General features: G+C 47.7%; 1 protein-coding gene across 1 annotated transcript; it reads left to right on the forward strand.

Annotated features, from left to right (window-relative positions):
* Nucleotides 1-13902: 13902 nt before the first annotated feature.
* UTP14A (UTP14A small subunit processome component) lies at nucleotides 13903-32754 on the forward strand (the record flags this gene model as incomplete). The annotated part of the gene is made up of 15 exons (XM_079726933.1): nucleotides 13903-13928; nucleotides 14983-15061; nucleotides 16214-16284; nucleotides 16775-16839; nucleotides 18916-19058; nucleotides 19363-19518; nucleotides 24251-24370; nucleotides 24469-24563; nucleotides 25174-25297; nucleotides 25379-25456; nucleotides 26535-26925; nucleotides 28729-29135; nucleotides 29890-30080; nucleotides 30210-30309; nucleotides 32319-32754. 15 exons carry the CDS (start codon nucleotides 13903-13905, stop codon nucleotides 32589-32591), a joined length of 2319 nt encoding a protein of 772 aa, XP_079583059.1. The 3' UTR covers nucleotides 32592-32754.
* Between the last annotated feature and the right edge of the window lie 39070 nt (nucleotides 32755-71824).

Consider the following 71824-nt stretch of genomic DNA (forward strand, 5'->3'; position numbering starts at 1 on the left):
CTCTTGGAAGAAAACATAGGCAGAACACTCTCTGACATAAATCACAGCAATATCTTTTTCGATCCGTCTCCCAGAATAATGAAAATAAAAACAAAATTAAACAAATGGGACCTAATTAAACTCAAAAGCTTTTGCACAGCAAAGGAAACCATAAACAAAACAAAAAGACATCCCTCAGATTGGGAGAAAATATTTGCAAATGATGTGACTGACAAGGAGTTAGTCTCCAAAACTTACAAACAGCTCATGAGGTTTAATATCATCAAAACAAACAACCCAATCAAAGAATGGGAAGAAGACCTAAATAGACATTTCTCCAAAGAAGATATACAGATGGCCAAGAGGCACATGAAAAGATGTTTAACATCGCTAATTATTAGAGAAATGCAAATCAAAACTACAATGAGGTATCACCTCACACCGGTCAGAATGGCCATAATCAAAAAATCCACAAACGATAAATGCTGGAGAGGGTGTGGAGAGAAGGGAACCCTTCTACACTGTTGGTGGGAATGTAAATTGGTACAGTAACTATGGAGAACAGTATGGAGGTTCCTTAAAAAACTAAAAATAGAGCTACCATATGACCCTGCAATCCACTCCTGGGCATGTATCTGGAGAAAAACATAATTTGAAAAGATACATGCACCCCAATGTTCATTGCAGCTCTGTTTACAATAGCCAGGACATGGAAGCAACCTAAATGTCCATCGACAGAGGAATGGATAAAGAAGATGTGGTACCTATATACAAGGGAATATTACTCAGCCATAAAAAAGAATGAAAAAATGCCATTTGCAGCAACATGGATGGACCTAGAGATTGTCATACTGAGTGAAGTAAGTCAGACAGAGAAAGAGAAAGTTCGTTCTCGGGCTTTCCTGGTGGCGCAGTGGTTGAGAGTCTGCCTGCCGATGCAGGGGATGCGGGTTTGTGCCCCAGTCCAGGAAGATCCCACATGCCACAGAGCAGCTGGGCCCATGAGCCATGGCTCTGAGCCTGCGCGTCCGGAGCCTGTGTTCCGCAACGGGAGAGGCCACAACAGTGAGAGGCCCGCGTACCGCAAAAAAAAAGACAGATAATAGTGAGTGTTGGTGAGGATGTGGAGAAATGGGAGCCCTCATACATTGCTGGTGGAGATGGAAAATGGTACAGGCTTTTTGGAAAACAGTCTGTCAGTTCTTCAGAACTGACAGAGAAACATCATATGACCCAGAAATTCCACTACTATATATGTAGCCAAGAGAAAAACCTATGACCACATAAAAACTTGTCCACAAATGTTTATAGCAGCATAATAGCCAAAAAGTGGAAACAACCAAATGTCTACCAACTAATGAATGGATAAACAGAATGTAGTATAGCCAAACAATGGAATATTATTCAGCAGCAAAAGGAAATGAAGCACTGGTATATGCTATGACATGGACAAACCTTGACAGTAATACCCTAAGTGAAAGAAGCCAGTCACAAAATACCACACATTGCATAATTCCATTTATATAAAATGTCCAGAAGAGGCAAATCTATAAAGACACAAAGGAGATTAGTAGAGGCCTAGGGATGATGGGAAAAGGGAGAGGATGGGGAGTGACTGCAAAGGGTACAGGGTTTTTTTTTTGGATGATGAAAATTTCTAAAATTGATTGTGGTGATGATTGCACAACTGTGTATATACTACTAAAAACCATTGAGCTATATACTTTAAATGGGTTAATCATACGTTATAGGATTTATATCTCTAATTCTGTTATTAAAAACTAATTCTAAAAAATAAATAATAATTCTATATATAGAAAAATAACCCTTAAAAAATGAAAGCCCCACAAACAAAGACAGTCTCAGAAAAAATAGCCTAAGAAAACAAATTGCTATCAGACCTGCTTTATACGAAATTTTAAAAAGGAAGTTCACCAGGCTGAAGAGAAATTGTAACTCGAATCCACACAAAGAAATAGAGCACTAGTGGGACTTCCCTGGTGGTGCAGTGGATAAGACTCCGTGCTCCCAATGCAGGGGGTCTGGGTTTGAACCCTGGTCAGGGAACGAGATCCCACATACATGTTACAACTAAGAGTTCACATGCCACAACTAAGGAGCCTGTGTGCTGCAACTAAGGAGCTAGTGAGCCGCAGCTAAGGAACGCACAAGCCACAACTAAGGAGCTGGCAAGCCTTAACTAAGGAGCCTGTGAGCCACAACTAAGATCTGGTGAAGAGAAAGAAAGGAAGGAAGGAAGGAAGGAAGGAAGAGAAAGAAAGGAAGGAAGGAGAGAAGAAGGAGGAGGAGAAGGAGGAGGAGGAGAAGGAGAAGAAGAAGAAGGAGAAGGAGAGGGAGAAGGAGGAGGAGGAGGAGGAGGAAGAGGAGGAGGAGAAGAAGAGGAAGAAGAAGGAGAAGAAGGGGAGGGAGAAGAAGGGAAGGAAGGAAGGGAGGGAGGGAGGGAGGGAGGAAAAGAAAATAGAGTGTTGGCAAGGATGTGGAGAAATTGGAACCTGTGTGCATTGCTGCTGGGAATGTAAACTGGTGCAGCTGCTGTGGAAAATGATGGCAGTTCCTCAAAAAATTAGACATAGAATTACCATAAAGTCCAGCAATTCCACCTCTGTGTATATACCCAAATGAACTAAAAGCAGGGACTCCAGCAGATATTTGTACACCCATGTTCACAGCAGCATTATTCACAATAGCCAAAAGGTGGTGCTATGGTCTGAATGTCTGTGTCGTTCCCCCCCAGCCCCCACCAATCACATTCATATGTTGAAATCCTAATTCCCAAAGGTGATGGGTCCCACCAATTTATTAGTAGGTGGGTCTTTGGGAGATGATTAGTTCATGAGAGTGGAGCCCTCATGAATGGCATCAGTGCTTTTATAAAAGAGATCCAACAGTGCCCCTTAGCCCCTTCCACCCTGTGAGGACCCAGAGAAAAGGTGTCGGCTATCAACCAGGAAGAGGGCCTTCACCTGAACATACTGGCCCCTTGATCTTGGCCCTCTAGCCTCCAAGAGGCCAGAAATGATTTTAGAGAATTTATGAGAAATAAATTTCTGTCGTTTATAAGCTACCTAGTCTGTGGTATTTTCTTATAGCAGCCTGAACGGACTGGCAGGGGGCAAGCAAACCAAGTGTACACCAACAAATGAATGGATAAACAAAATGTGGTATATATACACAATGGAATATGATTCAATCTTATAAAGGAAGGAAATCCTGACATATGCTACAATACGGAGTAACCTTGAAGACATTATGCTAAGTGAAATAAGCCAGTCACAAAAGGACAAATATATGATTCCACTTATATGAGGGACCTAGAGTAGTCAAAGTCATAGAGACAGAAACTAGAATAGTGGTTGTCAGGGGCTGGGGGAGGGGAAGTGGGGAGTTATTGTTTAAGGGGTACAGAGTTTCAGTTTCGGGAGAGGAAAAAGTCCTAGAGATAGGTGGTGGTGATGATTGTACAACAATGTGAAGATACTTAATGCCAGTGAACTATACACTTAAAAATGGTTAAAATGGTAAATTCTATCTTATGTATATTTTACCACAATTCTTTAAAATTCTCAAAAAGTCAGAATAGAAGGTAAGTTTCTCAAACTGATAAAAGGCATAAGAAAAGTCTATAGCTCACATCATGACATCATCACAGTATCAATGGTGAAAGAGTGAATGCTCTCCCCCTAAGATTAGAAACAAGTCAAGGAATCCACTCTTGTCACTTGTATTAAACACTGTACTGGAGATTCTAAGCCAGTACAAACAATAAAGGAAAAAGAAATAAAAAGCATTTAGATTGGGAAGGAGGAAGTAAAAGTGGCTTTTTTGGCAGATGACAATCATTAATATAAAAAGTCAAATGAAACCCACAAAAAACCTACTGGACTAATAAGTGAGTTTAGTAAGAATGTGAGATAAAAGATGAATATAAAACTAAATTTTATTTCTATATACGAGCAATGAAAAATGTGAAAATAAAATTAGAAAGACAATTCTATTCACAACAGCATCAAAAAGAATAAAATACTTACAAATAAATTCAGCCAGCAAGTGTAAGACATACATAAAAAACTATGAAAATATTGCTGAGGGAAATTAAAGACGTACATAAATGAAGATGTACATATCATGAATTGAAAGATTCGATATTGTTAAGATGGAAATTCTTACCAAGTTGATCTATAAATGAAAGAAAATCCCTGTAAAATTTCCAGCAGTATTTTTTTGCAGAAATTAACAAGCTAATCCTGAAATGTATATGGAAATGCAAAGGATCTAGAATAGCCAAAACAACTTTGAAAAAGAGTCAATGGGAGAGTTTTCACTTCTATATTTCAAAACTTACTATAAAGTCACAGTTATCAAGACAGTGTGATAGCGGACTTCCCTGGTGGTGCAGTGGTTAAGAATCCGCCTGCCAATGCAGGGGACACAGGTTAGAGCCCTGGTCCGGGAAGATCCCACATGCTGTGGAGCAACTAAGCCCGTGTGCCACAACTACTGAGCTCACGTGCCACAACTACTGAGCTCACGTGCCACAACTGCTGAAGCCCGTGCGCCTAGAGTCTGTGCTCCTCAACAAGAGAAGCCACCACAATGAGAAGCCCGCGCACCACAGGGAAGAGTAACCCCCACTCACCACAACTAGAGAAAGCCAGCGTGCAGCAATGAAGACCCAACACAGCCAGAAATTAATTAATTAATTTTTAAAAAGTGTGATAATACTACAAAGATAGAACTATAGATCAATGGAATAGAAGGAAGAGTCCATAAACGACCCCTTATATAATGGTCAATTTATTTCTGAGAAAGATGCCAAGGCAATTCAACGTGGAAATAACAATCTTTTCAACAAATTGTGCTAGGACTATTAGATATCCACAAGCAAAAAGATAAATATAGACCCTTATCTCACACCATACATTTAAAAAAATGAAGTCAAAATGGATCAGAGCTAAAGTAAAAGCTAAAACTATAAAACGTTTACCTTTTTTATTGAGGTATAATTGACGTGCAAGATGATATGTTTCAGGTGTACAACATACTGTTTCACAATTTTTAAAAGTTATATTCCAACTGTAGTTATTATAAAATATTGGCTATATTCCCTGTGTTGTACAATATATCCTTGTAGCTTACTTATTTATTTGTTTATTTATTTATTTATTTTTGTGGTACGCGGGCCTCTCACTGTTGTGGCCTCTCCCGTTGCAGAGCACAGGCTCTGGACGTGCAGGCTCAGTGGCCATGGCTCACGGGCCCAGCTGCTCCACGGCATGTGGGATCTTCCCAGACCGGGGCACGAACCTGCGTCCCCTGCATCGGCAGGCGAACTCTCAACCACTGCGCCACCAGGGAAGCCCAGCTAATTTATTTTATACATAGTAGTTTGTACCTCTTAATCCCCTACCTCTATCTTGCCCCTCCCCCCTTCCCTCTCCCCACTGGTAACCACTAGTTTGATTTCTATTTCTATATCTGTGAGTTTATTTCTTTTTTGTTATATTCACTCATTTCTTTGATTTTTTAGATTCCACATATAAGTGATATCATACAGTATTTGTCTTTCTGAATTATTTCGCTTAGCATAATGCCCTCCAAGTCCATCCATGTTGTTGTAAATGGCAAAATTTCATTCTTTTTAATGGCTGAGTAGTGTTCCATTGTCTATATATACCACACCTTCTTTATCCATCCTTCTTCTGATGGACACTTAGGTTGCTTCCATATCTTTGCAATTATAAATAATGCTTCTATGAACATTGGGGTGCATATATCTTTTCGAATTACTGTTTTTGTTTTTTTTCAGATAAATACCCAGGAATGGAATTGCTGGGTCATATGGTAGTTCTATTTTTAGTTTTTTGAGAAAACTCCATACTGTTTCCACGGTGGCTACACCAATTTACATTCATGCCGACAGTGTACTAGGGTTCCCTTTTCTCTGCATCCTAGCCAACATTTGTTATTTGTGGTCTTTCTGATGATAGCCATTCTGACAGGTATGAGATGATATCTCATTGTGGTTTTAATTTGCATTTCTCTGATGATTAATGATATTGAACATCTTCTCATGTGTCTGTTGGTCATCTGTATGTCTTCTTTGGAAAAATATCTATTCCGGTCTTCTGCCCATTTTTAAGTCAGGTTGTTTGGTTTTTTGCTGTTGAGTTCTATGAGCTGTAAAACTATAAAACTTTTAGAAGTAAACATAGAAAAAAGTCTTTATGATCTTGGGATTTATTTCCCAAGATGGAGAAATGTGGCTGTATGACTGAGGGCCATACCGATTTGACCTATTGACCAACTTAACCAAACTGACATTTATATTGTAGAACACTCCAACCAACACAGCAGAATGCACATATATTTAAAATGCACATAGAACATTTACTAACATATACCATATTTGGGGCCATAAAACAAGTCTCAACGTATTTTAAAGGATTCAAGTCATAAAAAGTATGTTCTCTAATTACAATTGAATTAAATTAGAAGTCAATAAAAGAAATATTTCTAGAAAATCCCAAAATATTTGGAAACCAAATGACACATTGCTAAATAATCCATGAAATCAAAAAAGAAGTCAAAGGGCTTCCCTCGTGGCGCAGTGGTTGAGAGTCCGCCTGCCGATGCAGGGGACACGGGTTCATGCCCCAGTCTGGAAAGATCCCACATGCCGAGGAGCAGCTAGGCCCGTGAGCCATGGCCACTGAGCCTGCACGTCCAGAGCCTGTGCTCTGCAACGGGAGAGGCCACAACAGTGAGAGGCCCGCGTACCGCAAAAAAAAAAAAAAAAAAAAAAAAGAAGTCAAATGGAAAATTACAAAGGATTTTGAACTGAAAAAATTTAAAGCAGTATATGAAAATTTGTGAAAGGTTGAGAAAGCAATACTTGAAGGGGGATATATAGTACTAAATGCCTATATTAGAAAAGAAGAAAAATTTCCAATCAACGACCTTAGCTTCAACTTAAAGAAACTAGAAAAGTAAGAGAAAATTAAACCCAAAATAAGCACAAGAAATGAAATAAATCAGAAATCAACAAAACTGATAAAACTCTAGCCAGTCTTATTAGGAAAAAAAGGAGAGAAGACACAAATAACAATATTACCAATGAGATAGTTTACATCATTTCAGATTTTACAGATATTAAAAGAATAATAAGTAACTTTTATGAATAACATCATGCCAATACAAATGAATTTTTATATTAAATGGACAAATCCCTTAAAAGACACAAACTACCAAAGCTCACTCAAGAAAAAAAATAACCTGAATAGCCCTGTATCTATTAAAGAAAATTGAATTTGTAGTTAAAAATCATCCCACAAAGAAAACTCAGATGGCTTCATGGATAAATTCTACTAAATATTTAATGAAGAACTAATTCGAATTCTGCACAATCTCTTCCAGAAAAACTGAAGAGGAAGGAATACTTCCCAACTCATTCTATGAGGCATTATCCTGATATCAAAACCAGACAAAGAAATTACAAGATAAGAAAACCACAGACCAATATCCCTCATGATTAGATGCAAAAAGATAAACAATCGCCAAATGGTGCTGAGACAACTGGATATTCACATGCAGAATGTATTTCCCCTTCTCATGCCCTATGCAAATTTAACTCAGAATGGATCATAGAACTAAATGCAAGCACTGTAAAACTCCTAGAATAAAACAGAGGGGTAATTTGTGGCCTTGGTTAAGCAAGGTTTCTTAAATACAACACCAAAAACACAAGTGACCAAAAAAAAGATAAATTAGATTACATTAAAATTTAAAACTTTTGTGCTTCAAAGGACACCACCAAAAAAAAAATGAAAAAAGAACCCACAGAATGGGAGAAAATATTTGCAAATCATGTATCTGATAAGGGATTTGTATCCAGAATATATAAAGACATTTACAACTTAATAAAAAGACAATTAACCCAACTGAAAATTAGACAAAGGATCTGAATAGACATTTCTCCAAAGAAGGTAGGCAAGTGACCAATAAGCATGGAAAATATGCTCAACATCATTATTCATTAGGGAAATGCAAATCAAAACTACATTGAGATACTACTATTCCACACTCAACCAGAATAGCTATAATCAAAAAGACAAACAACAACAAAGTTTTGACAAGGATGTGGAAAATCTGGAAGTCTCATACATTGCTGTTGGGAATGTAAAATTGTGCAGTCACATTGTAAAACAAGTTGGCAGTTCATTACTGTGTGACCTAGGAATCTTACTCCTAGGTATATATCCAAGAGAAACGAAAATACCACACAAAAACCTGTACACAAATGTTCACCATGTATATAATATAAAAAATAATACCATCATGATACATCATAATAGTCAAAAGTGGAAACAATCCAAATATCCATCAACTGATTAATAATAGATAAGTAAAAATATAAAAAGAAACAAAAAAAGAAGTAAAGAAAAAGAAAAAAATAATAGATAAGTAAAATGTGGTATATCTATACAATGGAACATTATTCTAAAATTAAAAAGGAAAAAGGTACTGAGACATGCTGTAACAGGGATGAGCATTGAAAAATTATTCTAAGAAGCCAGTCACAAAATACCACATGTTGTATGGTTCCATTCACATGAAATGTCCAGAATAGACAAATCTATAGAGACAGAAAATAGATTAAGTGGATGCCTACAGCTGAGAGGGATTGGGATGGGGCTCCAAAATGTGTGTTCTTTTCCACACCACCAAGCAATTTTCCACTTCTCAGTGGATACTGACAGGGTGTCCCACAAATTTAACTCAATTCTGACACTATCTACTTGGAGAGAGCGTCAGATCCCACAGGTTAAGGGCTCAGTCCCACAGGACTGTTCCCACCCCACTTCAGATGTCAATCCCAAGTCCAGATTGTTACCTGTGCTTCTGACCACTGACTATAAAGCGAAGGTTCCCACAACCCCCTCCTCAGGTTTGATTCATTTGCTAGAGTGACTCACAGAGCTAAGAAAACCGGCTTACTCACTAGATTACTGGTTTATTATAAAAGGATGTAACTCAGGAATAGACAGATTGGAAGAGATGCAAAGGGCCAGGTATGTGAGAAGATGCACAGAGCTTCCATGCTCTCTGGGTGTGCCCCTCTACCCACATCTCCATGTGTCCACCAACCCAGAAGCTCTCTGAAACCCGACCTTTTGGGGTTTTATGGAGACTTCATTACATAGGTATAATTGATTAAATCATTGGCAAAAGGCATTCCTATCACTCAGAAAATTCCAAGGACTTTGGGAGCTTTGTGCCAGGATCCAGGGACAAAGATCAAATATAGTTCCTATTATACAACCATGGGATGATGGCTAAAGGGTACAAGGTTTGTTTTGGGGGTGACGAACATGTTCTAAAATGTATTGTCGTGGTGGCTGCACAACTGTGTAAATATACTAAAAACCATTGAATTATACACTTAAAAAACAACAACAACAAAAAGAAGAAATGAATTACTGATATACAGAATAATCTGAGTGAATCTGCAGTGAAAAATATAATCCCAAGAAGTTGCATCCTGTATGATTCTATTTATATAACATCCTTGAAATGACAAAATTATATCAATGGGGAGATTAGTGATTGACAGGAGTTAATGAGGAGGCAGGGGTGGGAGGAAGGTGGGTGTGCTGTAAAAGGGCAACATGACTGATCCTTGTGGTGATGAAATTTTTCTGTACCTTGACTATATCAATATCAATATCCTGGCTGTAATATTGTATTAGAGTTTTGCAAGATGTTACCATTAGGGTAAACTGGGTAAAGGATACACAGGATCTCTGTATTATTTCTTACAATTGTATGTCAATCTATAGTTATCTCAAAATTAAAAGTTTAATTAAAAAAAGAACAAAATGGCATAATGGATATAAAAGCACCATCTTAGTTTGCTCCGGCTGCTATAACAAAAGATCACAGACTAGGTGGCTTATTAACAACTGAAATCTATTTCTGGTGGTTCCGGAAGCTGGTAGTGCAAGATCAAGGTACCATCATGGTTAGGTGAGAGCCCTCTTCCTGGTTCATGGCCAGCACCTTATTGCTATGTCTTCACATTGTGGAAGGGGGCAAGGGAGCTCTCTGGGGTGTCTTTTATAAGGGCACTAATCCCATTCATGAGGGCTCCACCCTCATGACCCAATCACCTCCCAAAGGTCCCATCTCCAAATACCATCATATCGGGGATTAGGATTTCAACATATGAATTTGGGGGGACACAAGCATTCAGACCATAGCAAGTACTCTGTAAATTCTAAAGTTATGTAAAATAATTATAATTATGCAATTTTATGAGAATGAATAGCATGGACTATCATGACTTCATTCACTAATTCAAAAAACACTTATTGAGCCCCTACTATATTCAAGGAGTAGGTTAGATGCTGCAGGGCATACATCATGAATTTATAATAAAATCACAATTGTTGCCATGTTGCAAGTTTTGGCTGAGCCTAGGTCCTTTTTGTGAAATGTAAGCCAGTTGAAATATAAACATACTTGTGTGGGGGGATATATTTTTATTTTACTGATAATCACTAATAGCTCTAATCAAGATCAAGGGTTCTTATGGGAGTTCCCTGGTGGTCTAGTGGTTGGGGTTCAGTGTTTTCACTGCCATGGCCCGGGTTCAATCCCTGGTTGGGGAACTGAGATCCCGCAAGCTGCACGGTGGTCCTTTGCCCAGAACACTCATCCCCAGTTCCCCCCAGTGCTGGCTCCTTCTCCTCCTTTAGGTCTCAGCTGTTCCATAATTCTGCATAAGAGGGAAATGGGGCAGCAATCTAGTTAGAGCTAGGAAGGGGGAGTACCTAGGGAACTTGTCTTAAAGCTGCATTTGCATAGCATACACACTGTCTATACTTAGATTAAGTATAAATCAATAAAACATGTCAATGTTTTCTTAAAATGTTTTTATTCATACTTTATATAAGATTAAGAGAGCATCATCTGCCCATAAAAATATAATTAGAATTGCCGTGGGGGCAGGGGCTAGCAATTCCAACAGGTTGAAGAAGTAGACAGGACAAAAGAGTTTTTTCATTTTTTCTTGAAAGTGATTAGGGTCTATTTGCTTCATTTAACTAGGGGAATGACATGGTCCAACTTATGTGATTGGATGAAGAGAGACTAAAGACTGAAAAGCCCTAAAAAATAATTAGCAGAGCTAATATCTATTGAGCATTTTAATGTGACAGGTATTATACTAAGGGCTTGCCCTTTATTCTAGTGCTTTATGCATAGTAATTCATTTAGCCCTCACAACTATCCAATGTATTATTATAATTCCCATTTTAAAGATGAGGAAACAAAGGCATAGAGAGGTTAAGTAAACAATTACAAAGCTAGGAACTTCCCTTGTGGCGCAGTGGTTAAGAATCCACCTGCCAGTGCAGGGGACACGGGTTCGAGCCCTGGTCCAGGCAGATTCCACATGCCGCGGAGGAACTAAGCGTATGCACCACAACTACTGAGCCTACGCTCTAGAGGCCGTGAACCACAACTACTGAGCCTGAGTGCCACAGCTACTGAAGTTCACGTGCCTAGAGCCCGTGCTCTGCAGCAAGAGAAGCCACCCGATGAGAAGCTCGGGAACCGCAACAAAGAGTAGCCCCTGCTCACCGCAACTAGAGAAAAGCCCGCCGGCGGCAATAAAGACCCAAGGCAGCCAAAAATAAAAACAAAAAAACTTAAAAAAAAAGAATTACAAAGCTAGTAAGCAGCAGAGATATGATTCATACCCAGAGAGTCCAGTTCAAAACCCATGCTCTTCATCAATATGCTTTTTTTTAAAAAAATATTTATTTTATTTATGGCTGCATTGGGTCTTCATTGCTGCACGCAGGCTTCCTCTAGTTGTTACTCTTCATTGCAGTGTGTGGGCTTCTCATTGCGGTGGCTTCTCTTTGTTGCAGAGCACAGGCACTAGGCGCCTGGGCTTCAGTAGTTGTGGCACAAGGGCTCAATAGTTGTGGCTCGTGGGCTCTAGAGCGCAGGCTCAGTAGTTGTGGCACACGGGCTTTGTTGCTCTGTGGCATGTGGGATCTTCCTGGACCAGGGCTCGAAACCATGTCCCCTGCATTGGCAGGGAGATTCTTAACCACCGTGCCACCAGGGAAGCCCCATCAATATGCTTTAATGCTCCCCTTTTCTATAATAGATTACGGCAATGCCACAGGCTTGAAATTGTAAGGGTCTGATACCACAGCAATAATGACAGAAAGGTAGGGAGATATGTGAGATTTAGGAAGTAGAACCAACAATGTGAGGGAATCACTGTAAAGCATAAAGGAGAGAGGAATCTAAGATGACTCAGACTTCTGACTTGACTAACTGGGTAGTTGATGGTGCCAGTCCCAGAAATGGGAAATACAGAATTCTGATAGAAAAGACAGAAATCACTGACCACTTCACAGTTGACGTGCCAGTGGGATAAAAAGGAACACCGGAAGGCAATCCGAGATACTAGTCTGGAGTTCAAGAAAGAGATCTGGGCTAGAGATATAGATTTTTGGAACCCTGATACAAGTGTTAAAGGCTTAGGAAGAGCACATGGGATAAACAAAGAGCACTGAATACAGAACCTAGAGAACATCATCATTTAGGGAGTAAGCACAGAAGTCTCCAGCAGTGAAGACGTTGGAAGATGGTCATAAAGCTAAGATACCAGGAGAGTGGTGTCATGGAAGCCCAGGATGGAGTTTCAACCACGACAAAATTGTCTTTAATCGCACTAGAAAGTAGACTCTATAAAGCCATGGAACAGGTCTGTTTCATTCACCAATGTATCCCCACTGCCGAGAGGCCTGGCACATAGTAGATGGTCAAAGACATTCCCTGAATATGACTAAGAAGACAAACCAACAGTATCGAATACCACAGAGTTCTGAGAAGAAAAAGACTGAGAAGTGTCCGTTTTATTTAGCAACCTTGGGTGTCACTGATGATCTTGTCCAGAGTAGTTTCAGTGGAATGGTGGGGCGAAAGCAAAATGGGAGTGGCTTCGAAGAATAAATGCCAAGAATGTTTTCGTGTATTACATTTCTACATTTTTTTTAATTAAAGGAAAATTCATTTATTAAGCAGGAAAATAAAACATGGTTTACTGTTGCAGAATTTGAAAAATCAATGCTATCACTTTTAGATTGTCCAGTAATTTCCTTTGCAACTAGTAATTTTTCAAATATAGCTATAAAATAGTTTTGCTATTACCACCAAATGTTTAAATGGAGGCTAGCAAATCATTTTCTTACCTCAACAGTTAAAGGGCATTTGTGTAAAAAATTCTTAAAAGTTGATGGGAGATGAGGAAATTGCAGCCACTGACACAGCCCATTCTTGGATGAAACTTTGTTACGTAGGGAAGTAGGAACCCAGAGCTGCAATTACAAAGGGGCGCGAGGTGAAAGGGGATTTTGTCCATGGGCGGATCGCAAAGGCCTAGCACGATGCTGGCCACTTCCCGGGCGGTCAATAAAGCCTCGAGCTGGCTGGCAGCAGGCTCGCAGGACGCTGTCGATCACGGACAGACGCAGGAAGCTCTGCCCGGTTCCCAACAGCGCAGCACCCTCCCGCTAAGCTCACCCACCTGCGCCGCGAGGGAACCCGGGGGGCCAGGAGGACGGACGCTGGCGCGCCAGAGAGCTGAGGGGTGGGTGGAGTAAGCAAAGCGCCGTCCGCTGACAAGATTTTATCTCCAGTCTCCCGGTTCCCAGCGGAACCCTCCCGAAGCGGCTCCAGTTTCTGGCACGCCTCGGGGCGGGCCGGAAGTGACGCACCTTGTCGCGCGCGATTGGCGGAAGCAGAAATTGCTTTGCGGCCGGCACGGAAATTGCTTTCCTTTCGGCTTCCGCTCCTGGCCCATGTGAGATACAGGCTGGTGAGATGACCTCGAGTCGGGCTGCGGAGAGGTGAGGGGTAGCGGACGGGAAGAGGGGTGTGGGTTTCGTTGCGGGTCGGGTTCCCGGGCTTTTGAGAAATGGAGTCGGCCTTTTAGCTGGCGTCGGTTGTTCCCCTCCCAAGGCTTCGCCATTCGTTACCATTTCCATGATCCATCCTTTAAAGCCCTTTTAATTTAATTTAATTCGCTCCCTCCACTCCCCGGCTTTTTAGTCTCATCCCTGTTGGTCCTGATGCGGCCTGTCCGTCACCAGCTAAGTTAACGTGTTGCACTTTCCTCATCACGTGACTCCTTTTTCTGCCGCTGCTGGGGAGCATTTCAACCCTCCGCGCAGACAGTGACTGCGTTATAAACTCCTCTTATCTTGGAAACCTTCACTCATTGGAGTCATCCACGACATTTTCTGTGACGTTTCATGCCTCCCGCCGGGGGAACTAAATATAATCTGTTTAGTAATGGGTACTTAGCGGAGTTTGACATATACCGTTAGATAATGGTAGACTCTATAATTTGTTTCTGGGTACCAGTCTCCTAAGTTAAGCATCTACTTTGCCGAGCAAGCTCCAGCTGCTTTCTTCCAATTCCCCGTTTCCCTATTCCTGAGAACAAGTGATCAAGATGTCACTTTTAAGTAAGCTTGCACCTTTACAGGTATCTTCCATGTGGAGGATTTAGAAATGTTGATTGTGATATTGCCTCGCCTCAAGGGCTAGCAACAGCGTCTTCTGCCACCTTACCTAGGGTCTGACATTTTGACAGCCTACCAGAGGTCAGTGGGAAATGGAGTGCCAATCAGTCACTGAAGAGTGTTAGATCTTTTTCATTTTCATGCAGTTCTGTATGGGTATTACTAACCAGTGCTCACCTCTTGCAGGTGATGCCTGCCTTATGCAGTCTAAATTTTATGTCTTGACAAATTTCCAAAGATGCTCACGCTGCTTGGTTTGCACCTCTTCCAGGGGATAGGACTGTTCTGTACTAAGAACTGCAGTTATGTTTTAGAGATCATTTCAATATAAGAAAAATTGTTTCAAGTGATAATATTTCTCTTTTATCTCCTTTAGCAGCCTTCTGGCTTTAAACCAACAGGAAGAACTAGAGGATTTGCCAAGAGAGTACCCTTTGAGCACCAGTGAAGATGAGGTGGGTGACACCCACTAAACCGCCTTCTCCAGTTTCCCTTCTGTCTCAAAATTAGGGTAGATGCCACATTTTCTGGAAAGAAAAGGGGTGACAACATTGTTTATACTTGCTCAGGTCTCACAAATAAATTAGTTACAGGTTTCCACCACTACCCAAATTAGAGTGTTCCTACGAAACTGTTCATAAGCTAAAATGGCATAAAGCAAAGAAGCTATTACCTTAGGACACATCTTGCTAATGGAAACACAAAATAAATCAAGATAAAGCATAGGTGCTCATAGACAATTCAAAGCTATGGCAACTTGATGCTGAGATGCTAAGTGTAGTTTCCCGGGAAGGGGCTTGGTGGTGCCACTCTGAGTATGTGCTGCCTCTATAACAACTCACTGCAAAACAAATGCTAGACGCTATTTTCATTTTAAGGCTTTTTGTTTGTTTTTATAAAAGCAAAAATCCTCTTCAGATTTTGTTCAGTTACCAAAGCAGGTACCAATGTAGGTCTTTTGTGAAAGTGAAGCGGCGTAAAGCAAAGCAGACTTTCAAAAAGCAGAGGATACCTGTATTTAGTGTTTCATGTATATGATATTGTATTAAGTGCTATGGGAATTCCAAGATTGTATATAAGATACACTGTCCTCAGGTTGCTTAAGTTGAGTATATAAGACCAAAACACATGGTATTATATGATTTCCCAAGTTTGGATTTCCATAGAGGGTTATTTGATTATCTGACTGAAATATACATATGCATAATTAAGCTGGGTCTCCAACAGCTGCTATAGGAATTCCAGCTCTTTATTCTCTGGACAAAACTACTTAAATTGTTTTTTTTATGTCAGTTTCTGTGTCAGATCACACTATATATTCTATACAGAAACATTATTCTCATGGCACTTTTCTTCTCAAAACAAGTTAAGACAGAGGCATGTCATTAGCTCCTGGTTACTAAGGCTCTATGTTCCTTACAATGAGGGACTTTGGCTTATTGAAGCATTTCTTTCCATTTGAGCTAGAATGCCTGCACGCCAGACCTCATGTGATTCACCAGTTCTCCACTGACCAAAAGAATGAGAGATTTTACATGGGCCTCAATTGCCATACTGTCTTTTCCCTCCCCTCATCATTCTGATGGTTTTTCCTTTTCTGTTTCCAGGGGGACAGTGATGGAGAAAGAAAGCATCAAAAGCTTCTGGAAGCAATCAGTTCACTTGATGGGAAGAATAGGTAACGTTCCCTTCAATTTGGACAGGTTATAACTAGCTGATTCCATGAGACTTATCTGCAGCTAACATTTATTGAGTGCCTAAGACAATGAAGATACAATTGTCAGAGCATGTACTTTGGAGACTGTAGGCAAGTTTTTTATCCTCTCTGCATGTCAGTTTCTTCAACTAGAAAATAAGATTGACATGTCCCAAAGTCACTCAGCTCATAAGTGACAGATCTAGTATTCAAATCCAGATATGTTTGAATTCAAGTCCAGTACCTTTTTCACTATGCCTACCTTGCATTGCCTATGTTTTTGAGGGGCTGAGCCTACATTAAGAGATGGTTAGACTACCATGTCCAGCTTAGGAACAGATTTCCTGGTTGCTTTGTGACAAAACCTGATTCTAGAATAGAAATGAAACCAAAGCATTGTTTGAAGAGAGAAGTGTTTGTTCCCCAGCAAAATGTATCCATTCTTTCTGTATTCTGTTTTGCTTAATTTCAGGCGGAAATTGGCTGAGAGATCTGAGGCTAGTCTGAAGGTGTCAGAGTTCAGTGTCAGTTCTGAGGGTAAGTTAACCAAAGGAAATTATCTGCATGGAACTTGTGGAGTTCCAAAAGCATAATGGTCACTTCCCAGCTGTTTTTTTGTTTGTTTGTTTGTTTGCGGTACACAGGCCTCTCACTGTTGTGGCCTCTCCCGTTGTGGAGCACAGGCTCCGGACGCGCAGGCTCAGCGGCCATGGCTCACGGGCCCAGCCGCTCCGCGGCATGTGGGACCCTCCCGGACCGGGGCACGAACCCATGTCCCCTGCATTGGCAGGCAGACTCTCAGCCACTGCGCCACCAGGGAAGCCCCCAGCTGTTTTTGATGTGGTTAATGAATCATACCATAAACACTACCATGTGAGGGGGTGAAGAAGGGTAGTCAGATGCTCTTGAATTTCTTCCATTTCTAGAAGAAAGTCAAAAGGCCACAGTCAAGGTCTCCCACTGAGTTTGATAAGCTACTTCTAGGATAGAGGGACGTGAATGAAGACAGCTGCCTCTCACGAGCTTAGTCATGTCCCTGATTTCATTTTTATTTGAGTTCTCACAGTGCATTGAGATCGGAAAGGCAGATAATCTCTCCTCTACTGCTGGAGCTCAGAGAAGTCAAGTTACCTACTCAAGGACCTTCACCTAGTACAGTGTTTCTCAAACTTTTTTCTTTATTGCTCCCCTGAGGAGCCTTTTTAGACATTTATTTTCCTCACTTCCTCCCTCCATCCTCGCCTATTCTGCCACCAGGAATAAGATTTTCTTAGATAAGGCTGAGCTTTGGAGGGACACAAAACTAATACAGTCAGCCCTCTGTAACTGTGGGTTCTACATCTGTGGGTTCAACCAATGTGGATTGAAATTTTAAATTTCAAAATATTCCAAAAAGCAAAACTTGAGTTTATTCCGCATACCAGCAACTATTTATATCGAATTTACTTTGTATTAGGTATTATAAGTAATCTAGAGATGATTTAAAATATATGGGAAGATGTGTATGGGTTATGTGCAAATATCAGTGCTGTGCCATTTTATACAAAGGACTTGAGCATCCTTGGATTTCTGTATTCTTGGTGGGTCCTGGAACCAGTCCCCTGCGCATGGACGCCAAGGGGTGGCTGTATCTAAGTGTTTCATTTTTTTTTTTTTTTTTTTTTTACCCCTGCCCACCGAAGAACCAGTTTTTACCCCTGGGTGGGGGAATGATATCACCCCAATTGAGAATATATGATCTAGTAAATGGCAGTGTTTTAACTTGATTTTATCTTGATAACAAGTCTAGATGCCAAATCTTTTCCACCATATTCACAGCTCACACAGCTTGAATGAGTTATGTGCTTCTAGTAGCCATTAACATAACCTCCCAGAACTGGTAACAATATATTCTTCCAAGCATCAGTTTCTGGGACTACAATTACGAATAAGTCGCAACTTCGTGGAGCTTACATTCTAGTGCAGGGAGACAATAAGTGAATTACAACAGGATGATGCAGTCAAGTGACTAAGTGTCTGCTTTCGGTTGGCTGGGCATGAAAAGCCTCTGCAGAGGCAAAATTTAAGCTGAGATCTGAATAACAAGAAAAGTCACCCATGCAAAGATAGGGAGCAGTATTCCAGGCGAGGGGGCAGCTAGTGCAAAGGCGCTAAGGAAGATACACGTTCAGCATGTTTGAAGAAGGCCAGTGCGGCTGGAGCATCCTCCATCTGTGGAGGACATGAGGTTGGAGAGACAGACAGGGACCAAAGTATAATGGGGAGCCACTGGATGATTTTCAGCAGGATCATGACATGCTATGATTTACATTTTCAAAACACTCTGGCTGCTGTGTGAAGAATGAATTGAAGTGGGGCAAGACTGGAAGCAGAAAGACCAGGAGAAAAGCAAATGACTGTTTTAAATAGTTTTCTGTCTTCCACCTTCCAACACGTTTGGGAATGTAGGAAGGCAGTGGCGTCACTCTGGCTAGTGACTGAAGTAAGAGGACTATTCCTGCTTCCCTGCACACCTGCCTGTCTGCCAGCATTTTCTACTGAGGTCTCTCCCTATGTGATGTTGAGGTTTTGCCTCACTTCTCAGTCTGACCAGAAAGTTTGTCCTTTCTACAGGATCAGGAGAAAAGCTGGTCCTTTCAGATCTGCTTGAGCCTGTTAAAACTTCATCCTCATTGGCTGCTGTGAAAAAGCAGCTGAATAGAGTCAAGTCAAAGAAGACTGTGGAGTTACCCCTTCACAGAGAAGAGATTGAGCGGGTGAGTCAAAGAAAGTGTGGTCCATTAAGGGGGAGAAATTGAACTGACAAGGAAAAATAGCGTAAGAAGAGAAGGGGGGATGGCCTGAAAAATGGGAGGAAGGAAAGTTGTGGTTGCCTCACCCTGGAAAAAATTAAAACTGATCTCAGGGGAAGCGTAGTCCTGAGAAGTAAGCAAGAGCTAATCTCTAGCATCCTGATTCTTTCTTAAACTAAGAAACATGGCCTCTTAGTTTCCTGCTGGTCCTTTGAGTTTGATGCTTAATTTCGTGGCTCTTTCTTTCTGTGTGCTTTGCATGTTTCAGATCCACAGAGAAGTGGCATTCAATAAAACCTCACAAGTCCTCTCCAAATGGGATCCCGTCGTGCAGAAGAACCGGCAAGCAGAGCAGCTGGTTTTTCCCCTGAGCAAGCAGCAGTCCATCTTTGCTCCCATCGAACATGTGGTCAGTGGCTGGAAGGTAAGTGCAACACGAGGATAGCACACCTTGGAAGGTGAGATTGCGCCGCGTGGACATTGCAGAGCCTGCAGTTGGTCTTGTTGGACACATTAAGCCGAAATGGCAGCTGCAGTCATGTTAGTTGAGCGGTCAGAAAGGGAGGGGGCGGGGGAGCAAGATTCGTAGCCAGTTGCCGTAGCTCTGTCATTGCCCTTCCTCAGCTTGGATTGTCCACTACATGGTTATTTGCATGTTTTTGTGTGACCACATCGGATTGCCAATAGAGAAGGAACATAATGATGTTTTCTTTTTCACACACTGTATTTTTTTAAAAAAGCTTTTAAGGGCTTCCCTGGTGGCGCAATGGTTGAGAGTCCGCCTGCCGATGCAGGGGACACGGGTTCGTGCCCCGGTCCGGGAAGATCCCACATGCCGCGGAGCGGCTGGGCCCATGAGCCATGGCCGCTGAGCCTGCGCGTCCGGAGCCTGTGCTCCGCAACGGGAGAGGCCACAACAGTGAGAGGGCCGCGTAACGCAAAAAAAAAAAAAAAAGTTAGTAATCCTGTGTCGGTCCCTAAAGTTTCAATTTTTAGTCTGAACAACTTCAGAACAGCTAGCCTTTCTTTTCCAGTACATCATTGGTTATGCAGTCTATAATGCGGTGTTCTGTCTTTAGTAGAAAAATAGTCCAAAACGTCAGTGCCCAAACCATGGATAGATGGCTTTTCTGCTTTCTATAAATCCAAAAATGGTGTCCTATGTGTCAGGAAGTTGAGATAATTAAAGATCATCAAAGTAAACATGGCTTGCCGCCATAGCTAGAAATTGAGCAAGTCATTGCTTATTACGGGGATAAGCTCTGTTTTGGATACTGTTGCTGAAGTCACCAGCATTCTCTTTCTAGGATGCTTCCTTTTCCACATGAAAAAGAGACCAGGTTTAAAGTGTGGCTGCAGGATGGAAGGGAGACTTTAGGGAAAAAATTGAGGTAATACAATTTGCAGGATTCAAAAATAAGTATAGAAAATACTTAGAGAAAAGTCTGACCCCACCCTTGTCCCCCCATCTGCTCATTTTTACCTCCATACTCACCCAGAGGTCACCACTTTTTTATACGTTTTTTGTTGTTGTTAACTTAAGAGTTTTATGGATATATTTATGTTTACTTCATTTTTTAAATCAAAAAAGTAGTAGTACTACTGTACACTGTTCTGCACCTTGCTTTTTCCAAACGCTGGTATGATCTTAGAGGTGGCAGGTGAATGCCGAGTTGGTCATTAAAGATGAGATGTGGGGTGGGGGGGCGGGTTGCACTGAGAACGGCGCAGCCTCTGATCTCCAGGAACTCCCTGTGCAAGACAGAGTGGGGCCCAGATGCTGTACACAAACCTGCTGTACCATTCATTCTAAGGTTCATCTTTGAGAAATTATACCAACATGGCACAGAGAAGTCAGGGGGTCCTTTGTGGCTGGCAATGCCTTAGAGGGCAAAGCCCAAGGACTAGCAATATACTAGTATTTCTGGAGATTAAGAATCCAGAGTGTCTGCACTTGTAGTTTTGGTCCAGCTTCCTAAAATTCCGTTTGACTCTAGCTGAGAAGAATTAAAGGGGATAATGTGTGAGAAAGCATTTGTAAACTGTAAAGTGCTAGAAATGATGTAAGGTAACTTCCCACCACTCCCTCCTTCCCTCCACTGGCAGCCGACACTAGCATTTCCCAAAGTGTTCTCCTCAAAACCTTCCTTTCTCAGTATGCCCTGGGAGTGGGACTGGGTGGGGGTTTTGGTAGGGTTCCGTTGCTAGAAATTGCCACATGGCCCCTACTGGAGATTGGCGGTCCACAGTGTATGCTAGACTTTTTTTAAAAATCAATTTATTTATTTATTTTTATTTTTGGCTGTTGTCTGTCTTCGTTGCTGTGCATGAGCTTTCTCTAGTTGTGGCAAGCAGGGGCTACTCTTCGTTGCAGTGCACGGGCTTCTCATTGTCGTGGCCTCTCGTTGTGGAGCACAGGCTCTAGGCATGCAGGCTTCAGTAGTTGTGGCATGCGGGCTCAGTAGTTGTGGCTCACGGACTCTAGAGCACATGCTCAGTAGTTGTGGCACACGGGCTTAGTTGCTCCGCGGCATGTGGGATCTTCCTGGGCCAGGGCTCGAACCCATGTCTCCTGCACTGGCAGGTGGATTCTTAACCACTGTGCCACCAGGGAAGCCCCTATGCTAGCCTTTTAAAGGCTATGAAAAGATAGTAAAGAAACCCCTATGACTTACTCTAACCCAGGTAGGACAGACTGATTTTATTAAAAATCGAACACATTGAATTTTAAACTTTTAAATAATGAAGTAAATCTTGTCAGCTGCTGAGGAACATGCTTTGCAAAGAGCTGGTCTCCATTCTCTCACCTTCTTCCCCTACTGCCTTCCTGAAACTTCTCTCAGAAGGTGTTAGCAAGGGGCCTCCCAATAGCCAGATCCCAAGTCCTCTGCATGTTCAGCCTATTTGACACTATTAACACATCAAGTGGTTAAAACTTCTCCCTTGGCTTCTGTGACGTAGTCCTGCTGTTGTTTTCTTGTCTGTTTCTTTTGCTTTTTATCTGACTCTCCTTAGTCCTTTTTATTCTTGCTCTGTAGACATGGTACAGATCACTCTCAACTCCTTCTGAGTTCCAGGCCCATGTTCCATATGACTAGCAGGCCTCACCTGGCTCTCCCCTGTGCACCTAAACTTTTCAACAACAAAGAAAGCCTGGCATTTTCCTTCCCCAGACCCTGAAGCTCTGTACCACGACCTTCATGCTATAACTCAGTCAATGGCATAACTCCTCCCCTCAACTGCCAGCACCCCCAGCCCATGCAGGGGTTCTAGTCCTGTAATTCTGTCTCTGTAATAACTCTCACATCCCTGGTTCCTCTCCTCATTTTCATTTGACACCTTCCATAGAACCCCTTACACAATCACCAGGATTTTCTCTCCAAAACACAAAACCAATGATCACTTTCCTGCTTAAAATCCTTCAAAAGGCTCTCCACTTACAGAATAAGACAGAAGTGCCTGGCATCTTAACTACACTGGACAGTGCATTGTTCCCTGACATACCTTTGCGTTCCCTAGGTCTGTGTTTTTGCTTATACTCATCTCTCCATTTGGCTTTTTCCACCTCCTTGTAGAATTGTGCTTATGCCTCGAAGCCTAATTCAAAAAGTCTCTTCCTGGGGCTTCCGTGGTGGCACAGTGGTTGAGAGTCCGCCTGCTGATGCAGGGGACACGGGTTCGTGCCCCAGTCCGGGAGGATCCCACATGCCGCAGAGCGGCTGGGCCCGTGAGCCATGGCCGCTGAGCCTGCGCGTCTGGAGCCTGTGCTCCGCAACGGGAGAGGCCACGGCAGTGAGAGGCCCGTGTACCGCAAAACAAAACAAAACAAAACAAAAAAAGTCTCTTCCTTCCCCGAGCCGCCCCACCTCGTAATCAGAATTAATTGTTCCTTCCTCTGTGATTACTCCTGTGGTCTAATATTTAACCCATTATGTTGTTAGTGGTGCATATGTTTCTTTCCTCTGAAAGGCTATGAGCTCTATGAGGACAGGAACTATCTTAATTGTGTATTCCTAGCACCCTGCACAAGTGCCTGGAATGTAGCTGCAATCAATAAGTGTTTGTAAATTGAATTGAATTGGAGGGAGATTACAACATTGTAATATAAATCACTTTGTAGCCTGTGATTGATTACTACGGCAAATACTAAAAATGGAAGAACATGCATCTTTACTATTCAGTAGAATAGGTTTATGGTTAGATCCATAGTGCCGTGTAATGTGTGATGATGTGTGTTTATGCATTTGTCCAGATACTTGTAAGTTTTAACACTGACCGTGATGTATATGGCCGTTGAAGAAAACCATATGAAATACGTGCATGAGGTTTGAAACTGGCTCTTGCCCCGGGCTGTCTTTGTGCCTTGCCAAAGTGGACCATGACACAATCAGCCTGATTATTTTAGCCATCCTCACAATATCAGTCAAGCAGCAAATGGGGTCTTTTGTTGACACGTAAAGTCAGTGGTTCACAGTCCATTCATTTCATCTGCATAGACACCACCTAGTATGCAAAGTTAACTGGCAACTGAGGAGTTGGAGCCAAAGTTAGAAACTGATGAGAGTTAAATTTGAACTGTCAGGAAGCAGGCTAATTACCTGAAGGTCTTATTGTTAAAGGCAGTGTCTTTTTGTGCTCATCTTAAGACCTAACCTCCCCTTTTCTCTAGAAATATTCTTAAAAGGAGGCTGATATGGATCTGAGGTCCCTAACTTTATGTTAAGGGTATCATGCTTCAAATATACATAACAATACAGGGACCGTTTTGTTTTGAAACTCTTAAGACTGACAATTTGGTACTGCTGTTCCTCTCTCCTGCCAGCATTGACCTTAAGGGCATCCTGCTTTGATTCTTAAGAGAATGGTATTGTTTTACATATATTGGTAATCTGAACACAGAGTGATCCCCCCGGTAATATTAGAGAGTAGCCTCGGAGTCCCCTTGCTGAAGTTGATTTAAAATCAGAATAAAAGTTAAGGCTTTATCTACACAGCTGAACAGCGAGCCTGGAACCCCCTTCTCTTGCTGTAACAGTCAATCCTATCCAGTTTGTGATTCCAATTATAATGTCATAGAGTAGATGGTCATGGGATTGTAAAGAGGGAGACTCTAGGAGCATGATTTAAGACTTAGAGTGTTCTGTTACCTCCTTAAGGCAAGAACTCCCCTGGAGCAGGAGATTTTTAATCTCCTCCATAAGAACAAGCAGCCAGTGACAGACCCTTTGCTGACTCCCATGGAAAAGGCCTCTCTCAAAGCCATGAGCCTGGAAGAGGTAAGTGTGCTAGGCCCTTTGATCCACCCAGGCATGCTCTCTTTCTCCCAGCATTTGCCATCAAGCCCAGGGGTCACTGTAAATGTCATTCGTTATAGGTGAAGATGCGCCGAGCAGAGCTTCAAAGGGCCCGGGCCCTGCAGTCCTACTATGAGGCCAGGGCTCGAAGAGAGAAGAAAATCAAAAGCAAAAAGTAAGGAGGCCCCTGTGTACCGGCCTTGGGTTCCATGGAAGAAAGTGACGAGGAAGAATCGCGAGTCCTTAGGAGAGAACCTTGCCCATGGTGGCTGGGGTCATGTAGGAGAGGTCCCAAAGAGTAGTGACTAGCCTCTTTCTTTTTCAAACCAACCTCAGAGAGTTTTGCCTCCTTCAGCAGTACCTGCTCCTGTGGCTTTGGCTTTCCGTCTTGGTTTTGCTAAAAAGAGGGCTGTTCAATTACTTTCTCTCCCTTCCGGGACATCACAGAGTGGTTCTGCCAAATGAGCTCTTGAGTTCTACAGCTGTGGAGGCCAGCAGGGCTTCCTTCCTGCCTTTTTGCCTCTTTGGATCCTATTCTGCTCTTCCCTTGCGTTCTAGAAGCAGAGGGGACTCTTTGCTCTGCAGAGGTCTGCCCTTGGGGGCTGCAGGGACTGAGAGTCCTGCAGGGCATCGCAGGTCTTGAGCCAGCTCCCTGCAGCCAGCTAGCTCTGTGATGTCCGTTCCATTCCCCCACATAGGGAAACCCCTTGTGTGGCGGGGCACTCGTATGTGGTGCCAGTGGTTCAGCTAAATCTCTTCCCCCGTACCCCTCTCTCATCCTATAGGTATCACAAACTTCTGAAGAAAGGAAAGGCCAAGCAAGCCCTAAAAGAGTTCGAGAAGCTGCGGAAGGTCAATCCTGCTGCAGCATTGGAAGAACTGGAAAAACTCGAAAAGGCCAGAATGATGGTGAGGCTGCCTCTGGCCCCCAACCCTTGAGCCAGCTTTCCCCGGAAAGCAATAAGGATCTCACTCTGCCTTTCTTTCCAGGAGCGAATGAGCCTTAAGCACCAGAACAGTGGGAAATGGGCAAAGTCAAAGGCAGTTATGGCCAAATATGACCTGGAGGTAAGAGACCATCAGGGTGAGAGACCATCCAGCCTCGCTGTTCAGCTGTGTAGATAAAGCCTTAACTTTTATTCTGATTTAAGACAACTTCAGCAAGGGGACTCTGAGGCTACTCTCTAACATTACCAGGGGGATCACTCTGTGTTCACATTACCAATATATGTAAAACAATACCATTCTCTTAAGAATCAAAGATGGAATTGGAGGAAAGAAAGGAAAATCCATAAGGATGCTAGCAGAAGCAGAGTTGGGAAAGAGCCATGAGGATGCTTGGAAAACCAGGACTCTAAAAAGGCATCAGAGGGCTTCCCTGGTGGCGCAGTGGTTGGGCGTCCGCCTGCCGATGCAGGGGACACTGGTTCGAGCCCTGGTCTGGGAGGGTCCCACATGCCGCGGAGCGGTTTGGCCCGTGAGCCATGGCTGCTGAGTCTGGGCTTCCGGAGCCTGTGCTCCACAACGAGAGAGGCCACAACAGTGAGAGGCCCACGTACCATAAAAAGGCATCAGAAAATCTCTAAGGCAGAGAGGAAAATGACTAGGAACAAGGTGGAAAGGGAGAGATGAAAGGGAAGCAGCATTGAAGGCAAGTCCAGTTAAAGGGGAGAGGAGTTGTGGGGTTTTTTGTGGGGTTTTTTTTAAAACCTTTTTTCACATGGGCTTCCCTGGTGGCGCAGTGGTTGAGAGTCTGCCTGCCGATGCAGGGGACACGGGTTCGTGCCCCGGTCCGGGAGGATCCCACATGCCGCAGAGCCGCTGGGCCCGTGAGCCATGGCCGCTGGGCCTGCCCGTCCGGAGCCTGTGCTCCGCAGCGGGAGGGGCCGCAGCAGTGAGAGGCCCGTGTACCACAAAACAAACAGACAAACCTTGTTTCACATGTTGATTCCTTGAGGACAAAGAATTTGTCTTCCGTTTTATTCCATAGCTGTTAACACAATGGTATATGTGCAGTTTGAACAGTAGGTACCAGTAAGAAATACTTAAGTCAAATTGAGAGGAGGCAGCTCTAAGAAATGGACCGAGAAAGGTGTTACTGTGGTCACTAATGACAAGGTGCTCGTGCCGTGACCCTTTCCTCCAGGCTCGCCAGGCTATGCAGGAACAATTGGCCAGGAACAAAGAGCTGATGCAGAAGATCCAGGTGGCCTCCGAGAGTGCGGAAGAAGAGGGAGGTGCGGAGGAAGAGGGTGAACCCTTTGTCCCTGACGTGGTGAATGAGGTGCAGGTAAAGGCAGACAGACCGAACCCCTGGATGTTCAGGAATCACTCAGGTGACACAAAAGAGGCTGAGGTCCAGGGGGACCCTGAAGAACTTGCAGAGCCTGCAGTCCAGGAGGCTCCTGAAAGTGAGGAAGAAGGACCAATGGTGGCGGAAGAAATTCTGTTGAAAGAATTTGAGGAAAGGCGATCACTTAGACAAAAGTCTGGGCTCAACCAGATCGCCACGCCGGTGGGCAGTCAAGAAGCAAAAGGTGAGCAGTGGTGGACCAGGGGGGAGAAGTGCCTAGTGCTGGTGCTCTTGGCAGACTGAGAGGAAAACCGGGTCCACCCACCTGTGTCACGGAGTGATTAGACTTTAGGTACTTTCAAGAGAGTGCCCTGGGTCCCTGAGAGAAAACAGATTTGTAATGACCATTCTCCTTCAAAGGCATTTAATAAGCAGGCATCTGCATGGATCTAGAGTGTGTGTTCAGTCTTCAGAAAGACAGAAGTACACCATCCTTGAAGGAGGGGCAGGAGTTAACATCACTGGTACCCACAAGCCAGCGAGAAGTGCATGTGGTGGACTGGCAAATCTGAAAGTCGTTCACACCCACAGACACAGAGGCGTATTTTGAGACATTATGAAGTGTCTTCAAATCATCGCTGCAGTTTTCTGTCCATAATGCTGGTTGATATGTTGACATGGGGTGTGATTTTCTTGATAGGAATGAATGACTCCACAAGGTACAGGGTAAATTAGAATTGTTACGCCATGCTCAGACTCGATTTGCATGTTATATATTAATTAGCAACCTTAGCACCCTTGAGGCAGGTCAGAGTTCCCATTCTGGGGACAAAGCCTTATAAAGCCTGCTTAGGAAACTAACTGCCTTCAGAAATCACCTGAATCTGGACAGATTATTGGGTCCGATTATATTTCCTAGAGGAATAATGAATGCATTTACACGACAGCAAGAATCTTTTTCAGTGGCAAAAAAAAAAATTTTTTTTTTAGAGCTGTCATTTAGAATGTATTGGAGGACCTTTACTTCAGGTTTTCAGCTAAAGACTTCTGGGATTAATAATTGCAAGCAGTCACTTCCGAGAGGATTGCAGAAAGCAGCACCACAGGCCGAGATGGTTCCTCCCAAGCCCCCTCAAAAGCTGCCCATCTAGTGAAATGTGTAGGACAGTTGGTTGCAGAATGAAAGGTGGATTTGGATTTCCTTGGATGATAAATAGAATGATCCCAAACCTTTGGGGAAATAGTATCCTAAAATAGTGGGAAGGCATGGACCCCAAACAAAATGAGCAAGGAAAGTTGGTCCTTGAAAATAAACATGCATGTCCTCAGGCCAGATCTAAGTAGCTTCTTCCAATGGCTTCAAGCCAGAGCCAGAGAGCAGGATGAACTTGGGAATGGAGGCAACTTGAGTCAACGCAAAGGACAGTTGAGAAGCATGTCACGGCTGTGTTTCCCTCGGGGCTCTCAGAGACTAGCAGTATTTGCTCAGATGATGCTCATGGCTGGAAGGTGCGAGCTACTTGACTCTGCCACAGCAGATTGTGAAATGCTGCTTTAAGATAAAACAATGCTGGATACAGTTTTTACAAGTAGGAAATTACAGTGCAAATTACAAATTGGAAATCACAATTTTTTAGCAATTACAAATAATAAATGACAATGAAGTTGAATTTAGAGGCCACTGGCTAAAACAGCTCTTTTAATACAAATTTGGAATTTGGGGTGACCTTCCCAAGCAGAGTTTACTCTACGGGGAAATAAGCCACAGCTCCAGTTATACAGTGAGTCACTGGCAAAGCTGGGAATAGGACCCGGACATCTGCTTCCCAACATGCTGCTTTTAACTCCTAAACTCCATTGTCCGCGACTTGACAGGTAATGATTAGTGAACTCGCCAGGAGATCCAGCGAATGGGATCTTCTCTTACCCATTTGTCCTCGTTAGCATGTCTCCCATGGTGCCCAGCGCCCAGCGAGAGGTAAGTAGACGCTTGTTGACAAGGCAGCTCCCACCCTACTTTTCTGACAGCTTTCATTTCTTCCCCCAGATCTTAGCAGCCAGGAAGTGCTGTCTGAATTGAGGGCACTGTCTCAGAAACTCAACAGGGAGAACCATCAGTCCAGGAAGCAAGAACTGAGTTCAACGAGGACAGTTCTGGCGGTCCAGAGAGAGGAACCTGCCGGGGAGGAAGAGGAGCCTCTGTTGCTGCAGAGGCCGGAGAGAGCACGGACTCTGGACGAACTGGAGGAGCTGGGCAAAGAAGGATGTTTTCAAAACAAGGAGCTTCCCAGAGCTGCGGTAGAGGGGCAGCAGTTGGAGAGGAACCCAAGTAATCATCTTGGTGTCCCCAAGGAGAAGAAAAGGAAGGAGCAAATGATTGATCTCCAGAACCTCCTGACCACAAAATCTCCTTCCATGAAGTCCTTGGCAGTTCCCACGACAGTAGAGGAGTTGGTGAGCAGAGCCAGGGTCGTGGGCCATTGTGGGGGTATCAGAGCTGGTGTGGAAAGTGTCCTTCCCGCGCGAGGAATAGAATCAGTGAAGTTTTGTGCTGGGGGCACATGGCGGCAGTTAAGAGGTCTGGAATAGCATGGGCCTGGCTGGTCCCAGTGACAGTTTCGTAGATGCAAATTTGTGACTGCCGCTGAGACTCCCTCGCCTTAAATTCTGAGCCACTGAATCCTCCCTGGGGTGACTCTAAAGCCCTCAGAGGAAAGAGGGAGTCACTCAAAGCTCTGACCAGATGCCAGGCAGGACAACTCAAAGGTGAGTCAGTGAGCTGTTGACAATATTTTGCTCTACTCAGTGGGATCTCGAATGATCCGGGGGGCTCCCCGATTAAGTCACTGAAACTGCTCAAGTGAGGAGCCCTGGTGCCTGTCTTTTCAGAGATAGAAGCTGGAGGACTCCCACATTCTGGCCAGGCCCACTTGGAGCTCCGCCTCCTAACACAGGCAGTTCCTTCCTCTACCCTGCAGTTTCCTTATTGAAAGTTTAAAATTGTGTCATATGATAATGAGCTAGGGATATTTACCCTAGAGAGAAGATTGGAGCTTGATTGGCTGCCGATGGGTTTGTAGTGCAAGACCATCATTGTTCCGCACTTCCCCCTAGGGGGCGCTAAAATGTCACGACCCAGCAGTCGAGCGGTCTTGCCACGAACCTCGGCTCAGGAGGCAAGCTGTAGCTGTTGTTCATTTCTTCCCAGGAAGATGAAGAGAGAGATCAAAGGCAGATGATAAAGGAAGCTTTTGCTGGGGATGATGTCATCAGAGACTTCTTGAAAGAGAAGAGGGAAGCTGTGGAGGCGAGTAAGCCGAAGGATGTGGACCTGACTCTGCCTGGCTGGGGCGAGTGGGGTGGTGTGGGCCTGAAGCCCAGCGCCAAGAAGAGACGCCGGTAAGAACAGGGAATAAAGCTTGTCCGAAGGGCACCAGGTTCTCCCACTTCACCCTCATGTGTCCTCTCTGCCCTTTTGACTAAGTCCTTAATGCTCTTAGTCAGACGTCCTGCTGTTCTGCTTTCCAGGTTTCTCATTAAAGCCCCTGAGGGTCCTCCAAGGAAAGACAAGAATTTGCCAAATGTGATTCTCAATGAGAAGCGGAACATCCATGCAGTGGCTCATCAGGTGAGGGATAGAGAGCTCTTTAGCAGCCTCCTCTTTGCTGCCTGGCTCTCCTGCTTGGGAGGAGCGTTCTGATGCTCTGTGGTCAAGAGGGATGTGTGATCTTGGCCACAGAATCGGATCTATTTTTGTTTTCACTGGCTCTGAGATGAATAATTCCAAACTGACTCTGCTGTTTTAATTACTGGCTGGGAAAGTTAAAACTTAAAGGATAATCTTTGCAGCAATGGTGAGGCCCCCAAATCTGCATTTTCAGCTAGTACCCCCAGATAATGCTGATGCAAATGGGTCTCACCAAACTAAGAATTGCTATTCTGCAGGCTTGTGTTTATAGTCCAGGTAATATTCAGAGGCTATAGGTTTAAGCTGTATCTTAAGAAAAATGAAGACCAACTGGTACTTGTTCAGGACAATGAAAAGATTTAAAATTGTGTCATGTGATAATGAGCTAGGGGTGTTTACCCAAGAGAGGAGCAGATTTGAGCATGATCATGGTCTTCAAGTATAATGAAGGCTGTCGTGTGGAAGTCACATAAAGTAGAAGTTAGAGGAAAGGCAGAGTTCAAGGAAAAACTTTCTGCCAGTCAAAAGAGAGAAGGGGTTGCTCTGGGTTTGTGAGCATGTGTAAAAGGGACTTGGGAATGAGACTGGACTCGGTGACCTTTATGTTCCCTTCAGTTCTGAAAGTCTGTGGCCCTGTGATCTGTCCCCAGCTGGTTTAATATTGAAATGAGTTGTATTTTTCCTTCTGAAGCGGGAGAGGGCTATTTAATAGGTACAGAGGAGAGGAGAAAATATCATTTCAGTAATACTCTGTTGATCTTATTTTGCTGCATAAATTGAATTGTAATCCCAATTGAGGATATATAACCAGAAAATAGGCAATGAACAAGCAGTCATGGATAAGAGGGAGAGAAAAGGGGTGCTTCACCGGGCCCGGATTCTAGGTGAAGGGCAGAGTACAGATGTCAATAAAGATCACCTTTCCCTTCCAAGAATCTTAACTATTTGTTTTTTTTAATAACAGACACAGTAAATTGACAAAGAACTTTCCAAGAATCTCCCTTGATTTTCCTCATCTTTTTAATAACCTATATACACTTCAGGTCCCAGCATGCAGTAGAATAAAGCACTTTGAGCCAAAGGGGGAAAAACGTCCCAAGACTGAGTATTTTGTGCAGGTGTTTTTTTTCTATTCTTTTGCTCTGGGTGACATGCACAGATCTAGCTATCAGCCCCACTAAGACCCTCCCTTAACCTAAAGAACCTGTGTCCTGCACCACCACCAGGACTGCAGGCAGTACTCAGCTTCTCTTGAGTGTTCCACTGAGTATCTCTAGAGACTACTGATTGTAACTTACCCGTTTTTCTGCTTACATCTTTTTGCTCCTCTTTGGCCATTGGGGAGGTGTTTAAAGATTATTTATATATCTGAAGGTAGTGCTTTGGTGGAGTGAAGAAGAATCCTGGGCAAGGAAATGAGACTTGGGAAGAGCATGAAGCTAAGTGTAATAGCCTGGTAGAGTTCAGGATTCAGGAGTAAATACTTGGGTTCCATAAAACATCAATCCTGTGAACCAAGGGGAGGAGAGGAAGGGATTAAGAGCATGAAGAGGGTAGGAGAGTCACAGAGATACACCAATACTCAGATGTGTCTTGCAGTCACAATGTTGTATAGGGAGACCCACTGGGGGCCAGCAACTCGCAGCTTCTGTAGTGTCCCTATAGCTACAGGGGCCTTGTTGGGATGGTTTTTCAATCCCTAGATTGTTGTGTAAGCCTGGGGGAGGGGAGGTTCTAATCCAAATTAGGCCCCTCTACTCCCATATGCCATCAAGCAGATTGGCACTCCTAAGGTTGGATGGGGGCATGGGGATACCTTAGCCTCTCAGAAGCTTCACTCACTGCAGCCACTGTGTAGAACTATGGCCTATGTGCTAAAACTACCTGACCAGGTGCCATTAGAGTTTACAGGCCTGGCTAATGCCACGTCACTCTGCCTTCCTTTCTAGGTGCGGATGCTTCCATATCCATTCACACACCATCAACAATTTGAAAGGACCATTCAGACCCCTATAGGATCTACATGGAACACCCAGAGGGCCTTCCAAAAGCTGACTATGCCCAAGGTTGTCACCAAGCCAGGCCATATCATTAAGCCTATAAAAGCAGAGGATGTGGGCTACCGGTCTTCCTCAAGGTCGGACCTCTCTGTCGTACAGAGAAATCCAAAACGACTCTCCATACGTCACAAAAAACAGCTGAAGAAAAACTCTGTAGATTGAGTTGCTGGAGTAGTGACACCTTGGTGCCCGGAACTGGGAGCCCTGACTGCTCCTCCATTGGCCCGGTTTTACTCTGAGCTGCAGGATGAGTTCCAAAACTGGCTTAGCACGCTGCGGGTGTAGTTAAGCCACATTTTAGAAATAAAGGCGTTTTTTAAATCTATTTAACATGAGTGTGTTCTGTGTTGTTTCCCATTTCCTTCAAGTTAGACAAGACACCTTTGGATGCTCCCCATTGCATTTCTCCAGTCGCACTTGTCAGGGGACCTTATTTTCTTACCAAGGACTATGTTGTCCTAAATTGGACTGGAGGGAAGTTACCCTAGCCTACAACCTTAAATCCATCACATCGGATATAACCATAAACAACCAGTTTAAAGAGTCAGGGATGGTAATTAAATACTGTATATCCTTAACCTCTGAACCTAGCAGCAGTATGCACAAATCATTCAATTGGATTCTGCTCGGGGCTGGTCCTAGGATGGTGCCGAAGCTGGGTTCAGCTTCAAGTCTAACCACTATGGTTTTCTTTTCATGTGTGAGCCTCCCAGGTTACACAGGTTGCTGTCTAGAGTAGTTAGCACTTTTACCCTTACTTTACAGATGAGGTAGATGAGCTTTCAGAAGTAAAGCTCTATTCCCTTTACTTCCTAATGCAGGGCCCACTCCTCCCCATTGTTTATAGTTTATTCAAGCATTACTTTGCTACACGGCAGTTTACGTCAGCTTCTCGGCTCTGAGGAACCTGCCTTTCTCTGGATGACGATATGTATCGAGAGGGCCCCTGCAGCCAAGATTCCTCACAAGGAATTGGAGAAACCCCTCCATTGATTCCGAAAGGACACAGCCACTGCTGCACTTCACCTCCTGCCTTGGAGATGGGTCCCCCTACTCCTTTTAGACCAAGATGGGGGTTAATTTTTGTGTGTCACAGAACACTGAGAATTTGAAGTTATGAACCCTCCCCAGAAAAATGCACAAACACCTACACCATTTTACATACAGTTTCAGGAGCTTTGCAGACATTTGGAATCCCTGGGCCAAAAGTTCTGCCACTCCACGAATATTCTTTTGCAATGCCCCCCACCAATATGGCCCTCTTTTCTGAGCCCATCACTCTCCAGATCAGTTCCCAAGTGTTTCCACCTCAAAGGTAACTAGTCCCAATGCCTTTATTTTAGAGGCTTAAGATTTCAGTTAGTGACTAAGCAGTGGGACCCTAGACTAACTCCGAAGCCAAAAGCCACGCCATAAATGTCTATAAAATTCCCAGTGGCAGCTGTGGGCCCGGACTACCATTGCTCATCCTCTCAAGAACCTGCCCGGTGCTGGGAAGGGAACTGAATATGTTGACAGTGTTCAGAGCTCAAGGGATATTTTTAAGTTATCCATTGGTTTGAGATTATCCGCGATCCACTTGCTGGTTGTCACTTTAAGTCAGTAGCCAGTGAGGGGGAATGGTGGACCTCTGCCCACTCCTGCCTCCCTTGAAGAGACCATAACCTTCTCTTTCACTCTTTTGAGCACAAAGCTGCCACCTCCGTCCCACCCCCCCCCCCCCAAATCGAAGCACCCAATCAAGTGCCCCCTGTAAACGGCCAATCCCCGTCTACTTTCTCGGGACCCTCTTCAGCTCCGTGTGCTCCCCGCGGCCCAGGAGTGATGCAAACGACCCCATCCTTCAAAGGGGAGGGAAGGCGCTGGAACGTGCTATAAACGACGCCCACTCCCAGCCTTCCAAGCCCCCAAACGGATTCGATTGTTGTTTCGTGGGGCTTTTTTTTTTTCTTTTCTTCCTCCGAACCTCCGAAGTGTTCTCCCTTCCCATTGGCCGGAGCTGCCCCTTGACGCCACCCTGGCCTTGCTCGCTGATTGGTCCATTCTGGATGTGCCCAAGCCTTTTTCCCAGGGTGTGGCCCCCCCGCCCCCAACAGGGTTCTGACCCCTGGCTCCTCCCTTCCCCCCCAGCCCCCCTCTCTGTTCCGAATGGTACCGCCCTGGCTCGGCTCCCCCTCGGCCCAGGCCCCTGCCCTTAGGGCCCCCGGACGGGGCGGGGCACGCTGGGGACGGGCAGAGGGCGGTGGTGGCGCCTTCCTGCCGAGCCCGAGGCCGCCCCCGCCACCCTTCTGCAGCCCTCGTAGGTCCCACTTTCCCCTGGGCAGTTTTCGTCCTGCCTTGGTAGCCCCGTCCCGTCTGTGCGGCCCCCACCGTGGTCTTTCGGTCATCCCGATCGGCAGCGTTAAATCCCTGCCCTCAGCGCTCCACACACGCCCATCCGCCTCCACCCTCGGGTCCTTGCAGCACTCCCTCTCCCCGCGTCTGCTCACCCTTCCCCTCCCGAGCCCGCCGAAGCCCCGGCCCGCCTTCCTCGCGGACTGTCCATCCCCAGGATCCCCCTCCCTGTGTGTGGCCCTTCCTCCCAGCGGCCTCCCCTTCGCGGCTTCCCCTCCCCTTCGTGGCCAGCGTGGTGGAGCACTCCCGGCCCACCCCCCTTTCTCCGTACCCCCGCGCTCCCTTCTTATGTTGTCCCTTCACGTCCCTCTCTAAGTCCCTCCCACACCAGCCCCCCCACACCAGCCCCCCCACACCGTACACACATAACCCTCCCTCCGAGGCGTCCCCCGGCGCCCCTCCCCTACCCCCGCTTGTCTACGCCCCTCCCACCCACCCCGTCCTTTTGTCTCCTCTTTGGTCTCTAAGTCCCCCGCCCCTCCCTCACTCCCGCCCTCGCTCCCCGCGAGCACGCTCTTATCTTCCCCAGGTCCCAGCGCCCCGCCCCCTGGCCGCGCCCCACCGGCCCCCTCCCTCCCGCGGCCCCATCTCCGCCCTCGGCGCTCCGCCCTCCCTCCCCGCGGCTCCGGGCCCGCCAGCCCGGCCGACCTCCCTGGTTCCCGGCTCGCTCCTCCCGCCGCTGCCGCCGCCGCAGTCGCCGCCGCCGCCGCTCCCCGACCCACCCTTCCCGGGTCGGCGGCTCGCTCTCCCGCGCAGTCCCCCCGCACAGCCACACGCGCACTCCCACCCGCCTCACCCGCTCGCCCGCTCAGGCCCTGCGGCGGCCCGGCCCCGCGAGGCCCGCAGCCTGCCCTCGGGGGAGCCTCGGCGTCCCCCGGCCACCGGCACCTCGTGGGCGGGCGCACGGCCCGGGAGCGCGAACCCGGGCCGGGTCGCCCCCTCCCCCGCCTGGCCCTCGGCGGCCGTCCGGGACGCAGGCGCCCGTCGGAAGTGTTTGGGGGACGGGCGGGCCACGGCGCCTCCCGCAACCCGGGCCTGGCCGGCGCGCCCTGGGGGCACGCTGCGACCCTACCGCATGGGATGACTGTACCCAGAGCTTCCTCCCGGCTCCCGCCCCAAACCTGTGCCACCAGCGCGCAGTGCACAGCATGGACTAGCGGCTAGCGGGATGGGGTGGGAGGGGACTGTCCCGAAAATACCCTGAGGGACCTTAGCTGCGGACCGTGAGGCCCAGAGAGGTGAGGGCCAGTGACACGCCCCGGCCACCCAAGGAGAAAGGGCGATCCCACGCGGATCGCCTCGGCCCCCGCCTCCCAGTCCCGGGCTGCCCACCTCCCGGGCGCAGAGCTACGTTGCCTCTAGCCCTTTGTATCCACCCCACGCGCGTGGAGGACTGGAATTAAACCTCAATCCGGGGTAGCAGGCGCGGCTCAAGTGAACAGAAAACCCAGCCACAGGTCAATGGGCACTTTTTTCTAAAACAAAGTCTGTTCGGTGATCCCCAAATTGACCGCGTTTCCTCGCCTGAACCTCTTCCCCCAAGCCCTCACTGAGTCTTACCTATTTACCCACCAGACTGGAAGCTCTTTGAAGGGGGCCCTGTTTGTTTCTGTGGCTCCCTCAATGGATCCCTTGTGATTGGCGGACAAGTGGATTTGTTAACTGCCCGCCTTTGGGATCTGTGTCATTATCGTGTGACTTAAGGTTGTAAACTCGGGAGGGCCAGGACCGGGTCGGGATTACTAGCTCGTGCCAGGCACAGCATGATGCCCAAAGGGATGGGCCGTCAATGTTTTTTGAGTCTGATGTAGCTAATTATGCAGGAGGCAGATGCCTACCTCCTCCTGGTCCTCAGAACTCCCAGTTCCAGAGCTGGATGTCCTGAGTAAGGAAGAAAATAAGGAGCTGCCTTAGCTCATTCCCAGTCCCAGGCCGACTTCATAGGGCCAGATCCGGCTGCACTCATCAGAACACACTGGGTGATGTGACTTTCCAGTACTGGGAATGGGTTTGCAGGGAGCCATAAACTCCCCACTTTAACTCCCATCAGTTTGCAACTGGAGCTGGGAGGAAGGAAGTAGCCAGTTTTTTTCTCCCTGTAAAGCAAACTGTCCCATATAAGGATCAAACCTGAAGCTCCTCATCCGTTTACCCCAAGGTCAAGCTGAACCCCACTGTGTCAGAGTAAGGAGGCTACAAACAAACTGGACCCGATCAGCAGCAATCAACCCCAGGGAAAGAAGGACAGTGGAAGTGCTTCTTCCTCCGATTTATGGATGCAAGATTGATCCTGTACTTTGCAGCGGTTTATTTGTAACCTGGTCACTTTAGAGTCATTCCAGCTCCCTGCCCAACTCACACCCCCACCCCCAGTCGGACAGGTCCTCTCTGTCCTTCCTCAGCCCTACACTGTCTTTACCCAAGCCAGCCTGCTCTAAATGGACACGGTCAGTGATCCAAGCAGAAACTGAAAACAGTAACAATCGGACAGTGTCAAGAGACTCGGGCAGAGATGCCTCGGAGCGCCCGGCCTCCTCCTCTGCCTTGGCACAGATGTTCTTATTGTCCTGGAAAGAAATACGAAATTCCCTCCCCAAGTGTGGAGGGGGGATGCTCCAGGGCTTAGCCTCCAAGGACAGAGTTGCTAGCCCAGCCCCAGTCTCTCTGCCCCCTAATTATTCAGAATGGGACAGTCACCATTCCTCTTTCCCATCCTAGCCAAGGCTGGTCCCTGAGCCATTTGTCCCCCTCACTAAGGAGATTAAGGGGAGTGGGGCTGGAGCTACATGAGGAGATTACTAAACTGTTCCGATGTTCTCTTTAGGGACCGTTAGCACATCAAAATACATATTTGGAAAATACAATTAACACTGGGAGTAAAACAGTAAACACAGTGTCACTATGCCAGGCTCAACAGTTTTGTTTTGTTTTGTTTTGTTTAAATGCTAATGGCCTCAAATGGGGAGCAGCATCCATCAGTTAAATAAACAAGCCATTAGACTGAGACTAGAAGTGTCAACACATGACTAATCTACTAATTGGGAGAAGGCATCGCTAGTTAGGAGCAAGGCATCAAAGCATGCTGGAGATTGTGGAGCGGGCTGCTGAAGCACATAGTATGTGGGTTTTGGAGACCCACATACTGAGTTTGAATCCTACCTCTACCAGTTGTTCACTATGTGGCCTTCAATGAGTCAAGTTGTTTCATTTCTCTGAACTTCTGTTTTCCATTCTGTAAAATGGGGACCAGCACAGTACCTCCATCACAGGGCTGTTGTGGGGATGAACTGAGATAATACAAGTCAAGTTCTGAGCCTGCCACGCTGTAAGTGTTCCACGCCTTTTAGCTATTACTGATAATAATAAAGTACCTAGCACAGAGTGTACACTCCAAAAATGGCAGCAATGAAGATGAAAAATAAATGACTTTTGGTCGCTAGATATTAGCCATAAAAGGTGAACATGGACCCCTGGTGTCCCCAGAACCTCCCAAATATAGCTGGCAAAGGGATGCTGTTGGTTGGTTAATTCCAACTTCTTAAGGCCATCCCTTTAACCCGGGATTAGCTCTAGCCCATAAGGATCACTGTCCTGTTCCAGGGTTGCTGGATTCTAGGGCCTTCTGTCCTGGCACCTGCCTGAGAAGCTTGAGTTAAGCTGGCTCTCCCAGGTGGAGACCAGCCTGGTAGTGGCCTGGGCATCCTTCCCCAGCTAACCAGACCCATCCTATAGAGGGTATTCTGGGTTGTTCTCAGTTGCCTTCTTCCTGTTGTGTGTGAAGACAAGTGGGGACCACTGTACTGAGAGGGGCCAGAGTGAGGAGGAAGGGGGCAGGGAGGGGCCCACAGGACGCTCAGGAGAAATAACTGTGACCTAGACAAAGTTGTTGGCCTTTGCTTCTTGACCCACCCTCTCCTTTTGAAGCCCGCTCTCCTCCCTGTCACCTGCCAAGGAGGTCTGTCCTCAGCCAAATGGAGTGTCCCTCTTCACTTGCCAGCTCCACTGAGACCTCCTCTCCCTTTGTCCCTTCCTGTTTCAAGAGAGTCTTGCTCTCAGCCTGGAAGGTTGGTAAGTACTGGTTTAGAAAATTCTCTCTGCACAGGTAAGGAGTTAAGCTAGTACTGGCTTAACATGCCACCCCCTCCCCAGGTCTTGTGGTTGCACAGGAGCCTCTTTAACTTGGAAAAAAACATCCTCAAGGTGCCTAGAAAAGAATGCAAACAGATGGCAGGGGATTTCTGGGCCTTCAACAGGCTGAGGTGGCATGGGCAGGAGAGAACTTTTACCCTTCGTTGTCCGTGATGCTGCTCTGTTTTGCCTCCTTGAAAATTCTGCCTTGTACTCTGGGCCCTGAGCCGGCCCAGCCAACACCCCGCCCCCAGGCACTCACCCTCTCCCCTCCAGTTCTCCACCCGGAGTAACCCCACACCCCAGGAACCAGTTCAGTCCTCAAGCTCCATGCTTCTTCATCCACATCTCCCAGCTGAGCCCTGAAATAGGCCCCCTCCTGGCTCTACCCTTCACTAGCAAAGAACAGATTAACCTGATCAATTCAGCCTTCTCCACAACTGTTTACTGAGCACGCAGGGGTTAATGTGTTCTCCCTCCGGCCACACCCAACTGGACTGAAGTTCTCAAAGCACACCAGTCAGGTCTGTGCCAGAGTCTATGCAGTTGGCAACTGTTCTCTGAGCCTGGACCACTGTAACCAGGCCCCCAACCCTGTTCTCTGCAAATCAAAGTCTCTTGTTCAAAGGACCAGCTGAACTGCCCCTGCCTCTGGGAAGCTGCCCACAGTGCCCCAGGTGAAGTCATCTTCCCGCCCACCCGCCTGGGTTTACAGCACTCAGTAGTCCCTCTTTGAGGGCCTCCTTGCACACTCTGCCTGGCATAAAAATTAGTTGCTGGCTTGCTGCTCTCCTATGGGATAGCTGTAACCTTTTTGTAGCTGAGGAGGGCTTCTGCTTCACTTTATACTTTGGGTTTCAAACCCACACAGAGGACTAGATAGCACAATGCACCCCCGTCACCCAGCTTCCACAATTACCAAGATTTTGCCACATTTGTTTCTGCTTCATGTTTGTATCCTGCATCCAACACAAACAGTGCCTAGCACTGCCTTGAACAGCTCTTTCTACAAAGGAGCTGAGGCTTGGTGGGAAACGGTGGGAATTCAGGCTTGCACAGCAGGTTCCTGGGGGTGATGTGGGCCTGGGGGAGTGGGTAATTAATATAAAAAGTTGTCCATGCTTGAGTATCTATTATGAGCCAGGTGCTTTCCAGTTGATCTCATTTCACCCTCACCTTATTGGGGTAGGTACTGTTATCCTGATTTTGCAGATGAGAAAACGAGACTCAGAGAGGTGGAGGGACTTACCTAGGTCCCCCAGATGGACAGTGGCAGAGCTGAGACTCAAATCTAAGTCCTGTGCCCTTCTGCTATGCTGCGCAGCGTGCCTCAAAGAGCGCCAAGCAGGCTGCCACCTGCTCTGCTTCAGTTTGACAACATGCAAGACACGCTTTGTGTGTGTGTCCTTGCACTGTAGAGTGCATACACACGTGCATGCACACATGCATGCACACCCACGCAGCAACCTGCATGTTCACAGTAGGACTGTAAAATAATTACACTGATCTTTGTCTGTGGGGTCAGTATTCTCATCTTATAAATCACCCCTTAGCCCTGTAAGCATGGAAGGAAGAGGGGGCACCGAGGAGTCAGAGGGCTGAGCAGTGTGTGTGTCCCACAGGTTGAGGAAATTGTGGAAGCCTCTCCCACATCGCCTGGGGCCAGTGTTCTCAAAAGGGAAACAAAGTATCTTTCCCTGATCCCCGTGTTCTCAAAAGGGAAACAACACAACATCTCTTTCCCTGATCCCCCCAGTACAGTACCTGGTCTTCAGATCTGCACAAGGACCTCGCAACATGCACCCTCCTCTTCAGCCATGCTGTCTCCCTGAACAAACCTTGCTCTCTGCAGCCTTTGTTCTTTTGCACCACCCCCCACCGCACATGGATTCAGATTCGTGGTATCCCTCTAGTCTGATACCCTCCCTACCTCTTTCCATACCTGAATTTTCCAAGTCAAGGTTCAAGACTCACCTCCTCCCAGAAGCCTTTCCTGATTCTGACCACCTCTCAACTTTTTCATCCTGATTTTTTTTAACCTGAATCTTGATGCTCTGCTCTCTTCCCTTGTTCTCTAGTTTCTTATAATCTGTTTCCTTGCCCACACTGTAAGCCCCTTGAGCTCACAGGTTTGTCTATAGAGAAATAAAGGAAAGTTTTTCAAGAAAGACACGTGGTCAGCTTCCTTTTCCTTCCCATGGTCCTTGCTTCCTCCATGTTGTCACCTGGGTTTGTAGCTTTGCTGCCACTGGCATCTTTTCTATGAAGATCATGAGGTAGGTAAAAAGGAGATTCACATGTTTACCTTGATCTCTTCTTTTTACTTTTTCATCCTTGTCTTTGATTTGCCCAGGTGGGCAGAGGGCTAACTGGGGTCTGAAAAGCCTTAAACCACAGAAGATTCACCCTGAAGCTACTCTCTGGCTTTGCAGGTCTTTTTTTTTTTTTCTAAGCATTTGTGGGAGGGGAAACAAAATCTATTGGGCAGGTTAGTACCTGCAATACTACCTCCCATTTCCCTCCCCTTTACCTACTTCACCTCCCTCTCCCCCCTCTCTCCCCCACACATCGCCCCAACACACACACACACACACACACACACACACACAATTACAGCTAGAAAGAGACAGCTCATTTTCCAGATTTCAGGAACTCCAAACAGCGAAGTTTTGGACGACAGTGTTCCACAGACTCAGAGATGGGGCCACCTTATGCCACCAAAGGAATTCTTTCCACTTGGCAAGATGCTGAACGTTGAGGGGTCGCCTTAATCTTTGAGCAGTGAAGTTGGAATAGGTTTCCCCTGCTGGGCCAGGGAGGATGGAGAGGCAAGGGTTGAGCCCCCTCCCTTCCTCCCAATACCACCCCTGGAAATTTAAGGGGGGGCGGCGAGGAGCAGTGTCGTAGCCCTTAAAAAGGCCTAAGCTAAATGCCCAGCCTTCCAGTGCCTGTCAGTAAAGGCACCAAAATGGATTATAACTCTCTTAGTGTGACGTGTACCTCCCTCCCAGCTGAGCCTGAAACCAGAGATGCTTCAACAACGTTGTACCCGATTCTTATGCATTTTCACTTATCTCCCCAAGGAGGAGGGGCCAGGAAGGCTATTGCTGCCCCATTGTACAGATAGGGGGAACTGAGGCACTGGTCCAGTTATCTCGCAGGAAGAGAAATTCCTTTTCAACTTTGGCGAACTCCTTATCCCTGAGGGAGTCCCAGTCCCCTCCGCTGGGGTTCTCAGCACGACGGAGTTCTGACAGAGCTTCCGGGAATGAAGGTGAAGAGAGGATGGTCCATTCCTTCCTGTAGCTCCAATTCCTTTAACCAGGCGTCACGGTCGCATCTTTTCCCTCGATCTTTTCTGGCGCCCCTCCAGCAGCTCTCAACACTCCCCGCCCCTGCGCCCCGCCCCTGTTTCCCAAAGGCCTTTCAAGAACCGCCCTACGCTGGGCCGCTCCCTTCCCTCAGCTAACTCGGGGACCCCGGGAAAGGCCTCTGGGCCTGACCCTTCTGATCCAGCAGGCTGAGGGCCCCAAAGAGCCACATGGACGGATAGGAGGGATGTTCTCAAGAGGAGCCAGACTCTCCCCAAGTTAGAACGCTGGCTCTGAGTATCCTCCATTGGAGCCCTGGACTTGCCTTTGTCTTCCTAGTTAAAAGGTGCCTGCCTGCCTGACTGCCTGCCTATAGGAAAGTGCTGCCCTTGACCCTTGAAGGGAGGAGGTTGTATCGATTCACCCATATTCTGCCCCTGTCAGCCTTTCCATCATACGGATTTGTATGATGGAGGGTGAGGGTGGAGAAAAGGCTCCCTGTGCAACACAGATCTGAACTCAGCCTCTGGCCAGGGCTGGGGAGATTGGTCTGCGTGTGGAGTTGAGGGGTCCATTGAAGCCTGGATTAATGGGGTTGGCTTCAGTCTGCAGCCAGGGTTAGGGCCAGGATTAGAAGTCAGGGCAGGTGTCTTATCTTTGGGGCCTCCTATTCAAGAATGTCCAGTCATGCTCCCTGTCAGGAGCTGGGTTTAACTGGGATCCCTTCCAGAAGGCAGTGAAAAGTCCCTAGAGTTGGCCTCAGGGGGCTTGACTTCTAGTCTTGACTCTGACACCCATTTTCTGTGTGGCTGGCCTTAAACAAGTCACTTGCCTTCTTTGATCCTCAGTTTCTTCATCTGAAAAATGGGATCAGTCTTAGTCTCTAAGGTTCCATCTAGTTCTGAGAATGTATTACTTTGGGTCTGTGGGAATGTAAAAAAAGCTGTTCTACTGATCTTGTAGAGTTAAAAATAAGACGATGTAAGGGAAAAGAGTTCAAAAGAATGCAAAAGACCAGAGGAAAATGAAATACTATTTTTCTTTCATTAAAAACATTATAAAAGTATCACATGCTCGTTGTAGAAATTTTGAAAATACAGGAAACTGTGAAGATCATAAAAAATATTTGTAATCCTACCACATAGCTTACCATCATTAACATTCCAGTCTTTGTATTTTACTATATATTTTAAATAAAGTGAAATCATGCTGTATATAACTGGTCTGTAACCTACATTTTTTATATAAAATGTATATTGTAATTTTCAATGTCATTAAATATTTTTTGAAAACATGATTTTTAAAGACTTCATAGTATTCTGTTCAATGAATGTGCCATAATTTATTTACCCACTCTTTTGTTGGGTATTTAGATTGTTTAGCTTTTTCCATTATTATAAATATAATTTCTTATGAACATCTTTTGTGCATATGTGATTTTACGAAAAACTGGATCAAGAGGTATGAGTATTAAAATGTTATGATTGAAACATGCGCAAAGGTAAAATAGTTTAACAGACCCCCATGTACCCATCTCCTAGTTTCAATAATTATCAACTGATAGCCGATCTTTTTTCACCTACACCTTCACCTATTTCTTCCTGCCAATGGATTATTTTGAAGCAAACCTTGTACACCATGTAATTTTGATAGGTGTATATCATGTAATTTTGATAGGTGTATTTTTAATATTTTGACACACAGAACCAAATTGGCCTATTAAAATATTTTACTAGTTTACACTCCTACCAGAATGTTCATACCAGCTTTATTCACAATAAACCAGTCAGTGCAACCTGGAAACAACCCAAATAACTATCACCGGGTAAATAATTTTTAATGGTATATTTATTACAATGAAATACCACTCAGAAATGCAAAGGAATAAACTCCGATGCAGGTAACAACGTGGATGAACCTCAAAAACATTTATGCTGAGTGAGAGAAACTAGACCAAAATACTATATACTGTATAATCTCATTATATGAAATTCTAGAAAATACAAACAAAACTATAGTGACAGAAAGCAGGTCCATGGTTACCTGGGGAGAGATGTGGGGGAAGATATGGACTATTAAAAGCAAAGTTTTGGGGATGATGGATATGTTCTGTATCTTGATTGTGGCCGTGGTTTTATGGGTAGATATATATACCAAAACTCATTAAATTGCACCATTTAAATGGACATTAATTGTAGCTAAAGTATCCCTCAATCAAGCTGATTTTTTAAACATACTTCCCTAAACTCTTACCAACAGAGTATTATTTAAATAACTATTATTAAAATAAGTTAAAATGTATACATATATGTTTGTGAACTTGATGGGTAAATAATTCTATGTCAGTATCTCAGTATTTGACTTCGCACTTCTTTAGCAATATTGAATATTTTTCTTGCTTTATTGGCCATTAGTATTTCTTGTTTTGCAAATTGCCAATTCATGTCCTTTGCCTAGTTTTCTAATGAGATGTTTGTCTTTTTCATGTGGATTTGTAAGACTTCTTTATATATCAAAGATACTTAAACTTTGTCATATATTGTAAATACTCCTTGTCATCTAATTTTGCTTGTGGTGTTATTATTTTTTAAATACAGAAGATTTACATTTTTACATAGCCAAATCTATATTTTCATGTCCTTTATTGTTTCTTCGTTTAGCTTTATGTCTAGGAAGACTTTCCCTATTCTCAGGACCAGAGGAATATTCGCCTATTTTCTTCTAGGTTGCTTATGGTCTTATTGCTCGCTGTTCTTTTCCACTCTGGAGCAGGGTGTATAAGTGCAAGCGGTAGCTCTGGAGTCAGATGGAGCTGGGACCAAAATCAGCTCCACCCCTTACTTACTAGCCCTGTGATCAAGGGCATATTCATCTTCCTCCACTATAAAGTGGGGATAATATAGTTTCCAACTTACAGGGTGGTTCTCAGGATTAAATGAAATAATATATGTAAAGAATCTGTAGAGCAATGAGGGTGCCATCTCTCGCTGGAAGTGTGGAAACGGGACTGGCATCCAGAGAGTCCTTAAGGAACCCCCATCCCAGGCTTAGGGGGCAGGGTAGGGAGTGGGGAGAGACAAAGATGGCAAGGGGAATATGTATAGCAAATTGATAGTGCTCAGGAAACATCAGCAACTGTATTTGGACATTTTTTATTTTGAGTTGCTCAGTATTCAAGCACTCTGATGATTTGAAGCAAATCCCAAGACACACGAAGGCAGATATTCCCTTTCTCTATCCACCAGCAGCTTGGTAGCAGGGATGTGGCCCAGGGTCTGCCAGTCAGATGCCCTCTCTCCCTCTGGACTTTGGAACTTGAGTGGTACAGCACTGCAGGGGAGAAAAGCAATTATTCCTGGAGATCTCAGCAGCCAGACATCCAGAAGAGCAGCAGTTGAGTCTCTGGAGGGGACCATGCAGTCACAGCATCCTGAGCAAGCCCCTCCTGTGGCATGACCCTGACTGTGCCTGCCTCCCCTGCTTCCTACCCTTTTCCTGAGGCTGGTTCTTTAACATAGTCACGGTCACAGTGAGATCCCCAATAGCCTCCCAACAAACTCCTTTCCTGCTTCAGTTAGTTCGAAGTAGATTCTGTGGTTTGCAACCAGGAACCTGACTCATCAGGCTACTCTAATTTAACTATGGAATTTACATTGGCAGATGTCATGAGGTGCTAACTTTTTTCCCAAAATAATCAGATATCCACAAACCATTTGTTAAATAATCCTTTCTCTTCCCACCGACTTGAAATGCGTAACCTTTTCCACCGAATGAGCTCTTGCTCTTGGGACTGTCCCATTGACTAGAATTCCTTGTCTCTCCTAGAACACCAGAGGGTTTTTCCTTCTCTTCTCCCCAAGGGAAGTCTCCTGTTCTAGAACCCCAGGCTGCCTGCTTCACACCGAACACTCTGGATATCTAAGGACTTCTCTCTCTTTAAGCCGGAGGACTGCATTAAGAAACATGTCTGCTGACTTTAGGTCTCCCCATAGCAAGACATCTATTTGACGATTCCAGCCCCCATTTGGAGAAACTCAGAGGGGGTAGAAGTGCTTACCTAATGAAGAAAGAAATGCCCCAAGACAAGCACCCACTTCCACTCCACCCACCTCACTGGTTCCTTATTCTGTGTAATTCTCATTGTCATCTGTGGCAACACCCAGGAGAGAGGAGGACCTACTAAGCTTCCTCCAGACACAGGAGCTTGATCTATAGCCCTCCTGAGACCTGCCAGAGGCTACAGTGCTTGCCTCCTGGTCTATTTTCTTGGTGACATCAAAACTGAGGTTGTTGGGAGTTCCCTGGTGGCCTAGTGGTTGGGATTCTGGGCTTTCACTGCTGTGGCCCGGGTTCGATCCCTGGTCAGGGAACTGAGGTCCCGCAAGCCGCGAGGAGTGGCACAAAAAACATAAACGAAAACAAAAAAACTGAAACTGAGGTTGTAGAGCAGTGGAGGTGCCATCTCTGGCTGGAAGGGTGGAAATGGAGTTAGCATCCAGAGAGTCCTTAAGGAACTCGCAGCCCAAGCTTAAGGAGCAGGCTAGGGAGTGGGGAGAGGCAAAGGTGGTGAGGGGGAGGAGGAGAGGGTCCTCTGAGGCAGGGACTGTGTTGAGTTACAACATGGTACCACAAGGCCTGAGAATGTCTGGCTGCCAATGAGTGTATGGAAGGGCAGACAGTTGTGGAAATCCCCAAGTGAAAGGACCAATCCATGTCACAGAAAATAACTAGATCTGAACGTGGCGTGTGGGAAACAGGTGGTTCCATAATTGTCTTCAGCAAAGACATGGTATTGCCGGGCTGGTCATGGGTAAAGGATAAAGGAGACAGTAGGACTGGGAGCTTTCATTTATTTTATTTGTTTATTTTCTATTTCCCAGCTTTATTGAGAAATAATTGACATATAACCTGGGAGCTTTTAAAAAGCAACAGGAATCGGCACAAGGGGCTATTACATGGCCACTAAAATGATGTTTACAAGGATCTTTTTAATAACATGAGGAAATTCTTATTATAATTTTAAGTAAAAATAAAAAAGGCAAGCTATAAAATGGTATATTGAGTTGAATCACAAACTGTATGGAAAAACTATGCATTTTTGAAAAGACTGGAAGGAAATGCACTAAAATATTAACCACAGTTGATTGTCTTTGGATGGTAGTTATTTAACAATACTAGGTACAGGCAAACTATCAAAGACCTATTAAGTATCAGGTATGTGCTTGGCATTTTATTTAGATAAATTATCACATGCCTTTGCACAACAACCCTGTGAGGCAATTACTCCCACTTTACAGGTGAGAAAATTGAGTGTCCCAGAGGCTAACTAGGTAAAATCCACACAGCTCAGAAGTGGCATAATTAAAAATTATTGATTAAAAATTATGTTTCTGCTTTTTTCTATTTTCCAAATTTTTGACAATGAACATGTGCTTTCTACCTTTTCCCAACTGTCCCTTTCTTCAACTAATTAATCCTTCTTGGATTAGGAACAAAGGGAAGCATTCTCTCCCATTCCTCAGAATTTGTGATCTCTTTCTCAGTAGAGCAGTAGTTCCTTGGTGGGGAGGGACTCAGTCCCCAGTCCTGAACACAGACGGGCACACAGTGATGCTGAATAGGTGTTTGTGGAATAACGGACTGAATGAAGGAATAAATGAGTAACAGTCGTAAAAAGTTCATCGTGGTGATGTTAATACCGTGTGTCTACAAGGTGTTTGGGGAAGAGACGGGCCTTTCACCAGAATGTTGAGAAGGGTACCTTTAGGGCTATACACCTTCCTATGAGACTTGGGTCCCGTTGCCCTGAGCAACCCAGCTAGTCATATCTCAAGTGATATCCCTAATCTGGGGGACTCCATGTACTGGGCCTGCCACCCAAGGCTTGTAGCTACCATGTCCTTCCTTCCACTAAAATATCCCTGTGTTTGTCAGGCCCCAGCTCCTGGCGGGCTGGAGCTGGGAGGGGGTCTAACTAAGGTCAGGGAGATGCTGGAATTTCAGAGCATCCTGGAAGGCCCTGAGGATAACAGGGAGTTGACGGTATTTTGCAAACTAAAAAAGATGAAAGATAAAGGAATTCACACGATTACTATGCCAATATGAAAGGCCTGGGATAGCCAAGGAACACCTGACCTGCTCACAGGGACCTGGAATCTGGATTTGGAATCCCTGCCCAGTGACCCCAGTGGTGAGGCCAAGCAGGCAGTGAGAGGGGAGGGCAGGACCAAGGCAAACCTCTCTGTGCCCCTGGCCCAGACTCATCAGTGGGTGGTCACCTCCTAGCCCTGTGGGGCAGGGGGACAGGGGACAGGATACTGACTTCATTTCCTCCTAGCCCGTGCTTCCCCAATGGAAAAAGTGGAAAAAGCGGGCTGAGGAAAGTTTTCATTGAACTGGTAGCACTTTGTAAAATTATAGCCAGTTCCCAGTAATCAGCATGAACAAGGGGCCAGCAGTAGGGCCTGCAATTAGATCAAGAAAAATAGCAATGTTTACAATCCAATTTGTTTTAAAACAGCAGATTTACCTTTATAATTATGAACCAGTGCAGGTTCCTGCTAGAAGCAGCTAGCCTGTGCTCCAGCCCTTCTGTTCAGATTAATCCCTCCACCTGCACCTACATCCCCCAGACTCCAGAGCTCTCCTCAGCCTTCAAGGCCATGCTCCTCCAAGAAGCCTTGCAGTTCCTCGGTCATTTCTCCTTCTTCCATACTCCCTCTAGCTCTTTCCTAGTGCTGGGTAGAGCCCTTTCACAGTCAACTCTGACTGTCTGACTGTGACCGCCTCTCCTAGAGCGGAAGCTCCCAGAAGGAGGTCACAGCCTTTCAGCTGTGCTGTCCATCTCAGCAGCCCCCGGACCCAGCACAGTGCCTGGCACAGTGGACTCCTCACCCAAACCTCATTTCTTGCTGCTCAATGGACAACAGTGTCTACCCCGCGGGGTCCCAATTCCCAGTGGACTTGCAGGGACGGGGGTAGCTCTAAGGTCTGGAAGATTCCGGATTCCCAGGGCCCTGGGGAAGCCCCCCCTGCGGATAACAGGGAGTTGCCCTTATTCTGCAAGCTAGAAAGGAGTATTTACCAGGCCCAATTGCAGCTGATTTTGTCGTTCCAGGAATGGGGAAGCGTCAAGCCTAGCTGCATGGGCAGAGTGAGACAGCGAGGGGAATAAAGGGCTCCTTCCGCGGGAGGACCGGGTCTCCGGCCCTCATTGGATCACTGGTCTCCCCAAGTGGGAGACCTGAGAGTTGAGGCTGGGGAGGAGAGGGAAAGGGAGGGGGAGGCCCGGGGCCGCGCTGCCCTCCCTCCGGCTCCTCCTTCTCTCGCGGGCCCCGCCGGCCTCCCTCTTGGGCTCTTTGTCTGTCGGTCGGTCTGTCTGTCGGCTCTCTCTCGCGCTGGCTCTCCTGCTCTCGCTCTCTCTCTCTCTCTCTCTCTCCGCCCCCCCCCCCCTCGGTTCACGTGACCGACTGCTCTCAACGGCTCCGATCACCTCTTCCTGAGGCAGCACCTTTCGGTTGGTAACAGGAGACACTCGGGTGTTGGGGGCAGGATGGGTTTCCTTCCTCCGTTTTTTCCTCCTCGCCTTCTCGGGCAGCTCCGGCCGCTCCTCTCGGCTCGGCCTCCGGCCCCTCCACCCCTCCAGCCTCTCCCAGCCCCCATAGTGCTCGCTCCCTCTCCTCTCCCTCCCCACCCCTCGCCCGGGCCTCCCTCCTTCCCCGATGCCAGCCCTCTTTGGGGAGGGGGCTTCTGCGCGGGGGACAGACAAAAGGGCTCGGACGGACTCCGGGGGCACCCCCTCTGCAGCTCCCCACCACGTGGCCCCTCCCTCCGCGGGCGGCGTGCAGCTCCCCCGTCCCCTTCCCAGCCAGAGGTCTGGGGAGTTAGGGCCCCCGAGGCATCATCCTTTCCCCGTTCGCGCCAATCGCTCTGCCGCGGGTGCTGAGCCTCCGGGCGCCTCGAACATCAAGGAATGCACCGGGCGCCGGTGGGGGGAGACGCTCCGAGGACCGAGGCAACGCTCTCGGTTCCCAGGCCGGGGAACCGCCAGCCTAGCTGGGGAGACTAGGACCCCGCCGTCGGAAGGCTCCTGGTCCTGTGGGGGTGGATGACAAGGACTCCAACCTCAGGGAGCCAGAGTCTGATGAGAGACACTCAGTCTCCCTCTCTTTTGCAGTACAAACTCAATGAAAAAAAAAGGATGAATCCGTAAGTGCCCTGCAAAAGCAGAGCTGGACCTACATATTCGTGAACTTCTGGCAGAACCAGATCGTGTTTCCCTGCCCATCTTGGCCAGCACTTAGCGAACTGCCGCTCCCTGGCCTACCAACCCCCGCCTCCAAAATTTGGAATTAAAAGTGAACTCTCTCTCATTCCATACCAGGGTAAATTTTTAAACGAAGGCCATTTAGAGGTGGAAGTTATCAAGTAAATCAGGCAAACCATTTTCAAAGCTGCCTCACTGTAAATGCACACTTAGCTCGTGCCTAGGGCCATGGTACTAGCCTGGCCCTAGATACCATGGGCATGTGTTTTAGAGCTTAGGTAGGGACAGTTTCCCTGAGCCCCGACCCCGCCCCCCACCCCCCACCCCCCCGCGCCGACCACAACTTAAAACCATTTTAGTCAATAAAGCTAAATTCCCTCAAGGGATACTGTCTGTGGCCGAAGCCACCCTTGCCGCACCTTAGGCATATCCCGAGCCAATCCTGATAACAATTACCCAAATGCTGGGAGGGGAGGGGTGCCGGAAGGAATTCCATCTCTCCAGGATCTCAGGGAGGGACTTGAGCTGAGAAATGCCCAGGTTTGATAGGTAACAGGTAACACAATACTTAACTTGCAATTGTGAAGCAATTATACTACAATAAAGATGTATAAAAATAAAACTTATTAAGAATGGTCACCACAGCTACAACTTATTGAGCACGTAAGGAAGTGCCAAGTACATAGTACACATCATATTTAATCCAATAACAGTCTCATGTGGTAGGTACTATTATTATCCCGGTTTAACAGATAAGGAAACTATGGCTCAGAGAAGGTAACTTGAAGAGGTCACACAGCTGGTTAGTGGCAGAGCTGGGTTTGGAATCCAGGTCTGGCCAACGCCCAAGTCCAGGCCCTCAACCACTCACTATACTATCTCGCCTCTTTCCCACAGCGAGTGATTCTAAAACTCTCCCAGAAGGAATAGGGACAGTCATGGGCCAGGGCACAATCTTGCTGGAAATTGGCTGGCTACCAAAATGTGGGGGGTCAACAGCGGCCCTGGGTTACCCCACTGGCATTGTAAATGCCACAGACTCCCAAATGAAAGTCCAGACTCCTAGATTCCGAACCTAGAATCCAAAAAACGCGTCCTGTCTGCCCACCCCCACAGAAATCATCCCACTTCCGGTTTCTGCTTTTCTGGTAGTGGGGAGATTTGCAGGCTACCAGGCCTTCAGTGAGCTTTTTGGAGGCAGTGTTATGGGGGGTGGGGGTGGGCATGATAATGGACCCCCACTGCCCTACCCCCAGTCCTCCCTGGAGGGAGGACAAATAGGCCCATTGATTTGAAACTCTCCCAGAGGGCATTAGAGTAATGACTCTGGACTGTGTGATGCCTACACCCCCTTTGACCTCCCTACTGACCCCTGCCCTGGGAGGTTCCAAAGGCCACAAATCTCGGTTGCTTGTGGGCCATGTGGTTTGTGGCTGTTTGTAGTTTTGGAAGGGAGGGGGAAACTACGGGGGTAGGGGACACTGCTTCTCACTGTGCCTGGCTTCCCGAGAGAACTAGCAAGGGGCGGGCAGGGCCCCTTCCAAACCCTGCCAAGACACACTGCAACTACTGATACGGGCTCCATCATTTATTTTTGAAAGCAGCAGGGCTCTTGGCTCATTTGCATAAATGTTTGCACTGCCTGCTATATTTTGGTTCGGGAGAAGGGCACCAGAGTACAGAACATACATAACAGATTTGTAACTGGGCAGCTTGAGCCTGCCCCTGGCTAGGTGAGCTAGCCAGCCAGCCCAAGACGCCCCCTTCCACCCCCGTGTCTACTTTTGAAAGCCCCTCTAACTGCAGAGTCCAGCACCAGGGATGTGTGGCAATAGAAAGATCTTGCGCCTAAAGGGGTGCTTCTAAGCCGGGTGTGTAGGTGGATGGGTAGATAAGAGAGCATTTAACAGCAAAATATTTATTTATTTATTTATTTATTTATTTATTTATTTGGTTGTGCCGGGTCTTAGTTATGGGATAAGAGAGCATTTTGACTTGAAAAGGGCTGGGAGTCTGGACTCCTGATTTCCATTGTTCAAAAAAGAAACATTTATTGAGTGACTTCTATGTGCCAGGCATTTCATTAGGCATTGAGATCACATAATAAATATCAAGACCCTGTCTCCATCATTGAGGCACTCACAGTCCAGCAGCGCACGGGTGACAGAAACGTGATTAAAAACACCCTAAACAACAAAACCCCTAAGTGCGTTGTGCCATCAGAGAGAGGATAAGAGAGGATTGCTAAGGTAGCACCCAGCTAGTGGGAGGCATGGAGTCTGGAGAGACTTGGTGGGGGATGTGATTGCTTAATCTGAGTCTTAAACATCAACCCCTGCCCCCCAACTCCAAGATGTGTTTTAACCTCTATTACTAATTCTCTGTGTGAGCACAGCAAACGTCCAAGCTCTCTGGGCTGCCTCAGTTTCTTCATCTCCAAAGTGGGAGCAATAATCTGTGAAGTGGGCCCCTACCTCCCACCCTGCTTGGTCCTATATCCCCTACCTCCCACCCTGCTTGCTCCTATATCCAACCTCGACCCCAGGTCGAGAGCATAACTACCAGTTTCATCGAGATGCCACGCAAACATGTGGCGAAGCTGGAGAGTGGGGACTACTGAGAAGTGATGGGAGTGGGAGATGCGGTGGCGTTCAGGGGGTGTGGCCCCAAAGGAAGGTGCGAGTGTGTGGGGGGGTTAATCTCCTCGTCACGCAGTTAACTATCTTTCCCCGGCGACTTCTCTCCCCCGGCGTCTTGAAGCGGGAACTAAGTAGCAGCATCGGGGAGGAGAGTGGGGCTGCTGGGGAGAAGGCACCTCAGGATAGCAGTCGAGCGTCGTCTGCTTCAGGCCCCCCACTCCATGTCGTCTATCTTGAGGATGGAAGCACTGAGGGAAGGGTTGTCCTTTCCTACCTTCACCCTTCCGCGATTGGGATCACCTTAGTTTCTCTCTGGAGTCGGGTATTTGCCCACACTTTGTTTTTTTTTAATCCTAGATCTGGCCCACCTTTGGGGGGGGGGTCACCAATTCCGTTAAGTTTCCTCCTCGCAGAGTAAAGAAGGACTTCCTTTTACTCGTCCTAAACGACCCCCCTAGGGCTTCAGGGGGGCGCGAGAGCCGGAGGCCGGGCCGGGGCCGAGCCGGCTGCGCTGCCCCTCCAGGATTTCCTGCACTCGGCGCGGCGAGGTCGGCTCGAACTTCGGCCTCCGAAGCAGGCGACTCGGCTTCCCTTTAAAATGCAGAAACTCCCGGCCCACACCCCCGCCCCTCCGGCCACCTCCTCCCCTTCCCCCTCCGCCCCCGCCCCGGCTTAAGCTCCTCCCAGAGCCCTGGGCGCGGGGGCCTCCCTGCCACCTGCCCGCTGCCCATCCCACATGCAAAGCGTGACCGCCGGGGAAGGAAGGCGAGCGCGCGCCCACACCGGCCCTGCGCCGCGGCGACAGCGACAGCGAGCAGCTCGCCTACTCCGTCCGTCTGCGCTTACCCAGCATGCACTTCCAGGCCCCGAGCTATCTCGGAGCTGCAGCCCCAGGGTCAGAGCGGCCGGAAGAAACAGGAAGTTTGGGACGGTCCTAGTCGTGGGGCCGGGAGTCCTAAACGGCAGGCCCTTCGCTCGGCTCTGCCGCTCCCTTCCCCCGCCCCCTCCCTCTGGCGGACTTCCCTGGGGTCCGTTTCGGGGGCTGGCCCGAACTCCAAAAATCCAGATGTGTTTGGGGGGTCATTCAAGGCGCACTCCCAGGGTTCCCTTCGCCGTAGCATCTCCGGGCTTTAGGGATCGAGGGGTGGGAGGGGAGGGAGTGCTCCCGCCCAGCGGGTGGGTGGGTGGTGGTAGGCCCCGAGGGTGGTTTGTCTTCTGCCCGCGGAGAGGGAGAAGGACGCTAGGTGGGGTGGAGGTTGAGGGCTGGAGGTTAGCCTCCCACAGCTATCTCTTGGGCAGGTAGGACGGAGGTTGGAACCTCTGGTGTCGAGTCCAGAGTTACTGTCTCCCCTCCCCTCCGCCAGTTAGCTTCGCTCTAATCTGCCCTCCGCACCGACTTCGGCTACCCCATCAGCAACCATCGCACTAACGTGCACTGCTGTTAACCAGGGCCGCCGGGGCAAGGGAGACAGGATGCCTAACGCAGCCACGTTCCTCGGGCAGAAAACTCAAAGGGCACGCCCTGTTGAAGGCGCTCTCCATCCACACACCCCTTTGGCCAGGCAAGGACTGGAGTCTCAGTTCCCTTGGCCTCCCTCTCAGTCTCCATCCCTCCAACACCAGGCAACCTCATTCAACTCTCTGCAACTATGGCTCTCCCTGGCCTAGAGCTGAGAGGGGTCGGGGTCACGGTGGATCCCAGTGGGTGGTGCTGATCCTAGCATGCCACTTGGCCAATCCTTTTACTGCAGACAGGCCCTTTGTGTGGAGGTGCTGGTTCTCTTCTCATAGCCTTATACTCCTAGCCGGAAACTTCTCACTCCCAGCTTACTAGGAGTTTCTAGGTTCTCCTGGTTACCTAGACCTAGTGTGCATCTTCCTAGATTTCCTGAGAAGAAGGCTGGTTAGGAGAACAAGGATGAATATTTTGGAAGTAGGGAAGTGAAGGTGAAAGCTCATTGGCTGTAGAATGATTGTGAGACTGTCACTGTAGTTTCTGTCCCAGACACCTCCAGGCGGAATTAATTTGCCTTTCCTCTGGGCTCCCATAGCATAGGATTTATACCGTTATTATCACATTGTATTGTAATTGTTTGTTTACATGTTTCTCCCCCCTGCTAGAGGTGAGTTCCTGGAGGGCAGAAACTATGTCTTATTTATCTCTGCAGCTCCCCTGCACAGATCCGGGCTCACAAAAGGGCTGTTGAATAAATGAATCAGAAGTGGAAGGGATTCAATTAGATGACCTCCAGGATCTCGTTCAGCTCTAATATTCTGTGATGCAATTTAAACACGCACCCATAGTTGCACTCACATACATGTAAACACACAGCAAATAGGCAAACACCATCATGCCACAGTCTGGGTGGAAAGCGAACAGATGTTACATGATGCCAAGTAACTGGCCTTTTGAAAGTTGCATCTTCAAACCTAAACATCTGAAGTGTCGACAACCAACGTCACAACTGGTTTGGCTGATTTTTTAAAATAAATTTATTTATTTTGTTTATTTATTTTTGGCTGCGTTGGGTCTTCGTTGCTGCACGTGGGCTTTCTCTAGTTGCGGTGAGCGGGGGCTACTCTTCGTTGCGGCACGCAGGCTTATCGCGGTGGCTTCTCTTGTTGCGGAGCACGGGCTCTAGGCGTGCAGGCTTCAGTAGTTGTGGCACGCGGGCTCAGTAGTTGTGGCTCACGGGCTCTAGAGCGCAGGCTCAGTGGTTGTGGTGCACGGGCTCAGTTGCTCCGCGGCATGTGGGATCTTCCTGGACCAGGGCTCGAACCCGTGTCCCCTGCACTGGCAGGCGGATTCTTAACCGCTGCGCCACCAGGGAAGCCCTGGCTGATTTTTTTTTTTCACTGCTCTGACTTTTTAAGTAGCCATAGCCCTACATGTGGAAACAGTGAACATTTGAGCTGAAAGGGCCCTCTGAGATGCTCTGGTACAAGTCTCTTCCTTTTACAGAGGAGAAGGTCCAAAGTCAGACAGGAGCGGAAATATCAATCCCGCATTCGTGCCACTTGGAGCGTGCACATGTATGACACGTTTGTATGCAGACACGGCTGCTGACATGCACAGACGTGGGTGCATCCCTGAAACATGTGCCACCACTACACCTGGGTACACCCTCCCCCCAACACCCGCCTAGCAAACAAGGACGCCCCCACCCCCATGTGGCTGCTGAGCAAGGAAGGGAGGGCAGGGGATCAGCCGGGCCTAGGCAGCCCTTGCCAGAGTTCGAAGGGGACCGAGAAGCCTACAGGTTTGCAGCTGCCATTAACGTGCTTGGCTCGCCCAGCTCCCCTCGGCTCTCCTCGGTCTGCAGAGGGCGAGGAGAGGAGACATTCCGGGCTCATTCCAGTGAGCCGTGTGCACGCTGCAGGCGTGGTATGTGAGCAAGCGGCGGGCTTCCAGCTGCTGCCTTCGAGGGCTGACAGGCAACCCCCTCCCCCCAGACAAAACTCCTCACCCACCGCTGGCCTCTCTTCACATGGGCATGATTAAGGCAACCAGGACCATTGCAAGCCCCTCCCAAAAGGAGAGAAATTACGGCTTTTTCTCCACCTCGCCCGCCCACCTTTTCCTAGGGGAATCTCCTCTCAGACCCACCTCCAAGTGGAAGACCAGGCGGACTTAAACCCCCCGACCCCCGCCTGCCCCGCTGGCCCTCTTACAGCATGCTCCCTTAACACTCCCGTGGATAGCTTGCACCCTAATCATTGGTGCCCACTCATTTCCCACCATCAGGGTCCTCTCTCCCACCTCTACCCCACTTAACGTGAGCATCCCTTCCTTGCCTTTGTAGGGTGCTTTATAGCTTTCAAAGCGTGTTTTATTTTACCTTTACCACAACCCTGTAAGGCAAGTGTTAGTAGCTTCATCCGACACACCAGGAGACTGAAGCTGAGAAGATAAGCAAGCTGCCCAAAGTCACACAGCTCATACGTGAGGATGGGGCAGGGCCACAACCTTCATTTTTGACTATCAAGGGCATGTTTTGCCCACTCTGCCACCCTAATGCCCAGTTGATGTCCAGCTCCCCAAAGTGAGGGAGACGCCTTTCTGCTTCTTTTGTACCTCCAGGATACCTGATGTAGCACGGGCTCTGCAAACAATGGGCATTCCGAGGCCTGGGTAGACAACAGACTGATGATGCCACCAGCCAGAGAATCCTGGAAGCTCCGGGAAGGGAGAGGCACTTGCAGACCAAGGGTGTTGGGTACCACCAGAGTCTTTTCAGCACCCCCCCCCCCGCCCGACGCTTGTCTCAGTCCTAACTTGCTCAGGGAGAGCAGTGCCAAGGCCAGAGAGGGGAGCATCTCTAGGGTCTCCCCTCCCCCTCTCTACTGGGGCTTCGGAGTGCTCAGAGCTCATGAATAAAGCTAATATTGGAACTAGTCGTCTACTAGTTCGAGAGGGACTGTTGTCTGGATCCTTCTTTGCAGGGACAGATTGTGCCAATAGAATGCCCCAGGCCCCAGCCCTTTCTTGCGGCTGGCTCAGACCGAGGGCGTCCCCCCACCCCCCGCCGCTCCACACCGCCTTTTTATGAGTCTCAGCTGATTTCCCTTGAGGGCCGCCCTCCTCGGCAGCCCCGCCCCTCACCAATCGGACTCCCTCACTGTACCTGGGCCCCGCCCCGACTGTCCTCAGGGGCGGGGCCAGCCCTAGGGCAAGCTGGGGCAGGAAGTGGTTGCAATTACACACTCCCGCCCCGCACTGGCTGCCACTGCTGGAGCGACAGTGCTAACTCGGCCGGCCCCAAACGTCAGGGTAGGAGCTGGAAGAGGGCTCGGCCGGGGGCTCCTGCGCTGGAACGAAGCTCCTTTCCTGAAGGAAGGGAGTTTCCAAGGCTGGGCAACGCTGGAAACCTCAGTTGGCTGCTGGTCACATCCAAGGATGAAGAGAGGAGATCGTGGGTCTCCGTCCCCATCCCAGCATGGCAGCCACTAGGCACAATCGTCCCTTTAAATCCTGGCCACTAGCTAAAAGCAGCTTTTCCCTGCTGTTTGGGCCCCCTGCTTGCGACTGCCCGGACTGACGGCCCCGACCCCTCCTACCAGGGGAGGACAAGCTTTGATCCTCTACTGCTGCAAATCACCAGAGCACAGTGGCTTTATATCCCCTACTCCTCCTTAGTTCCCTGGGCATTCCCATCTGGGGCCAGCTCTGGGCCAGGTGGAGGGTGTGGCTGGTATGGCCTGAGCCGTGTGCTAAATACCACGTAGAGAGAGGGATGGGGGAGTTTGAGAACGTTTGGCTGGGATGGCTTTAGAACAATCTGGGGTAGACTTTCACTGAGAACATTTTTAGCTCAGCAAATTGGGGCTGCATTAGAGGAATGGCGGGAGAAGAGGGCTCAGTGAAGAGACTGGAGAAATGAAGGGGATATGGGAGTACGGGAGGGAATGGGTATGAGTGAACTAGTTCGGGTTAAAAGAAAAGGCCTAAAAACCTGGTGGATGCAATGGGGGCTCCTCTTTGCCCTTCACTAACATCTTTTCCTGCAAGACCCAGGCTCCTTCAGTATGTCTGCATCCTGCAAAGCCCGCACTCAGCGGTTGCCTCCCCAGCTTCAAAGCCCCATTTCACATCCTACTAAAAGCTTCATCACACCCTCCTTTCCTTGGTCAATTGAAAGTGCTCCTCTTTTCCCAGGCCAGGCCTGCCCAATCCGCTGAGGTGGTTGAGGGCTCGTTTGGGGGCTACCCAAAGAGGAGGGTCTCCCCTGCCCACCCCACCCATCCTGGCAGGAACCAAAGGCTTTGTGGCCCCGTTCGAGGGGCTACTGATCAGTAGCCTTTTCCCATGGGCTTCCAGGCTCCCAAGAGACTGGGAAGCTGAGTCATAGGCAACTCCAGGCTCCACAGACAGCACAGCAAGAGAAAGAGGGAAGAAAAAAAAGAAAAAGGTGCAAAAAGACAAACGGGGAGGGGCAGGTTCATTACCTGGGGAGCGGACTCTTAGCCCTGCCTTAGTCTGGCTTCACTCATACGTGGAGATCACAATCAGAAGATTGCCTCTGAATATGAAAGATGATGACAGGACACAGGATCAAATAAAGAAATAAGGATGGAGGTGTTTTGTAAACTAGTAAGTTCTATACAGATGTGACGGATTATTATTATTATTGCTATGCGTTATGAATTTTCATTTCGCTCCCATGGATCTGGTTTATTCAATACTCTCCTTAATAGAGGAGCATGACACAGCCAGGTTAGCCTTGAGGGTTTTGAGGCCCTGAGTGAAGCAGTGTGTGTGTGTGTGTGTGTGTGTGTGTATGTGTGTATGTGTGTGTATGTGAGTGTGTGAGAGAGAAAGAGATCCAGAGACACAGAGGGAGGGAAATGGGAGGGAGCGACTGGGTGGAACCCCTTCCCTCAACATTTGCCCCTGGAAAGATAGGGTTATAATAAACAAGGAGCCATTGGAAGGGGAGAAGACCTCACAGATTACATGGCCAGGGAGAACTAGGAGACACGTCTTGTTCGTCTCTGCACCCTCAGCACCCAGAACAAGCTCCCTCTGAGCTCAAGTGCTCAATGTCTGCCCGTTGAATGACTGACGGAAAGGCTGCTGGAAGGAAAGGGCGATGGGTGTGGCCACCCTTCTGTCACCTCAGCTGCCCTAGTGCTGACCGTGCGCAGATGAGTCTCAGCTCCTTTCAGCTGTAGGAGCCATGTCCACCAGCCCAGTCCCCGGAGAGCTAATACGTCCCTGCAAGTCTGCGACAGTCACTGTACCCCTGATGTCTCTGCCACAACTAGGTGCCTGGTGTTCGGACGCCCTGCACACAGCCAAGGCCACTTGCACCACACGTCATTGCTCTTTGAAGCTTCACAAGACCCTCCAGTCTCTTGCAAAGCCTCGGGACCATTCTGAACGTCAATCAAAAAACAAATGGGGTCATGGATGGGGAAGCACTTTGTGACCAGCAAAGCCCCATACAAATGTAAGGGATTATTGCATTGTATCTCAAAAAGAGCATTCCGACCCTTTGAGGGTTGTAGTTATTTGGATTTTGGCAAACAGGAGTTTACCACATTATAAAATGTGTGTGTGTGTTGGGGGGGGGCGTCTGCACAAGTGCATGTTCAGTGATAAGACCCACAGATAGAAACCTACTTGGCCAAGTAACACAAAGAGTCATTTAGACCATGCAGAGCCATACTGGTAAGTTAACAAGAATTCGAATTCCCTGGCCTTCTATCTTTTTCAATATGCTTCTATATAGGTGCTCTCATCAGATTCTTCCCACAACACTATGCCACTGTTAAGTCTCTGTGACTTGAGTTCAGTAGAATAAAGCACACAGTGAGCTCCGAGGAATCTACTTTTGAGACTTGCAGGCTCTGAGAACTTTGCCTGGGAGAAATTTTCAGGCAGAGAAAAACATGGTCTGTGTAGGTCCTGGCAGGGCGCTCCAGACCCATGCCAACTTCCCTCCATTCTCTGTCCCCACAGAGCAGCTCTACAATGCCTCCATAACGACCTCCACACCAAGAAGAAGGCTCTCTTTCAGTCAGTCATTCAATCAACAAACATGTTTTGAGTGCTTTCCCATCAGTTCCAGGCCTTCTGCTAGACCCTGGGGCTACAAAAATGAAGAAGCCTTCATTGCTCACCATTCACCTCTCGCCTCTCAAGCGACATGTTTTGTAGCAGCTTTTCCCCTTCAAGGCTCTCCTTGATGTTCATTTTATTCTGCTGAGTGAAGCCAGGGCTAATGGTTTTGAATCCAGCCCTGGTTGTTCAGTCTCTGATTGGGCAACAAGGGGCCCCTTTGGAGAGGGCAGTGCTCAGAACATCAAATGGGGCTCTCAGACATGGGGCACAAGTATCACAAACCTCCAGAGGAGATGCAAGCCTGACTCTTTTTTCTTTTTCTTTTTTTTTTTTTTTGTCCACACCCTTGAAGAACCAGGAGAAAAATCATGCGATTAGCATTGTGTTGGAATAGCATTCTCACCTTGGGTTTTGTCAGAGCAGTTGCTCTGGGTCTGGAAAGCCTCTCTGGCAAGTCCAGCTTAGGCTGTCACCTTTTGGTGGGGGCAGTTAAAGGGCTGTCTTATTGGTCCTCAGTACATGGTCATGTGCATCCTTGGTGGGGAAACTCTAATTAGTTAACTAGAACATTCAAACAGAATGCCTTCCTGGATTTTGGAATTTTCCAATTTAGTAAAGGTTAACTTCCACCTCCTTTCTTGTTTAGCTACTTGGTGTGGAAAACCTTTCTCACTTGCATGAGACCACTTTTTAGATTGTCAGTAGACTTTAATAAGCAACTCAATAGAACCTCTCTGTTGACTGGGTGTCTTGCAGGGATTTGCAACCAGTGGATCCCAAACTGGGGTCCCTGAACCCATTAAAGCCTGGGAGAGAATCAGTGAATTGCACTGGTATTTCATAAAGTCTAGTGAAACGAACCAGCATGAGGTTGCAGAGGTTAACTACAAGGGCAAGTGTTTTGGGCTTTGGCTGGAATTAAATGACCTCAGTGTGACTATCTTGGGCTGATCTGAAGTTCTGGCCCAATTTTGTATGTATCTGATACGTTATTCAATGGAAAATTATTACTTTAAGATATATCCTGTTTAAGTAGATAAATATTTTGAATACAGAGGGTTAAGAACACAGACTCTGGAACCAGACTGCCTGGATTCAGATCCCGACTTCAAAACTTAGTAGCTGGGGGACTTCCTTGGTGGTGGAGTGGTTGGGAATCCGCCTGCCAATGCAGGGGACATGGGTTCGAGCCCTGGTCCGGGAAGATCCCACATGCTGTGGAGCAACTAAGCCCCTGAGCCGCAACTACTGACCCTGCGTTCTAGAGCCCACGTGCTGCAACTACTGAAGCCCATGCGCCTAGAGCCTGTGCTCTGCAACAAGAGAAACCACTGCAATGAGAAGCCCGCACACCTCAGAGAAGAGTAGCCCCTGCTCGCCACAACCAGAGAAAGCTCGCACGCAGCAACGAAGACCCAATGCAGACCCCCACCAAAAAAACAAAACAAAAACAAAACTTAGTAGCTGGGAATGGATAAACAAATTACGGCACATCCATACAACAGAATATTATTCGGCCATAAAAAGGAATGAAGATACGTGCTACAATGCAGAGGAACCTTGAAAACTTGATACTGACCAGAAACTAAAAGCCACATATTATATGGGTTCACTTAAATGAAATATTCAGAATAGTTAAATCTGTAGAAACAGAAAGCAGATAGGAGGTTGCCAGAGTCTGGAGAGTGAAAGGGGAGCAACTGTTTAACAGGTACGGAGTTTCATTTTGGCGTGATGAAAACATTTTGGAACTAGTTAGAGGTGGTGGTTGCACAATGTTGTGAATGTACTAAATGCCAGTGAATTGCACACTTTATTTTTTTTCAGTGTTGAATTTATTTTTAATGAAAACATTGATAAATATTTTCTAGATTTCTAATTTATGAAATGGAATGTTTTTATAGAACATTTTGTTAGTTCAAAACACTTTAAAAAATTTTTAATTGAAGTATAGTTGATGTAGAATATTATATAAGTTACAGGTGTACAATATAGTGATTCACAATTTTTAAAGGTTATACTACATTTATAGTTATAATAAAATGTTGGCTATATTCTCTGTATTGTATAATATATCCTTGTGGCTTATTTTATACATAATAGTTTGTACATAATAGTTTTATAGAACATTTGTTTATTCTTTCTTACTGAAGTATAGTTAATTTACAATGTTTTGACAGTTTCAAGTGTACAGCAAGTGTATCCACTATACACACATATATATATATTCTTTTTCAGATTCTTTCCATTATAGGTTATTACAAGATATTGAGTATGTAGTTCCCTGTGCTATACAGTAGGTCCTCGCCGTTTACCTGTTTTACATATAGTAGTGTGTATGTGTTAATCCCAAACTCTTAATTTATCTCTCCCCCCACCCCAAATTGCACACTTTAAAATTGTTAATTTAGGGACTTCCCTGGTGGTCCAGTGGTTAAGACTCCGTGCTTCCACTGCAGGGGGCGCGGGTTCCATCCCTGGTTGGGGAACTAAGATCCCGCATGCTGTGTGGTGCGGCCAAAAAGAAAAATAAAATAAAATTATTTTAAAAAATTAAAATAAAATAAAATTATTACTTTATTTTATGTGAATTTGACCTCAGTTTAAACCTACTAGCTGGGCAACTTTGGGCAAGTCACCGAATCTTTGTGGGCTTCAATTTCTTCACCTGTAAAAGGAGAAAATAATACTATTTACCTTATGGAGTCGTTAGGAGTATTTAAAGAGTAACTATTTGTAAAATCCTTTTGAAAAATATTTATTTATTTATTTTTATTTATTTGGCTGCATTTGGCCTTGGTTGCGGCACGCAGGATCTTCCGTTGCAGCGCGTGGGCTTCTTTCTAGCTGTGGCGCACAGGCTCAGTAGTTGTGGCACGCAGGCTTAGCTGTCCCACGGCATGTGGGATCTTAGTTCCCCGACCAGGGATCAAACCCACCTCCCCTGCATTGGAAGGCGGATTCTCAACCACTGGACCACCAGGGAAGTCCCTGTAAAATCCTAAAACGGTGTTTAGCACACACTAAGTGACATATAACTGTGTGTTTAAAATGGGGTCTATGAGGGGAAAAATAATAAAACCTTTGGTAGTGAAAAGTTTGGGGGTCCCTGGTGAAGATAAAAATAGAAAAAGTGCTCAATGTCTTTCAAAGGGTTATCTAAAAATCCTCTGGTTCCAACTTCCCGGTAGCGCTTGTTAGAAATTTAGAGTATGAGGCACCACCCCAGACCTATTCAATAAGACCCTGGGTGGGAGGGTGCCTTGGAATCTGAATTCTGACAAGCTCCCCACTCCCCCCAAGTGATTATTGTGTATATTAAATTTGAGAAATTTTTGTGTGAGCATTTAAAGTGAGTATGAACTGAAGGCAGAATGCTGGCTTCCTGGATTTAAAAAAAATCTAAATCCCAGGTCTCAACTTGTTTTTTTAATCATCTTGTGACGACTATCTTCCCAAAATGGACAATTCTTCCTCTGGAGCCCCTTGAAGTTTAATGAGCAAGAACAGATACACAAGAACACATATAAACACACAGGCCCGAAATAAGCATGGTATCTTTACCAAGTTATCTACAGCAGCAAAACCATGTGCTCACTCTAGGCTGTTAATGTTGGAAGTACTACGCTGGGCTGTGTGGAGGACACAGTAAAACATGGCCCTTGCCCTCCAGATACTTGCAAATTCTAAGAGAGAAGATGGCTACTGAAAAGGCTGAGTGGGATGTCCTGGGAGTGGTTGATTTGAGGAGTGTGGTACGTGGTGGGGGGGTCGGGGTGCTGGGAGACAAGAGTGTGGCCCGGACTTGAAGGGTCCCATGCCCCCACTGAACACCTACTGTCGAACAATCCCAAAGTATTCCTGGAGTTCTGCCTCCTTGAATGCTCCCAGAAACTGTGGGCGATGCACCTTCTATGACTATGACAAGTCCCTCAGATGGGGAGGTAGAACTAAGGCACAGAGCACAAAAAAGAACTAAGTGCTAAGTAGTACTTGCCATGGGGCCAGGAGTTCAGAGGCAGAAGCATTCAGAGAAAGCTTCATGGCAGCGGGGCTTGAAGGATTTGGCCAGGTGAAGGGGCGCTCAAGTGTAGGCACACAGATAGGGGTGAGAATAGTATGTGTAGCTTCAGCAGGGCATGTCAATCCTGTACCAGCATCCTGAAGCCTACACAGAATTACCACCACAGCCAGAGGAATGCACTGCTCCAGCAACTGGAATTTGGTGAGCTCCCATTGAATGTGGGCCACTGGACTGAGTGCTATTCTCAATCTTCTTTAGCCTCTTTGGAGGAAGAGGTAATAGTTCGACTGACTCAGAGGTCTTGCTAAATTTTATTCCATTCTCCTCTTCAAAAATACACCTCTCTTTTTCTTTATGTTCAGGTTGTAGCTTTTATTCCCAGGCTTGAATTAAGCAGGTGCTCCCAAGTTCTGAACTCTTTAAAAGCTCCTCACGTTAAAAGAAACAAAACAACAAACTACTATGGGGTGTCTACTAGGGGCCAGGCCCTTTCCTAAGCGCTTAACATACAAGAACTCATCTGATCCTTAGAACATTTTCAGGAGGTATTTATTAGGCCTCATTTTATAAATGAGGAAACTGAGGCTCAGAAGGAAGTCAAGAGTCCAAGGTAATGTTGCTAGGAAGTGGCAGAGCCAGGATTCAAATCATATCTGTCTAACTTCAGAGACTGCGTGAATTAAATGGGAAGAGAAAGACTAAAAAGGACCAAGATTTAAAACTGAGTCTTTGGGAATTCCCTGGTGGCACAGCAGTTAAGAATCTGCCTGCCAATGCAGGGGACACAGGTTCGAGGCCTGGTCCGGGAAGATCCCACATGCCACGGAGCAACTAAGCCCGTGTGCCACAACTACTGAGCCTGCGCTCTAGAGCCCACGAGCCACAACTACTGAGCCTGCGTGCCACAACTACTGAAGCCCGTGCACCTAGAGCCCGTGCTCCACAACAAGAGAAGCCACTGCAATGAGAAGCCCGCGCACAGCAACGGAGAGTAGCCCCTGCTCGCCGCAAGCCGCAACTAGAGAAAGCGCGCGCACAGCAACGAAGGCCCAACGCAGCCAAAAATAAATTTAAAGTAATAATAATAATAATAATAAAATTTAAAAACCCCGAGTCTTTAATAACTGGCTAGAAGGGAAGCCAGGTCTGGGCCTCAGTTTCCCCACTATAAAATAAGAGGGTTGGATGAGATGATCCGTTCATTCATTCACTTAACAAACACTCATAGAGCCCCTGCTCCGTGCCAGGGTGGGGGATGCTTGGAGGAGAGGACGGAGGCTGTGACACACGGATGAGAAATACTGGGTTCCTTCATCCAAGAAAGGGAAAATCTGGTTGGAGAGCTAAATAGGCAGAGCATAGAAGTGCTAACTAAAGGGACAAGCTCAGTACTGTGGGGGTACCACTAAGGAGGGAGTAGGGAGGGAGTGGGGGTCAGGGAGTGGGGAATCAGGGAAGGTGGCAGGAAAGAGCTGGCTTAAGTAATGGTTGAGTGGCATTTCAACATGCTGAGAAGGGCATAGAAAAAGCTGAGGGAGCAGTCAAGGAAGCGCTCCTCTTGTCCAAGGAATGGCAAGAGGGCCAGTTTTGTGAGCACAGAGGCCCTGTGAGCGACATGGGAGGAAAGGAGGCTGGAATCGGATCGGGGAAGGCCCTGAAAGCTAGGTGAAGGCTCATGGACTTGATTTTGTTGGCAGTGTGCAGCCACAGCCAGTTTTTCAGGAGGGCAGATGATTTCTTAGAGTTCCTTCCACCTCTAACACTGTCTCTTTGATTAAGAACCTTGTTAAGTGCCTAGGAGTCTTAGGGAAGGGGGGAGGCTTGACCCGGAGAGACCTCTGGGGTGATTTTAGTCCCCTTCCTCATTTCCCCCCCTTTGGCTATAAAATCCAGAAAGGTTGTTGGTTGTTTACAGAGTTAAGTTTAACCAGACATACTGTCTCCCCATCTAGACCCGGGGCTCTGAGAGGGCAGAGACCAGGCCTTCCTTAGCTGCAGTGAGCCACTGGAATGAATGCCTCTCCAGCAGCAACCTGCTGCAGTAGGGTTTGTGCATTTGAGATTTACGTGAATAAGGGGCAATGAATTTTCCCCTGTGGCCCCTCCTAGAGCATAAAGTGAAACACTTGAGAGCACATAGTGTTTGTAACTCGTGGTCAGTCGTACTGACCTAGTACCAGCCCCACTCTTTCCCCACATTTGCAAGGTTCTTTCTGTACCCCGATCTCCCCTGGTCTGCTTTCAACTGGGGTGACTTAGAATGAGCCCTTCAGCAGTCTTGAGACCCTGGGTTCCAAACGTGACTTCACCTTCAACTGACTGGGGTGCAGGGGATGAAGGGATGACCAGAAGCTGCAAATGTGCTTCATTCTGACACTCCAAAGATCGAAACCACTGGGATTTTATTGTTGTTATTGTTGTCATAGGGCTGGGCTGTTTTACCAGAGAGACAAGGCCTGTGATTGCAGAACAAAGCAGAGAATTAAAGCAATTATCCTATGAATTTAGCCAAAGGTTGATTTGGAGCTTAAATGACCCTGGGACCCGCCCCCCCCAAATGCCCTGTTTTGTCTGGTAAGCTTCAGGAAGGTAGGGCCCAGGCCAGTGTCACCCCTAGGTCTCTGAGCTACACCTAGGGAGGCTGGTGGTGCCAACACTGATAATAATAACTCTTGCGTGAGCCCAGTGGTTTACAGTGTACAAAATTCTTTCCCATCCATTATCTCATCTGATGCTCAGGGGTGTCCCTGTAAGGGAGGTATGACAGGTGCATTGATTTCCATATTTTAGAGCAGGGGGAAGACCCAAAATACAGTACCGGGCATCAGGCTGGCACTACTTAAATGTTAGGGCTTCCTTGAGGTCACACTGCTAGCTATCGACAAGACAGGACTGGGATCTGATTCTTAGAACTCTCCAAACAATCCTCTTTGCATTACACCAAGCTGCCTCTCTGAGTCCAGCTGTTATCGATGGGAGAAACAATTAGAAAAACAATCCTGCCTGAAAAGGAATATTTCGACATGAAATGGAGGCGCTATTCCATATTAAAAAGAGCTCCGGTTGTGGAAACAGGACTACTGGGGTTGAATCCTGGCTCAGGCACTCACTAGCCATATGACCTTGAGCAAGCCACTCATAGCTGCTCATGGACTCAGTTTCCTCAATTACAACATCAAGAGTTGTAGTGAGAAACAAGTGAAATAACACAAGTGAAAGGGCTTTGTAAACACTCTGATGTTGTACAAAGGTAAGGTATTATTATGATGATGTTGTGGTTCTAGCCTCAAATAAAAGAATCATTAAACTCTACATTCTTTACAAGGTTTCCCACAGCTCTCCCCACCCTGCTCCTTGGTTTCCCATCATCTCCTGTAGGGCAGGAAGTGTGGCCCCCCAACAGGAAAAGGCTCAGAAATGCTAGGGCTTCAGCCAGGAAATAGCCATCTTGCCCCAACCTTTATTTCGCCAGATAAATGATGCAGCCAAATGGTGAGACACAGACGAGTGGGAACGGAGGTGTCCAGAATCTGTTTCAGCCTCAAACCAAGGAGCAAGGTAGCCCTAAGGCCCTAAGGGCCTTAAGAGACGTGGAGATTTAGTAATTACCAGATTAATTAAAATCAGTGAAGACAGCCAATTTAAATCAAAGCAGAAGTGGTGGGGCCTGCATTATCAGGCCCGATAGAGGCAATATCCCCCCTTAATAATGCACTTTGAGTTCATATGTTGATTAGCTTAAACAAATTATTTTCCAGTATCCACTTTCCCTTGGTGCAACTTAGGCCAAACACTTTTTAAGGTGTGTGTGGGGTGCATGGCAGGGCAGGAGTGGTCAAGTAAAACAGCAAGTGAAGAGGTTCCCAAAGCAAAGTAAAATGGCAAGCGGTATGTCCACACTGCTGGCAATAGATTTTGACGTCGGTGAGGACAAGCAAGAGGGGTCATAGAACACCAGGCCTCAGCCAGCAGCAAAGCCACTGCAACCTTAGTGGCTCGCCCTCCTCCGCAATACTCACACACATCCTTCAAACCAGGTGAGGGAGACATACCAGGCAAGTCTCAACTGCCATCTCTAAAGTCCTTCCAAAGGAGAGAAGGAGAGAAGACACCTCACAGCTTAGAGATGGAACCTCTGGGCCTAGGACAAAGGAGGGGGGCGGGGAGGAGGGGGAGGAGGAAGACATTAATCCTGCAGGGCTTCCTTCCAGTCCACATCACCCTCTGGCTTCCTTAGTATAGATAAATATATAATAAATAATATCAATATATCTGCACATTAAAGATCTTTTTTTCAAATTCCTGCTATTCATTTCACATTCCGTTTACAGAGCCCTGAACCCTCCAGGAACTGCGGGGCACCTCCCCTAATACCCTGTAGGTTGAGGCAATGCCTTTGAAGTCCCCACCACCGACTCAGGGTTGGAGCTGCTAAGAAACACCCTAAGACTGAAAGTAAGTCCGCCCGGCAGCTTCAGCTCCATCGCAAGCTGCTCTCCTCAGAGTTAATGTAAAGTCATCAGAGTTCCAATGTGGACCGCAGGCTTCTCAGCCCTTCAGTGCCGGGGACAGCCTGGGATGTAAACACATACGAGGATTTATTCCTTTGGCCAGGAGAGGAGTCGTTAGGGTAAAGGGTAAGGGTCAAGGGGTTCAGTTTGGTGACTGAGGAGCCCGGGGAAAGAGAGCCAGGTTTTCGGCCCGAGTCGTGCAGGCTCCCCCCCTTTACAGACCTTTCGTCCCCCTCCTCCTTCCTCCCTCGGGCCTCTCACTCCTACCCGCCCCCCCCACCCAGATGCCTCCACGCCCAGGCCGGGGGCTGCCCTTTGAGTTCTGCCCAGGGGGGCTGCAGCCCCGGCCGTTGCCACGAAGGGTGGGCCGCCCCGGAGACGCGAGGCGAGGCAGCGAGCCCCGGCATTTTCCCTTCCCCAGCACCTGTCCCACTTCGGCGCCGGGGCTGGGGCTGCACCCGCGGGCGGCCTCGGTGCCCGTGCCGGAGCCACGCACCGAGGTCGCCCGGGTTAGGGAAGTGGGGGGCCGGGGGAGGGGCGGGGCGTCCGGTGGGGGCGCCCCCCCGCAGGCAAGACCCTACCCCCCCGCACACACAGAGGCTAAACGGAGAAAGAGAGAGCCACACATAAAGCTCGAGCGAAAACGCTTGCTCTCCGACCCCAAGCGGCGTTGCTCGCCCCCCCTCCTTCCTGGAGCCAGGGGCTGGCCGGGGAAGGTGGCTCCGTTCTTCCCCCGTGGCCAGTGCGGGGTCTGCGGCTGCCCGGCGAGGTTCCGGCTTCCCCGGGGCTGGCAGGGGGAGCCCCGAGAACTGCAGGCCTGCCCCCCCTTCCTCCTCCTCCTCCTTCCCCTCCTCCCCCACGTGTCCTCCCGGAGCCCAGCGGCCTGATCCCAGCACCCCCCTCCACCTCCCTCCTCCTCCCGCTTCGCCCGCTTCCCCGGCAGCGTGGAGAAGAGCAAAGTTGCGACAGCGGCCGAGGGGCTCTGCCCAGGTGAAGGGGGCTCCGTGGGAGCGGGGAAGGGGGGGGGGACGGCGCGGCCCTGCGGCGGGGGCGGAGAGAAGATAAAGAAACTTGCTTTCCTCGGCCCCCACCCCGCGCGGGTTCGGATCTTGCGTGGACCCAGCCCTCGTGGCGAGACGCGGCAACGCCGCCGGGACCGAGGCCGGCACCGGGACCGGGACCAGGACCGCGCGCCTGAGTCGGCTCGGCGGGCGCAGGCAGCGGGCCAGGCCGGCACCCAGGCAAGGGCGGGGTGGGTGGCCGTACACCGGACCGAACCGGGGACTCCGGTGGCCTGGGCGCGGGCCGAACCCGGATCGGGCCGAGTTGGGTGGCGAAGTAGGACGTGGATTCGGGGGCGGGGCGCGGCGGGAGGGGGAAACCAGGCCCGGCCGGACTGGCCTGGGCGTGGGGGCGGGGGGCGAGTTCGGGGCACTTGCTGGGCTCGGGACCGAGCAGTAGGGCGGGGCGGCGCTAGGGGCTGGGCCGGACCAGCGGGGAGAGGGCGAGGGGAGGGGGAGCCGGGGGTGGAGTAGGGGCGTGGAGTTGCGAGCGGGGTCTGGCCTCGGCCGGGGGCGAAGGTAGATCGGCGGGGCCGCCAGCGGAGGGAGGGAGGCCCGCGGCAGCGCGGCGGCGGCGAAGGCCAGCTTCCGCGGAGTTTGTGCCCGGGCTTCCCGGGCTCCGGCAGCCTCAAGCGCACAAATGGGGCTAGGGGATTGACTGGTAAGCAACTACGAGTGTTAGACGGTGTTCGGTGGCGATTCCGGGAAAAGCTAGGAGAGACACTGTCTGCAATTATGCCGCACCCCCCCCACCCACCTCTTTAGCATCTGGATTCTGCTCTCAGGGGGCCGCGGACCCTCCCCGCCGCAACCCTTTCACTCTCCAGCACTCCCACCGCCTCCCCCCGCCCCTTACTCGGCCATCTGACTCTCCTAGGGTTGTGTGTTTGGGGGTGGACGACGGCGGGGGGGGTAATACTTTTCCTCTCGCGGCGGCAGCCTAGTTCCTATCTTATTCCTACATGTAGCGTTGCTTCGAGTAGCATGGACATTGGGGTTTAGATAATCTACCCCCAACTAACGCCCCCCCCCCAAGCGATTTGATGGCTTTTAAGGAAGGGGACGAATCCCTGGATTTCCACGCCTGGGATGAGGTTTGAGGATTGGGATTCACCCCCAGCTTACTTCCACTACCAACCCCTCTTTCCTTGTGAGCCATTTCCACAGGGATCCGAACTTGAGGGGGGGGGAACGGGAGAATTAATGTGCTTCTCTGTCTCTACACAGGGTCGGCGTGGCCAAGGACGGCTAGTCTCGGAGGGAAAGTAGCCACCAGTCCAACTCGGGTCGCCCCCACTATTACTTCGGTGAGGGGGGCAACGCTAAGAAGGGGATACTGGTGGGTAAGGGCCCAGTATAAGGGAGGGGGCTGGGTAGTCGCCCCCGAGGGACTCCCTTTCTTGGCTGGGAGGGAGACGCGAGCCCCGGCTTCAAGGGAGGGGTTCCGGGGAGGGAGATGGGGGGTGGCGATGAGGGGGGGGCGGGATGAAGGGGGGA

Source organism: Hyperoodon ampullatus (genome assembly GCF_949752795.1).
Source record: "Hyperoodon ampullatus genome assembly, chromosome: X".
In the NCBI taxonomy this organism is placed as follows: Eukaryota; Metazoa; Chordata; class Mammalia; order Artiodactyla; family Ziphiidae; genus Hyperoodon; species Hyperoodon ampullatus.